The sequence below is a fragment of the Rattus rattus genome, chromosome 1 (assembly GCF_011064425.1).
Source record: "Rattus rattus isolate New Zealand chromosome 1, Rrattus_CSIRO_v1, whole genome shotgun sequence".
Taxonomy (NCBI): domain Eukaryota; kingdom Metazoa; phylum Chordata; class Mammalia; order Rodentia; family Muridae; genus Rattus; species Rattus rattus.
The window spans coordinates 160,197,848-160,260,109 of NC_046154.1; the positions used below are offsets into that span (position 1 = coordinate 160,197,848).

The window sequence follows — 62,262 nt, forward strand, 5'->3', positions numbered from 1 at the left end:
AGTGAATCCCGGAAGCATTGCTAAACCCATAGTTAAGAAATTTTAATTCTATAAGACTTTTGGTTTTAAAAAGATTGCCTATTTTAAAGGGACTGAAATTTTAATGCCTTTTAATGTTATTTATGTTTTCAATGTGAGAACTTTTGGCTGAATAATAAATGAAGCACTATAGGTTAATATTGATGTGTTTGTGTGTTAAGTTGACAAGGGGATAGTTGTCCTGACTATCCTGTGTATCAAGTATACTTAAGCTAGAGTCACCATAAAGGAAGGAGCTATAGTTGAGGAAATATTTACATGAGTTCCAGCTCTAAAGCATTTTCTCAACTAGCAATCAGTTGGGGTATATCCAGCTCATTCTGAGTGGTGCCATTTCTGGGTCGGGGGTCCTGGGTTCTATAAGAAAGCAGGCTGAGAAAGCCATGTGAAACCAGTAAGCAGAACTCTTCCATGGTTTCTGCATCAACCCATGTCTTCAGAAGCCTGCCTTGTTTGTGTTCCTGTCCTGACTTCTTTCCGTGAGGAACAGTGCTGTGGACATAGAACAGAAATAAACACTTAACCGCCCAACTTGCATTTCGGTAATGGTGTTTCTAACAAAGCAATAGAAATCCTAAGTAATACAGGACTATTTGTGAAGATGAGGGAGACTAGGCAAGGGCATGCGTGAGTAGTGTGGAGATTAATTATGAAAACCTATAATTGCACATATGTATTATAAATATGCCATAATGAAATCCATTATTTTTTGCATATGCATTTAAAATTATAATGATAGGGGAAAAGATTAAGGGGGAAAATATTCACTATTGTGTTTCTTGTAGTTCCCTTTACATTAATTTGTCCAATGTAGTTAGATAAAAATAATTGTACATTGATTTGTATGAGATGCATCATTAATTTGATGAAAATAGACTGAAGCTGAATTGATTAAAGAATTTCAATTTACAAATGAAAATTTCTCCAATCAGAATTATAAAAGTATCATGTGTTTACAATTTTCCACAAATTATTTTCATTTCTTCTATGAAGAAATAAAAGTAATTAGCATCAAAGCATTAAGTCAAACTACTTTTACTGTCAACAAGAATCTCTGGAAAGAAGCTGTGTGGCTAAGGGACAATACATTAATTAGAACCTCAGTGACATGAGGAAACTGGAATACTAAGGATACAGATGCTAAGTCCTTTAACTCCTAGCTTAGCCCCATGAACAGCACTCCTTACCAACTTCTGTGTCTGAAATAAATCCCGTGACTAATAGAAAAAAAATGTTTACATTAGTGTTTTAATGGGATTCGTGAATGTTTGAACAAGTGGATGTCTGCATCTGTATCTGTTCCTTGTATCTTTTCTTGGACTCTTTCTCTTCTGTTTGTTTTAACATATTACAGTGGTTTAATTTTTGTTTTATCTTATTTTATTTTATTGTTTACCCTTGGAAGACTTTTGGTTTTCTAATGAGAAACAGAAACAGGGTAGACCAGAATGGCAGGAGGGGGGATAGTTAGGTACTGGGAGGAATAGAGGGAGACTAAGCAAAATATATTATATGAGAAAATTTTCTATTTTTATTAAAAGGATAAGAATAATTAAAATTCAAGAGCAGTAGAAAAATGCCCTGGAATCTATTAATAGATCAGTTGCTTCTTTATGAAAACACTTCGAATGTCATTAGGTAACATCCGAAGCCTATGTGAAAGATTCCACACATTTCTGTAATCTACCTTCTGGATGTTTCCTCCAATGTATTTAAGAAAAATCTTGATTCATGGCTTTCTTTGATCTGTTACTAAAATAAAAATACTTCATAAGAGTGTTTCCAATAGAAATATGGAACAGAAGTAACATAAATCTGTTTCTCTGCCAGAGTCACTGAATTTTAGCTCTGGAATAAATACCTTTAATTTCCTTTGACAAACAAGCTGTGTTATTTGCACATTGATACTATTGAGCAAATGATCTAATTATGCAGGAAACTAATTCTAAATGATTATAAATCTAGGGAGAAATATCTTATTCCATTTCAGGCTTCATATGTCTCATCACAGTACCCTTCAACATGTATTTTCTTTACTCATAGCAATAGCTTCATCATGTGGCTGCTTTCTTGGACAAGATTAATTTAATGTTCAGATCAACTCAGATTTCATAGGGAATTTCCATGACAATGTTCATCACATTCTAGATTAATTTCATGCTCTCTGCTTGTCTCTATTTTTAATAATGCAAAATATTAAACTGCAAGTAAAGTGGTTAGCAATCAATTATGAACATAGATTTAATTCAGAATTTCTAACAGTATTTATTTGTACAGTACATTATTAAATAAATTTATCACAAAAAGAGAGACTTCTGTGCAAGGAAAAAAGTATACATTATGAACTGAAGAAGTGTTTTGCTCCTAGTGATTGAGATCAATTCTGGAAATGAACATAAAATAATTAGAATACTCATTATGATATAAGTAGTGAAAGAGAGGAATACCATGGACCATCGTGGATATAACTGATATTAATTATCTTTTTTTTTAAAATCATGTTCCAACAGCGTACTATTTAGGTCTATATTTTAACTCACTCTTTTGAGAATAACACAATCTGCAAAGCATCTGAAAGCATCCTTTACCTGCTGGTTCCTTATGGTGTAAATGAAAGGGTTTAGCAAAGGGGCAACAGAAGTGCTGAGCACAGCTACACTTTTATTTAAAACATCACCCTCTCCTTGTCTGATGTTTTCATGTATATGAAGATACAACTCCCATAAGTACTAGAGACAAAAACCATGTGTGAAGACCAGGTGGAAAAGGCCTTTCTTTGCTGTTGAGCTGAAGGAAAATTTAGAATAGTTTTGATGATGAATGTGTACGAGAGAATCACTAAGATCATGGTGATGACAAGTATCATTATACCTATGAAAAATGGCATCCATTCTATGAAACTTGTGTCTGTGCAAGACAGCTGCAGGACAGGTGATGTGTCACACAGGAAGTGGTCTATCAGCTTGGAAGCACAGAAATCCAGTGTGAGTCCCAACATCAATGTGGGAAAGATAGATAAAAACCCAGTCACCAAGGAGCTAAGTACCAGTAGATGACTTTGCTGTTCATGCTTATGGGGTCGTGCAATGGCCCACAGATGGCTACATAGCATTCACAGAACATGGCAGGCAGGAGGTAGAACTCTGCAATTAGTAATAGAAAGAAGAACAATAAGTGAGTTAAACAAGCTCCATAGGAAATTGTTTTGTCTCAAGGGAGAATGCTCATCAAGATCGGTGGAATGCAAGAAGATGTGAATGCCATTTCCAAGAAGGAGAAATTCCGCAGAAAGAAGTACATTGGAATCTTGAGACGAAGATCCAGCAGGGTGAGGAAGATAATCATTAAATTCCCCATCAGGCTCAAATGTAATTGAAAAACATAAACAGGAAGATCAGAATTTGTAGCTGAGGGTCATTTGACAGTCCCAGCAAAATGAAAACAATCTCTACTGACTGGTTCTTCATTCCTTTTTTATTCTAACATGTCTACAAAAGCAAACTTTAGAAAAGGTACACATGTTAAAATTTGTTTCCTTTTCATCATAGAAAATTTCTTAGTTCAACCAATGTCAATATATTTTTAAAGATTATCTTTTACCCATGTTTACCCATGATCTTTTATTTATTTATTATTCATATTATGTTACAAAGTAAGCTCAAAGCAAAAAGTATTCTGGTTTGCATAAGATATTTAACTAGGAAATTCTGATTTCAGAAGACTTAGTTTTAAAATATTCTGTCTTATAAACTATTTTCTGAAAATACTCTTTGAAAGCTTTTATGGAAGACTTTATCCACATTTTAATTAGAATTTACTTTGTGGAACCTCTTTTTATAAAATTAAAAGGCTCTCTCTAGGAAAAAAATACCATGTTATTTTTTTCATAATGGAAGAATTTAAGCCATTTATAGTAGAGGCTACTATAAATGTAAGATCATGTATTCTTATCTGATGATAAAATAAAGTTATTTGCAAATTTGGCGTATATGCTATTCTTTAGAAAACAGTATAAATAAAAAAATAAAAAGATGAAGAATCAAAAGTTATTCAGAGATAAATGTCTTCCCTTTTATCATTTTTGGGAACTTATAGAAACTTTGTGAGCATTTATACCAATAATGATTTCTAAAGGAACTGAAGACTTGAGACAGGGCACTCTAGTCAGCCTGAGACAAAGAAGTCTAATATACCAAACCAAGTTTGGTTTGAAAAATATTCAGTATCCTGGCATTTACTCAACTCTGATATAAACATAAAACATTGTAAATGACAATGTTGTTATTGACTCAAAGTTTCTTCAAGACATATTGATACTTTTACAACAATATAATATATAATGGTTTCATTTATAAAATCTATGCAATTAACAAGCTTGATGGAAATCTCTAGTTATTTAATACTTTAGAATATTCTCATTTGAAACTACTGACTTATTATGCTTCAACAATTGTGTAGACCATACTTTTCACTGTATACTGCAAAGGATAAAAACACAAATCACACTATGAGATTATGTTACTCACATGCCAAGAAATACAACTGTATGTAGTTATATTGGCTATGAAGACTATCACATAAGAATTAAAATATTCTCTAACGTTAAAAAATTTTGCATCTGACTTTGAATCACTTGCCATTATTTCTCTACAGGTCAAAATCTTCCTCAGTTGTGTATGTTGGTTCTGGTAAATCTGCACTTCTGTCTTTCAGCCAGCATCCCGGTAAATAATGAATTTAGATAGACCATGTCTACTCACCTCCTTATAACCTAAAATACATAGTTGTCTTTCATGTTGTTCTAGAGATAACATTTTTGACTTATTTATTGTTTGGTTGGAAGGTAAATGAAATTGCCATTTCTATCACTTACTACACAAAACTTACTTGTCTCAAGTATTGTAAACCTGACTAAGTGTTACCATCAGCACGATATGAAAATACAGTGCCTCTGACGTGATGGAGAATCTCTGCCTCTGCATCCAAGATACAAAGTTCTTTCTACAGTAATAAAAATGTGTACAAAAACATTTTATTTTTAAATTTATGCTTGTAGAGAATCTGTTACAGATTGATGTTTGATTATTTATCACAAATCCACCTTTTGAAATTATGGTTACACGGCTATGCTTGGGGCAGAATATTTTTCCAGTGAATATAAAAAATGACACTATTAAATGGGTAAAGATACCCTGCTGTTGGGTTGGGGATTTAGCTCAGAGGTAGAGCACTTGCCTAGGAAGCTTAAGGCCCTGGGTTCGGGTCCCAGCTAAAAAAAAAAAAAAAAAAAAAGAACCAAAAGATACCTGCTGTAGGCCAATTAAATTTAAGCTTCACTTCCAAATATCCTGTTTTCTCTTGGTTTGTACACTCACTTCTCTTTATTTTCATATAATTTTTCCTGTGTTCCACATTTGACAAAATATTTGACATGTCCTTAAAGTATGTCTTAATATATTGATATGCTCAAACACCAGCTTGTTTTTCTGAGATGACATGAGTTTTTTTCTTATTTTATTTGATTTTTACAATAGATTACTCCTTTCTGGGTATGTGTGTATATATGTGCAAATATATCTATATAAACACATATGCACATATACATATATATTTATGTTTTCTCAATATATTTGTTGTTGGTAGTCACATATGTCCTGTTCATTGTGTAGATACTCTGAATAGTGTTGAAATATTCTGTCATTCCTTGTATATTTCCTGATTTCCTTTGGTATACATTTTGAAGTGGTTTATCTGGCAAGTATGATTATTTTATTTATCGTTGTTTGGGATGCTTCTATACTGACTTCTGATTTCCATAGGAATATACTAATTACCATTCATTCCAGTAATGAATCAAGGTCCCTTTTCCCCTAGATCCTTACCTACATTAGTTTTCTAATTAAGACTTTATTTTGCACTGTTTTAAAAATATTCTGATAGACCAAGGATAAAAAAGGATAAAGCTATTCCTGTGAATAAATTATATGATATTGAGTCACAGCAAGGGGGAAACATATAGAGAACATTAGAAGACATAGGCATAGATAAGGGTGTTCTAAATAGGACTCTAGTTACTTAGGCAATAAAGTCCCAAATTACAGGTGGAACATTATGAAAGAAAAAAGCTTCTGTATAGTAAAAAAAAAGGAACAGGATTAAAAGGTAGTTCACCAAATGACACACAATCTTTGACAGTGACATGTCCCACTGAACTCCAATATCTAAGGTGTACAAAAGAGCTAAAAACATAGACCTTAAGAAACTAAATAACCCATGAAATGATTCATGATTTTAAAGAGAATTAAAACAATAAGAAATAGCTCTGGGTTCCCTTGGATAGGGGCACAGGAGCAGCAAGTCCGCTGCATCTGAGACACTGCCGGAACCTGAAGGGACCGACGGGATAAACAGTTCTCTGCACCCAAATCCCGTGGGAGGGAGAGCTAAACCTTCAGAGAGGCAGACACGCCTGGGAAACCAGAAGAGACTACACTCTGCCCACATCTCTGATTCCAGAGGAAAACACCTAATGCCATCTGGGACTCTGGTGCACCGGGGCTCCCGGAAAGGGAGGCGCTGATCCTCCTGGTTGCTGCCCCTGGGGAGAGCTCATAAGCAACACCTCACAAGCAAACTTGAGCCTCGGCACCACAGGTAAGACCAACTTTTCTGCTCCAAGCGAACTGCCTGGTGAACTCAGGGCGCAGGCCCACAGGAACAGCTGAAGACCTGTAGACAGGAAAAACTACACGCCCGAAAAGAGAACACTCTGTTCCCATTACTGGCTGAAAGAAAACAGGAAAACAGGTCTACAGCACTCCTGACACACAGGCTTATAGGACAGTCTAGCGACTGTCAGAAATAGCAGAACAAAGTAACACTAGAGATAATCTGATGGCGAGAGGCAAGCACAGGAACCCAAGCAACAGAAACCAAGACTACATGACATCATCGGAGCCCAATTCTCCCACCAAAGCAAACACGGAATATCCAAACACACCAGAAAAGCAAGATCTAGATTCAAAATCATATTTGATCATGATGCTGGAGGACTTCAAGAAAGACATGAAGAACTCCCTTAGAGAAATGCAGGAAAACATAAATAAACAAGTAGAAGCCTACAGAGAGGAATCACAAAAATCCCTGAAAGAATTCCAGGAAAACACAATCAAACAGTTGACAGAATTAAAAATGGAAATAGAAGCAATCAAGAAAGAACACGTGGAAACAACCCTGGATATAGAAAACCAAAGGAAGAGACAAGGAACCATAGATACAATCATCACCAACAGAATACAAGAGATAGAAGAGAGAATCTCAGGAGCAGAAGATTCCATAGAAATCATCGACTCAACTGTCAAAGATAATGTAAAGCAGAAAAAGCTACTGGTCCAAATCATACAGGAAATCCAGGACTCAATGAGAAGATCAAACCTAAGGATAATAGGTCGAAAAGAGAGTGAAGACTCCCAGCTCAAAAGACCAGTAAATATCTTCAACAAAATCATAGAAGAAAAATTACCTAACCTAAAAAAAGAGATACCCATAGGCATACAAGAAGCCTACAGAACTCCAAATAGATTGGACCAGAAAAGAAACACCTCCCGACACATAATAGTCAAAACTCCAATGCACAAAATAAAGAAAGAATATTAAAAGCAGTAAGGGAAAAAGGTCAAGTAACATATAAAGGCAGACCTATCAGAATCACACCAGACTTTTTGCCAGAGACTATAAAAGCCAGATCATCCAGGACAGATGTCATACAGACCCTAAAAGAACACAAATGCCAGCCCAGGTCGCTGTATCCTGCAAAACTCTCAATTAACATAGAACATAGATGGAGAAACCAAGATATTCCATGACAAAACCAAATTTACACAATATCTTTCTACAAATCCAGCACTAAAAAGGATAATAAATGGTAAAGCCCAACATAAGGAGGCAAGCTACACCCTAGAAAAAGCAAGAGACTAATCGTCTTGGCAACAAAACAAAGAGAAGAAAAGCACACAAAGATAACCTCACATTCAAATATGAATATAGCAGGAAGCAATAATCAATATTCCTTAATATCTCTCAACATCAATGGTCTCAACTCCCCAATAAAAAGACATAGATTGACAAACTGGATACGCAATGAGGACCCTGCATACTGCTGCTTACAGGAAACACACCTCAGAGACAAAAACAGACACTACCTCAGAGTGAAAGGCTGGGAAACAACTTTCCAAGCAAATGGTCGGAAGAAGCAAGCTTGAGTAGCCATTCTAATATCGAATAAAATCAATTTTCAACTAAAAGTCATCAAAAAAGATAAGGAAGGACACTTCATATTCATGAAAGGAAAGATCCACCAAGATGAACTCTCAATCCTAAATTTTTATGCCCCAAATAAAAGGGCACTTACAAACATAAAAGAGACCTTACTAAAGCTCAAAACACACATTGAACCTCACACAATAGTAGTAGGAGATTTCAACACCCACTCTCATCAATGGACAGATCATGGAAACAGAAATTAAACAGAGATGTAGACAGACTAAGAGAAGTCATGAAACAAATGGACTTAACAGATATTTATAGAACATTCTATCCTAAAGCAAAAGGATAAACATTCTTCTCAGCTCCTCATGGTACTTTCTCCAAAACTGACCACAAAATTGGTCAAAAAACAGGCCTGAACAGGTACAGAAAGACAGAAATAATCCCATGCGTGCTATCAGACCACCATGGCCTAAAGCTGGTCTTCAATAACAATAAGGGAAGAATGCCCACATATACGTGGAAGTTGAACAATGCTCTACTCAACGATAACCTGGTCAAGGAAGAAATAAAGAAAGAAATTAAAGACTTCTTAGAATTTAATGAAAATGAAGGTACAACATACCCAAATTTATGGGACACAATGAAAGCTGTACTAAGAGGAAAACTCATAGCTCTGAGTGCCTGCAGAAAGAAACAGGAGAGAGTATAGGTCAGCAGCTTGACAGCACACCTAAAAGCTCTAGAACAAAAAGAAGCAAATACACCCAGGATGAGTAGAAGACAGGAAATAATCAACCTCAGAGCTGAAATCAGCCAAGAAGAAACAAAAAGGACCATAGAAAGAATCAACAGAAACAAAAGTTGGTTCTTTGAGAAAATCAACAAGATAGATAAACCCTTAGCCAGACTAATGAGAGGACACAGAGATTGTGTCCAAATTAACAAAATCAGAAATGAAAAGGGAGACATAACTACAGATTCAGAGGAAATTCAAAAAATCATCAGATCTTACTATAAAAGCCTATATTCAACAAAACTTGAAAATCTGCAGGAAATGGACAATTTCCTAGACAGATACCAGTTACCGAAGTTAAATCAGGAACAGATAAACCAGTGAAACAACCCCATAACTCCTAAGGAAATAGAAGCAGTCATTAAAGGTCTCCCAACCAAAAAGAGCCCAGGTCCAGACAGGTTTAGTGCAGAATTCTATCAGACCTTCATAGAAGACCTCATACCAATACTATCCAAACTATTCCACAAAATTGAAACAGATGGAGCACTACTGAATTCCTTCTATGAAGCCACAATTACTCTTATACCTAAACCACACAAAGACCCAACAAAGAAAGAGAACTTCAGACCAATTTCCCTTATGAATATCGACACGACAATACTCAATAAAATTCTGGCAAACCGAATCCAAGAGCACATCAAAACATTCATCCACCATGATCAAGTAGGCTTCATCCCAGGCATGCAGGGATGGTTTAATATATGGAAAACCATCAACGTGATCCATTATATAAACAAAGTAAAAGAACAAAACCACATGATCATTTCATGAGATGCTGAGAAAGCATTTGACAAAATTCAACACCCCTTCATGATAACAGTCCTGCAAAGAATAGGAACTCAAGGCCCATACATAAACATAGTAAAAGCTATAAACAACAAACAAGTTGCTAACATAGAACTAAATGGAGACAAACTTGAAGCAGTCCCACTAAAATCAGGGACTAAACAAGGCTGCCCACTCTCTCCCTACTTATTCAATATAGTTCTTGAAGTTCTAGCCAGAACAATCAGAAAACAAAAGGAAATCAAGGGGATACAGATTGGTAAAGAAGAAATCAAAATATCACTTCTTGCAGATGACATGTTAGTATATTTAAGTGATCCCAAAAGTTCCACCAGAGAACTACTAAAGCTGATAAACAACTTCAGCAAAGTGGCTGGGTATAAAATTAACTCAAATAAATCAGTAGCCTTCCTCTACACAAAAGAGAAACAAGCCGAGAAAGAAATTAGGGAAATGGCACCCTTCATAATAGACCCAAGCAATATAAAATACCTCAGTGTGACTTTAACCAAGCAAGTAAAAGATCTGTACAATAAGAACTTCAAGAATCTGAAGAAAGAAATTGAAGAAGATCTCAGAAGATGGAAAGATCTCCCATGCTCATGGATTGGCAGGATTAATATAGTAAAACTGGACATTTTACCAAAAGCGATCTACAGATTCAATGCAATCGCAATCAAAATACCAGTCCAATTCTTCAAAGAGTTAGACAGAACAATTTGCAAATTCATCTGGAATAACAAAAAATCCAGGATAGCTAAAACTATTTTCAACAATAAAAGGACTTCAGGGAGAATCACTATCACTGTACTCAAGCAGTATTACAGAGCAATAGTGATAAAAACTGCATGGTATTGGTACAGAGACAGACAGATAGACCAATGGAACAGAATTGAAGACGCAGAAATGAACCAACACACCTATGGGCACTTGATTTTTGACAAAGGAGCCAAAACCATCCAATGGAAAAAAGATAGCCTTTTCAGCAAATGGTGCTGGTTCAACTGGAAGTCAAAATGTAGAAGAATGCAAATCGATCCATGCTTATTGCCCTGTACAAAGCTTAAATCCAAGTGGATCTAGGAACTCCACATCAAACCAGATACACTCAAACTAATAGAAGAAAAACTAGGGCAGCATCTCGAATACATGGGCACTGGAAAAAATTTCCTGAACAAAACACCAATGGCTCATGCTCTAAGATCAAGAATCGACAAATGGGATCTCATAAAACTTCAAAACTTCTGTAAGGCAAAGGACACTCTGGTTAGGAAAAAACGGCAACCAACAGATTGGGAAAAGATCTTTACCAATCCTACAACAGATAGAGGCCTTATATCCAAAATATACAAAGAACTGAAGAAGTTAGACTGCAGGGAGGCAAATAACCCTATTTAAAAATGGGGTTCAGAACCAAACAAAGAATTCACAGCTGAGGAATGCTGAATGTCTGAGAAACACCTAAAGAAATGTTCAACATCTTTAATCCTAAGGGAAATGCAAAACAAAACAACCCTGAGATTTCACCACATACCAGTGAGAATGGTTAAGATCAAATACTAAGGTAACAACAAATGCTGGCGAGGATGTGGAGAAAGAGGAACACTCCTCCATTGTTGGTGGGATTGCAGACTGGTACAACCATTCTGGAAATCGGTCTGGAGGTTCCTCAGAAAATTGGACATTGAACTACCTGAGGATTCAGCTATACCTCTCTTGGGCATATACCCAAAAGATGCCCCAACATATAAAAAAGACATGTGCTCCATTATGTTCATAGCAGCTTTATTTATAATAGCCAGAAGCTGGAAAGAACCCAGATGTCCTTCAACAGAGGAATGGATACAGAAAATCTGGTACATCTACACAATGGAATATTACTCAGCTATCAAAAACAATGACTTTATGAAATTCATAGGCAAATGTTTGGAACTGGAAAATATCATCCTGAGTGAGGTAACCCAATCACAGAAAAACACATATGGTATGCACTCTTTGATAAGTGGCTATTAGCCCAAATGCTTGAATTACCCTAGATGCCTAGAACAAATGAAACTCAAGACTGATGATCAAAATGTGAATGCTTCACTCCTTCTTTAAAAGGGGAACAAGAATACCCTTGGCAGGGAATAGAGAGGCAAAGATTAAAACAGACACAGAAGGAACACCCATTCAGAGCCTGCCCCACATGTGCCCCTTTCATATACAGCCACCCAATTAGACAAGATGGATGAATCAAAGAAGTACAGGCGGATAGGAGCCGGATGTAGATCTCTCCTGAGAGACACAGCCAGAATACAGCAAATACAGAGGCGAATGCCAGCAGCAAACCACTGAACTGAGAATAGGACCCCTGTTGAAGGAATCAGAGAAACAACTGGAAGAGCTTGAAGAGGCTTGATACCCCTTATGAACAACAATGCCAAGCAACCAGTGCTTCTAGGGACTAAGACACTACCTAAAGACTATACATGGACTGACCCTGGACTCTGACCTCATAGGTAGCAATGAATATCCTAGTAAGATCACCAGTGGAAGGGGAAGACCTTGGTCTTGCCTAGACTGAACCCTCAGTGAATGTGGTTGTTGGGGGGAGGGCGGCAATTGGGGGTGATGGGGAAGGAACACCCATATAGAAGGGGACGGGAGGGATTAGGGGATGTTTGCCGAAACCGGAAAGGGAATAACATTTGAAATGTAAATAAGAAATATTCAAGTTAATTAAAAAAAAACAATCACAAATATAAATTTGTTAACATATCGAGAGGTTATCAACTTTTGCCAACAGAGAAATTCAAAATGAGGGAATTTTGATAGTCTAGCTTATTTCAGTGGAGTGTCAATAATCAAGGAACGAAATAACAATAAATAATAGCGAGGAAGCAGAAAGCCCTGATGAAGTTCATACCTGCTGGAACTATTAATAAATTATATTAAATTAAATACAAAACCCTCCACAGCATCTCAGAGTTGTGATATCTAAAAGAGCTAAATTTTGAGCTGTAACATGAACCATATAAAGCACTCCTGGCTATATACTAAAAGGTTATCACAGAGATACTTGCAGATCAATATTCACTGTTGGTACATTTGTAATACCTAGAAATCATCCTAATTGTTAGCCAACTGATAAACAGCTAGTGACCATGTGAAATGTAGACAAAATGAAATTTTATTCATGCACAATGAAAATGAAAAGTATGAAATTTGTATGGAAATAAATGATACTGGAATATATATTATACAAAATGAGGTAACTCAGACTCAGAAAGCCCATTAAATTCAATCATACATAGCACTGGAAACCTAGTTACCTATCTCGGGCTCATGAGATCATAATTCTTGGAGTATAACCTACAATTGCCATTTTACCAAGTCAGCATAATCCCCAACTACACTCTAAATATTTCTCCCACACCCACAGATAAGAGGCTAATAGCTGTTTTTGTGGTTTGTCAGGGCAATTTGCTTGCATTACCTAGGTTTAGTGTTTCTGATGGTGAAGTGCAATGGTCAGCTAGGGACTAAGCAATTTGCTGTGGCTAGGGATTATTTCCCAATACAACCTGATACAATATCTAATTTCCTGAAGCTATGGCCCAAAACATAGAAATTACCTTATACTCATTTGTATATCTGATAATATATTATATATTTATATGCACATTACACACACACACACACACACACACACACACACACACACACACACATGAATGATTACTTTCAGGTGACCCTTACTTTAAATTAGCTGAGAAATATTCCATTATATAAAGGTAGTACTATTTATCATTTTCTTCTGTTGGTAAACATAGAGCTTGGTTTCAGTTTATGGCTATTATAAATAGAGCAATAATGACCATGGTTAAGTAAGTGTTTCTATATATGATGGAGTGCCATTTAGGTGTATGCTCAAAATTGTCTGGAGGTACATTTATTCCCAGCTCTCTGAGGTGTCTCTACACTGACTTCCATAGTATCTGTATATACTTTCATTCCCTGCAACAGTGGAGTATTCTCCTTACTCTATATCATCACTAGCATAGCTATCATTTGTTCTATTGATCTTGGGTGTTCTGATGGATGTAAGGTGAAATCTCTAAGTAGTTATGGTTTGCATTCTCCCAATGGATAGAAATGTTGAACATTTTTGTGTTTCTCAGCCATTTGAGTTTCCACTTTTGAAAATTCTCTATATCTGTATACCATTTACTTAGTTTTGAATTTATTTATTTATTTATTTATTTATTTATTTATTTATTTATTTATTATTCTGTAGTGCAATACATCCCAGACCAGTTTCCCATCTTCCACTCCTCCAGGTTCCTCTCCACCTCCCATTTCCCCAGATTCACTCCTTCTCCATTTCTTTTAAGAAAAGAGCAGGCCCCCAAAAAACAACAACCAAACATGTCAAACATGGTATATAATAAGACAAGGAAAAGTGTCCTCATATTGAGGATGAGCAAGATAATTTAATAGGAAGAAGTGTGTACCAAGAGCAGGCAAAAAAGCCAGAGGCACACTGGCTCCCACATTTAGGAGTCCCATAAAATTATCAAGCTAACAGCTAAAACATATATGCAGAGGAAGTGCTGCAGACCTATGCATTCCCCTTGATGACTAGATCACCCAGAGACATATGGTAGAACCAAACGTTACTGACAAAAAATATTAAAGACATGATTACTAATGATATTCTGCTATCCTTGTCCAGTTTTAATCAGAGAGGCTTCCTCTGGCAGCATATAGGAATAGGTGCAGAGACTCACAGCAGACATTATGCAGAGAGAGTGAAACTGGAGGACTGGATTTGTTCTTCTCCCTCAGAGCCAAGGGAACCCTGAGGAAAAAAGACAAGGAATATTTGTAGAAATATGAGGTGATGGAGGATATGGTAAACTGAATCAACTGAGCAGGGCTCACTGAAACTTACACCAATTTTTAATTGAATTATTTTTTGACAGTCATTTTTTTGGGGAGGCAGGGTTATTAGGATATTAGCCTTCTCTTGGATATGTAGTTGGTAAAAGTATTTTCCTTTCGGTAGGTTACTGCTTTGTCAGAGCAGTGCTTTGCTTAGCTATAAACAAAGAAGTTTATTCCTATAATTTATAGAAATGAATACAGAGACCCACACCCAGAGATTTTGCACAGTGAGAGATCTCAGAACATTCAGCCCCAAAATGGATTGTATCAATCAAATCCCTTTCATCAGGGCTCAGTGAAACCTCTGGAAGAAGCAGAAGGAGTGTAAGAGTTCAGAGGTGATGTACAACATTAAAAAAATGTCATCTAAACACAGCAGGAGCAAGTCACATATGAACGCACAGGGAGTGAGGGGGCATGCACAGGACTTGCATGGCTCTACACCAGAAGGGGTCCTAGAGCCTAAAGGAGAAGGGTATACAAGTTCTCACCCTAACCATGAAGCTGTCTCCAGCTGTTAATCAATTGCAAATGAAAATTTAGTTTTCTCCAAGACAGTCTCAATGGAAAAACTCATTACTTTTAAGGGTAGGTCCCATTCCCTGTAGTAGGTGGCTGACAGAAAATAAACTTAACAACATTTTTGGAGATTTATTTGTCCCATAATGCTCTGTTGGGGTTTTGTTTTTTCTTTTTTCCTTAAATATATGTGTGTGTGTGTGTGTGTGTGTGTGTGTGTGTGTGTGTGTGTGTGTGTGTGTGTATATATGTATATGTGTGTGTGTACATGTATATATATATGCACACATATATAATTTTTTTATCGCACAGTTCCTTTTTGTATATGTTAGGGATCTCTAGTGTTTTATGAGATTCCTGAATGTGTGAGTGAGTGCAACTCTACATTTATACATTTCTTGTGTCTTTTATAAAATGTATGTAACAATTATGTTATACTTTCCTTATGATTCATTCCATTTCAACTACAGGCTGTGTCCTGTAGCCATTAAACCAGAGCTTCAGAGAAGTTTGTTTATAATTCCTGCACTTTATGAATTTGAGTATTCATAATGGCTTGAAATTCAAATGCTCCTATATAATAGAGGCAAACTCTGGACAAAATGAAAGTAAAATCAATATTTTTGATACTTTCTCAACTTAGACAAGTTCAATGATAGAAGTATGAATTGTAACTTCTGATTGTGCAGCTTGAGATCTTTTCACAGAAGCTGCATTTAGCTGCATGCCAACACAGCAGCGTCACTTATGACCTTCCTCCTAAATGAGGAGGAGGAGCTGGAAAACTGTTTTCTAGCATCTATTTGCCCTAGCGCTTCTCTTGCACACTTTTCAGAGGTGGGTTTTGTGTATAACTTAATATTGGGATGTGGAGATGAGCCTTGTTCTTTGTATCCAGGGTGACGAGCTAATCTGACATCCAATTCACAGTGGGTTTGCAGAGTTTGAGAACCATTTACATTTGTGCTACAATTATTAGCCACACTCAAACATTACTGAAAATCACTGCCATTCCCCCCTAATATTACGTGCAAGCAGGTCTCTAGTCCAGATCTTAAACATTGTCAGCAGTTTTCAGACTCCATACCTATCATCTCTTCAAAAGGAGGATGAACATTGTCTGCTGCTGTAATAAACAAACATTCCCCCTCCTGATCATTTTCAGCTAAAATGCTGAGAGAACAATTGCCTTTCCCAGGAAAGAGCACACTGCTTGCTTATTCAATAGAAAAGATCGGCTCTGAGATCATACATTCACATTATATTATACAGATTCAGTAGTTATATTTATGTATTTATATACATGTGGTTGTGCACACATGCACACAGTGCCCTCCTCCAACATCAATTAAAGGAAAAGAGGCCATCAAATTTAAAATCAAGGGACTGAGGTACATGAGAATATTTGGAAAAAGGAAAGGGATGGGGGAAATGATAAAGTTATAATAAAAAATATAAAATATGTGAAACGAGTCAGCAATTGGATTGGAATGTGTACTTCCAGAGCGTGGTTTTCTTCTAAGGATTATTTTATAAAGAACTTTCAAAGAGAATGAGAATTAAGGAGTGGGATCCTGTGTAATAGATATGCCCTACTCCCATGAAGGGGCATTATGAAAAGATAAGGGTTCTGACCTTTCAATATTCCTCCTTTTAACACTTACCTAAGAATTGAATTTTTTTCTTTTGAGTACCATAAAAAAACCTCGAAACTACTGGGGAGAGAAACTTTAACTTAGCAATACCACTGCTCTGGCATGGAATCATATCCAAAGATCAATGTCTGCGTGATATTGATGGAATACAGACACACTGCAGACCTTTAAGTCCTGTGGCTGAAATACGGAAACACTCTTAGCATACTTTTTCTGGTAAAATTAGTTGTAGAAGAAAGCAGCCATGTTTGAAAGTGGTATCTAATTTAGGAACAGACAAAGTGATAAATGAAAGAAAGATTTCATAGAATGAGTTAGATATAGGATATACCTAACTATCTCAAAAACAGCACAGGAAAGAGATACTAAGACCAGCACATGTAGTTCAGCTGAGTTCTGTTTAGTCAGTGGGAGTCAGTACAGTGAGTACAATGCAGTGGAGTTCAGTTTGTTTGTGTGATCACACAGTTCAGTGCAGGTCAGCAGAAGCAGTTGAATCTGGAGAACAAGAAGTAGCCAGAAATTAGAAAAAATTACCGGAGTTAGTTGAAAGAGTAATTCTTAAACAGAATAATTCAGTGAGAAGCTGAGAAAACCACGATGAATCAAACAGCTCAGAGAGGAGTTTGAACCAGAAGACATAAGTCGAACTAGTCAGACAGAGTTCAGAAAAAACTTGAAAGAGTAAGCTTATTCAGCAGTAAGACTGAGATGACAATTACATCAGGATCATAGAAGTTATATTTACATAATATCAAAAAGAAATAAAAGCTGGCACAGAATGTTATTCCTAAGCTAACATTAATTCAAACCCTAACCCTAACTGTAAACCTAAATCTATATCTAAACCTGAGCCAGACTCTTACCTTAAACTTAAACTTACACTTGCACTTATCTGTTCTGTGAACTCCACCTATACTCTAACCCAGAATATGACCACAACCCTTATGTAAAACCCAATACCAAACACAAACCCAGCTGCCAAACATAACACAAAACTTATCCCTACAGCTATCCAAATTCCTACCTTTTGCCCAGATAGGCCTCTTCATTGAATCAGTACAGAGGGCAGATTATACCTTGGGAGACCTCAAAATTATTTGCACTCTGGAAATCCATATATAAAGGAAATATGAATTTTTTAAAATTAGAAATTTTATTTTTTAATGAAAAACTTGCAAAATATAGTGAATAGATTGTGTTCTTTTCCCTTTCCAGCTCTTCTCAGTTCCTCCCCAACTCCCTAAACACCTAACTTTATGTTCTCTCAGTCAAAAAAGGGGAAGAAGGAGAGAATACCAATAAGACAAAATAACAAAACAAAAGATCCTTCAAGTCGCACAGAAAGCATGAGATTCTGATTGTGTGGGAAGGAGAGGCAAATTTTTCTAATCTGGCTGTAAAAATCACAAAGGGATACTGGATTTAATTGCAAACATATTGGAATGTGTTAAAGGAGTCAGCGGTAGAAAGAGACCTAAAGAGAGCTAAGAAGGAAAGGGTTTTAGACAACTTGAGTCTTGGAAGGAGAAGGGAGACCAACTATAGGAAGGAACAGAACTGGGGAGGGAGTTGAAAAGGTGTGGGGAGAATTTTAGAAAACTAAAATAGTTACATGGGTATATGAGAATGTCACAATGAAGGTTATGGCTTTTTGAGGGGATTTTAAAAATCTATAAAAATTATGTGTTGTCCCAGAGGTTGTGTTTTCATATTTTTATTGATATCCAGGAAAAAAAAAGAGAAAAAGAGCCTTCTCATCAAAGGGATCTTTAATCTTTATTCATTCATTTCACAAATTCATCCTAAGCATGCTTCCTTCTACAAGACTAATTATATCTTTAAATTGACTCAGATTTTCTAGTTATTTTCCATGACAGTATTCATCACATTATAGATTAATTTTATGTTCTGTAATTGTCTCTATTTTTAGCAATGCAAAATATTAAACTGAAAATAAAATACCTAGCAATTAATAATGACATATAGTTAGTTTAGAACCTCTGATAGCATTTAATTATACAATACATTTAGTAAATAAACCTATCATTAGAAGAGAGATTTCAGAGCAAAGATAAAATTATATAATATGGACTGAAGGAGCATTTTGCTTCTAGCTATTCATTAGATCGATTCAGAAAATCAAAATAGAACAATGTGAAAATTCACTATGATTTAAGTTGTAAAGGAGAGAAATAACGTGGGTGATCATGGATATATATACATATATATACATATATATGATTAGTAATTAATAATAATTAGTGCCATATATATATATGGATGGCATCAATTTTCATTATTTAGTCAAGTCCCATCAGCATGCTTTTTATGCCTGCCTTTCCCCCCCTTTTTATCTTTTATTTTATTTTATTAGCTATTTCATTTATCTACATTTAAAATGTTATCCCCCTTCCCAATTCAAGACCCTGTTCCCTCCCAAATCTACCCTGCTTCTGTCAGGGTACTCCTGGCCCATCTACCCTGTTTTACTTTAGCACTCTAGCATTCCCCGATGCTGGGTCATTGAGCCTCCACTTAACCAAGGAGATCCCCTCAATTGGTGCCAGAGAGGGTAATCCTCTGCTACATATGCAGCTGGAGCCATGGGTCCCCCATATGTATTCTTTGGTTGGTGGTTTAACCCCTGTAAGATTTTGGTGTCTGGTTGGTTGGTAATGTTCTTCCTATGGGGTTGCAGACCCCTTTATGTCTTTTAGTGCTTTCCCTAAGTCTTCCATTGTGGTCCCCTGCTCAGTACGATGGTTAGCTGTAGACATCTGCGTCTGTTGAGGTCAAGCTTTGGTATAGCCCCCCCTTTTTTTTTTCAATCTGTATTAACTTGGGTATTTCTTATTTACATTTCGATTGTTATTCTGCTTCCCGGTTTCTGGGCCAACATCCCGCTAACTACTCTCCCTCCCCTTCTATATGGCTGTTCCCCTCTCCATTCTCCCCCCATTACCGCCCTCTCTCCAACAATCACGTTCACTGGGGGTTCAGTCTTGGCAGGACCAAGGGCTTCCCCTTCCACCTGTGCCCTTACTAGGCTATTCATTGATACCTATGCAGTTGGAGCCCAGGGTCAGTCCATGTATAGTCTTTGGGTAGTGGCTTAATCCCTAGAAGCTCTGGTTGGTTGGCATTGTTGTTCATATGGGGTCTCGAGCCCATTCAAGCTCTGATTCCTTCAACAGGGGTCCCATTCCCAGTTCAGTGGTTTGCTGCTGGCATTCGCTTATGTATTTACTATATTCTGGCTATGTCTCTCAAGAGAGATCTACATCTGGTCCTGTCAGCCTGCACTTCATTGCTTTATCCATCTTACTTAGTTTGGTGGCTATATATGTATGGGCCACATGTGGGACAGGCTCTGAATGGGCATTCCTTCAGCCTGTGTTCTAAACTTTGCCTCCCTATCCCTCCCAAGGGTATTCTTGTTCCCCTTTTTAAGAAGGAATGAACCATTCTTAACTCACAGTTTGAGAATAACACAATCTGTTTATCACCTGCTTGAAAGCATCTTTCACCTGCTGGTTCCTTAGGGTGTAAATGAAAGGGTTTAGCAATGGGGCAACAGAAGTATTGAGAACAGCTACACCTTTATTTAAAGTCACCCTCTCTTTGGCTGATGTTTTTATGTACATGAAAATGCAACTCCCATAAGTAATGGAGACAACAACCATATGTGAGGAGCAAGTGGAAAAGGCCTTTCTCCGTTGTTGAGCTGAAGGAAACTTTAGAATAGTTTTGAGGATGAGTGTGTAGGAGAGAATCACTAAGATCAAGGTGATGATAAGTGTCAGTACAGCTACAACAAAAGCAATCCATTCTATGAAACGTGTGTCTGTGCAAGACAACTGCAGGACAGGAGAAGTGTCACACAGAAAGTGATCTACAGTTTTGGAAGCACAGAATTCTAGTTTGAGTCCCAACATTAAAGGAGGAAAGATGGATAAAAACCCAGTAACCCAGGAACTGATAACTAGTAGGTGGCACACTTTGCTGTTCATGATGATGGGGTAGTGTAATGGTCTGCAGATCGCTACATAGCGATCATAGGACATGGCAGCCAGGAGGTAGAACTCTGTAATAAGTAGTAGAACGAAGAAGAATAATTGAGCTACACAAGCATTGTAGGTAATTGTTTTGTCTCCAGTGATAATGCTCATCAAGAATCGTGGAATACAGGCAGTTGTGAATGCAATTTCCAAGAGGGAGAAATTCCGGAGAAAGAAGTACATTGGAGTCTTGAGGCGAAGATCCAGCAGGGTGAGGAAGATAATTATTAAGTTCCCCATTAGGCTCAAGATGTAATTCAAAAACATAAACAGGAAGATCAGAATTTGAAGCTGAGGATCATCTGTCAATCCAAGTAAAATGAACACAATCTCTACTGACTGGTTTTTCATGTTTTTTCTTGTTTTATGAAGTCTACATAAAAAAGAACAAAAGCAGCAGCAACAATGTCATCAACAACAAGAAGAACAAACTCAAAAACTAAATTTATAAGTTGTTCTTTTTCATCCTAGAAAATTCAATTTTTATAAGTTTGCAGAGTATACAAATATTTCACAATAATATTTCAGACTTTATCCCATGTGAAAATCCTCTGCCTGAAAAGCATGTTCCTTTGTCTGTGCAAATTTAGAGGAGTTATTTCAGTCATTTGAAATATAACTCCTTGGCATCACTAATATTCACCTGTGGCCATCATTTCCATACTTTATCTCAATGGATTTTCCAGGTGTGTGATATTTCAGAATTTCAAAATTTTGATATTTCAAAATTTCAAAATGAAATGCAAAAAGAATGACAAAATGTTTATAGGAGATTCTTATACTCTCAGGAACCATAAAACTAATGATATATATATATATATATATGAAATTTCTAAGAATGAAAAACTTCTAAAAACTAAAATAAATTTTATATTATAAAATGTAGTCTAACACAGTCAAACAAAATCTTTAAACTGAGTTATCAGTTAAAACTGCTGCTATAAACACTCTTCCTTTAGTATATTTTCCCATGACTGTCCACTATTTCATTATGGGTTTAAGGGGGGGATAGATTTTAACAAAAAAACTAATAACCTATAGATTGAAAAATAGTGTTTTCAAGTACATGTGCAAAGTTTATTCATATTTACAGTTAGATGAAACAATTACCTTATATTCTTAGAGTAGTTCATTCAATATTAATCCCTTATTTATTCTACCATATTTACAATCTTAAGTGTCAAAAGTAAAATGTGTATGTAAATAATTAGCATATTCTCGAAGCTTCTAAAATATGTTCTGTATACCATAAAAGGATTAAGATGGCACATACTATCCCAATTAAACTTTTAGATTGTTAAGGAGAATTAAAATGACACATGAACAACAGTATATACCTGTCTTTAATAAATGCTTCTACTTGCTGGCCACTAGAATTGGTTCATTGTGTTTATTTCATTCAGTACAATTAAGCTTAAACTAACTCATTCTTAGTGGTTTTGTTTTATGGTTAATGATTTTTTTTTAGATATTTCCATGAAACAAATACAGGTAAGGACAGTTGTTTTTCTTATTGGAATTTCAAATTATTCGTTTTTGGTGAATAACTAGATACCACTTCCTTTCCAATATAATTTTATATGGGAAAGTTTGATGAAAGTTTGGAGGGCAACATAGCCCCATTTTTACCTTTTTGTGATTTTAAAATAAATAGAGCATACTTGTGAGAAATATACAGGAAATTGTTGTACAAATAGAGAAATACATACCTTTCTTTACACATAGATATGTGAAGAAAATCATGAATAAAGAAAATGATAGACAGTTAGGAAAACCTAAAATGTTTACTTTTTAAATTAATGTTAACTAAGACAGGGAAAGTAAGTTCAATATTGAGGAAGATAATTTCTTAACATAACTGTACAATATCAAAGACCTTTTTAAAACAGAGCATGCTTATGTTTCTAATGCACATCTTGATTATTTCCTAGCGCACAAAAGCTTTAGCATGTCCTAAGAGAGCATGAGCAAAAAGGAAAAGTACATAGAATGCTCATAGCAACTTTTTTTTCTTTTCTTCTTTTCGGAGCTGGGAACTGAACCCAGGGCCTTGCGCTTGCTAGTCAAGCGCTCTACCACTGAGCTAAATCCCCAACCCTGCTCATAGCAACTTCTAAGCATAACACATGATAGTAATGAAATGAGCACATATATTTATACAGAATATATAATATCACAAGAAAGCTGAAACATACCAAAGTTTTTTCTCTATTGAGAAGTATGTATGTGTGTGTGTGCATGTGTGTGTCTGTATACACACACATGTACACACACATAAACATATATCACCATTTTACCAACTTTTATTCCTAAAGATAAATGAGTATAATCAAACCTTTAAAAAAACTATTCTTATTTGAATTTTCTGCAGTGGACAAACATAGAGAGATATTTTCAGAAGTGATACTTTTAAAATTATTCTTTTTATATTGGATTTTATCCAAAATTCTACTCAAATTTTAATTTTAATTCAGTTTGTATAACATTGCTACTATAAAGAATTAATTACATCTCTAGGGAAAGTTTCCTAGTAGGTGCTTTTTTAAATCATAATAATGAAATGACTTAAACATATTAGCTAGAAAATGTTTTTAAATATATTATGTATTTTGCATTGAGGATGAGCTACAGGATAATTTGCACCCAGCGAAGTATAAATTGTTCATTAGAACATAGTAAAAATAATAAATAAACATATAAAAGAGAAAGAGTAATTGAAAATAAAGGCCCTCTTTGTTATCTTCATGAATTACAGGAGAAGGCATCTGAGCATTTGGGAATCTGAAAATAGAAGACTTCAGACAGAGTATTCTAGGCAAATGAAGCAGTCTTACATAAAGAAACTTTATGTGCCAAACCAGCTTTGGATTGAAAACATTTTAGCATCCTTTTATTTATTAATCTCTTATATAACAATATGATTAATAATACAATACTTACTATGCAATTTCATTATTTGGAAATAAGGCTTTGTTCTGCTTCAGCAATTACATGTAGTACATATCCTCACAATATGTACTGAAAGGGATATCACACAAGGAGTACTATGAGATGATGTGATCACAGTCTAATAAATATAATTGCATTTAGTTTTATTAGATACTCTGAATGTTATATAAAATTAAAATATATTTACTGTTGCATCATTACTACATATCACTGGTAAACAGTTTACAGTTACCTCGCAAAAAAAAACTTTAAAAAGTAGCCTTTCATTGGCTTAAGAGTAATCTTCAGCTGCACATGGAGATTCCTGGTAAATGTGCACTTCTGTCTTTCAGCCAGAATTCTGGTAAATAAAGAATATGGATCGACCATCTCTATTCACCTCATTCTAACCTAACATACATGTTTGTCCTTTGTATTATCTTAGAGATAACATTTTTGGCTAATTTATTGCTTGGTAGAAAGGTTCATGAAATTACCATTTCTATCACTTACTGCATACAACTCACTTGTCTGAAGTATTGTAAGCCTCAGTGTAACACACAGCACAATATGAAAATTTACTGTCTCTCATGTGGTGGAGGATCCTTGCCTCTGTGTCCTATTTTAAAGCATCTAAGGACAACGAAGTCTCAGGGTAACTGCAAACCACGACGCACTTATTTCCTCAGGGATTGCCAAATTTAGATACAAAATTATTTTCTATAGAAAGAAAAATGTGTGCACAAACTTTTTCCTTTTTAAGCTATGATTCTAGATAGTTACAGAATCCTTTTTTATTTATATTATGTGTCAATTCTTTGATATTATAGTTATACAGTTCTGGTTTAAAAGCCAGAGAAAATAAAGAATATTTCATATTTCAAGAGACTCTAAAATTGATAATTTAAGGTAGGAAAAGAGAACCCATGGAGAGCCTATTTATTCTAATCTAAATGTGTTATTTTTTTATAAAGGCCTTGTTTCATCTTGTTTATTTGTTAAGCAATATGTTCTATCAAGCACAGCACCACATAAGTGCAGAGAGCGATTTCAATATTGGTCACAGCTGGAAATCCTTCTTTGTAAGGATATACTATTCCTCTCTTAGAGACCAGAATATAGATTTTTTTACCCAATTTCAAATATCAGAACCATACAGCCATCTCTAAAATAGTCTACATTTATTTTCTAAAGTATACTTAAGACTTTTAATCTTATGAGCAGTATGCATAAGATTATAAAAATAAAAAATAATGGACATAAATTTAAGAGACATTTGGTTTGAGGAATATTCAGAAAGAACTAGACAGTGAATGTGCTCAATATACATTTTAAACTGGTATTCATATAGAACATATGATATATATTTTGAAATCCCCTGGGTTTTAATGACAGTCTATACCATTAGGATGGATTCCTCAAATTAAATTTCGTGAATCAAAAGTAATACATAAACTAATATAAACTAAATTTCTCTGTGATATTCAAGCAATTTCGAATACCTCCTGTTTCTCAATGACAGAGTGGTCCTTTTCTTGTTTTGTTTATTTATTTGAAATGTATTTATAGTGGCTCAATGGATGACTCAATATCTAATAATAGTTAGGGACATGTACAAGTAGGTTGCTCGCTTGCAGAGGATCTGAATTGTCATCTCAGAACACACTTTGCAGGGCTCACAATTCCCTGTAACTATAGATCCTCAGGAATGACACTTTCTCCTGGCCTCCATAGGTAACTATAAGTACAATGCCACATAGAGAAGCAGACATATATGTAACTGAAGTGCATGTTTAGGGTATAAATACATTTTCATAATGATTATGTGACTCCGGCATACTCTCCTACAATTTTAATTCTTTTGCATGTGACATTTTCTTTGGAATATGACTTATTGTTTTATATGCTAAACTCCATTTCTATCTACTTTCCTGAAATTTACATTATTTGTTCATGGGGGGCTGAAAGTTATGTTTATCCACAATAGTTTCTTAAAACATATCTTTGTTCAGACTCATTTAGGCTGACTCCTTGGCATAGATATTGTGAAAAGTGCTGAAAAAAAAATACCCCTGGCTATTCACTCATTACCTATATATCATAGCCTGGAACCTGTGGGTGAGTATTTTGGCATGGTTTATTTTTTTTTTTCTTTTCTGAGCTGGGGACCGAACCCAGGGCCTTGCGCTTGCTAGGCAAGCGCTCTACCACTGAGCTAAATCCCCAACCTTTGGCATGGTTTATTTGATAACATTATATATATATATAATTAAATATATATATAAAATATATTAAATATATATATATATATAAATTATATATTAAATATATATATAATGTTACAATATAAATATATATATCCATATTTTGTGATGATCATACACGTAGTAAGTATACTAAGTTACACTCTTACCAACATTACATCAGGATTTTTTTAACTTGCATCCTTACCAGCATTCATTATGTTGAAACATAACATTTGATTTCGCATTGATATGACAGTTTTATAAGAGATGAAGGGAAACCAAAAAAGAAGAACAAAGTGGATCAATGACCTCCACATCAAACTAATAGAAGAAAAAGTGGGGAAGACTCTCAAACACATGGAAACTGGAGAAAATTTCATGAACAAAAGACCAATGGCTCATGCTCTAAGATCAAGAATCGACAAATGGGAACTCATAGAAGTCCTGTAAGGCAAAGGACCCTTTTATTTTTCCCTATCTTTATTAACTTGAGTATTTCTTATTTGCATTTCGATTGTTATTCCGCTTCCCGGTTTCCAGGCCAACATCCCCCAAACCCTCCCCTCTCCTTCTATATGGCTGTTCCTATCCCCATCCTCGCCCCATTACCACCCTCCCCCCAACAATCACGTTCACTGGGGGTTCAGTCTTTGCAGAACCAAGAGCTTCCCCTTCCACTGGTGCTCTTACTAGGCTATTCATTGCTACCTATGAGGTTGAAGCCCAGGGTCAGTCCATGTATAGTCTTTGGGTAATGGCTTAGTCCCTGGAAGCTCTGGTTGGTTGGCATTGTTGTTCATATGGGGTCTGAAGGCCCTTCAAGCTCTTTCAGTCCTTTCTAAGAACCCTTCAACGGGGGTATCATTCTCAGTTCAGTGATTTGCTGAGGGCATTCTCCTATGTATTTGCTGTATTCTGGCTGTGTCTCTCAGGAGAGATCTATATCCGTTTCCTGTCAGCCTGGACTTCTTTGCTTCATCCATCTTATCTAGTTTGGTGGCTGTATATGTATGGGCCACATGTGGGGCAGGCTCTGAATGGGTGTTCCTACTGCCTCTGTTCTAAACTTGCCTCCCTATTCCCTGCCAAGTGTATTTTTTCCCCTTTTAAAGAAGGAGTGAAGACTTCACACTTTGATCATCCTTCTTGAGTTTCATGTGTTCTGTGCATCTAGGGTAATAAAAGCATTTGGGCTAATAGCCAATTATCAATGAGTGCATACCACGTGGTTTTTCTGTGATTGGGTTACCTCACTCAGAATGATATTTTCCAGTTTCATACATTTGCCTATGAATTTCATAAAGTCATTGTTTTTGATAGCTGAGTAATATTCCATTGTGTAGATGTACCACATTTTCTGTATCCATTCCTCTGTTGAAGGGCATCTGGGTTCTTTCTACCTTCTGAATATTATAAATAAGACTGCTGTGAACATAATGGAGCACGTGTCTTTTTTATATGTTGGGGCATCTTTTGGGATATGCCCAAGAGAGGTAAAGCTGGGTCCTCAGGTAGTTCAATGTCCAATTTTCTGAGGAAACTCCAGACTGACTTCCAGAATGATTGTACCAGTCTGCAATCCCACAATGGAGGAGTGTGGGGCTTTCTCCACATCATTGCCAGCATTTGCTGTCACCTGAGTTTTTGATCTTAGCCATTCTCACTAGTGTGAGGTGAAATATCAGGGTTGTTTTGACTTGCATTTCCCTTAGGACTAAAGATATTGAACATTCCTTTAGGTGTTTCTTGGCCATTTGGCATTCCTCAGCTGTGAATTCTTTGTTTAGCTCTGAACACGATTTTTTTATTAGGGTTATTTGTGTCCCTGTGGTCTCACTTCTTGAGTTCTTTGTATATTTTGGATATAAGCCCTCTATCAGTTGTAGGATTGGTAAAGCTCTTTTCCCAATCTGTTGGTTGTCTCTTTGTCCTAACAATAGTGCCCTTTGCTTTACAAAAGTTTTGCGGTTTTATGAGATCCCATTTGTCAATTCTTGATCTTAGAGCATAAGCCATTGGTGTTTTGTTGAGAAAATTTTCTTCAGTGCCCATGTTTTTGAGATGCTTCCCCATTGTTTCTTCCAGTAACTCGAGTGTATCTGGTTTGATGTGGAGGTCCTTGATCCACTTGGATTTAAGCTTTGTACAGGGTGATAAGCATGGTTCGATCTCCATTCTTCTACTTGCTGACCTCCAGTTGAAGCATCAACATTTGCTGAAAATGCTATCTTTTTTCCATTGGATGGTTTTGGCTCCTTTGTCAAAAATCAATGACCATAGGTGTGTGGGTTCATTTCTGGGTCTCCAATTCTATTCCAGTGGTCTATCTGTCTGTCTCTATACCAAAACCATGCAGTTTTTATCACTATTGCTCTGTAATACTCCTTGAGTTCAGGGATAGTGATTCCCCCAGAAGTCCTTTTATTGTTGAGGATAGTTTTAGCTGTCCTGGGTTTTTTGTTATTCCAGATGAATTTGCAAATTGTTCTGTCTAACTCTCTGAAGAATTGAACTGGTATTTTGATGGGATTTGCACTGAATCTGTAGATCGCTTTTGGTAAAATGTCCAGTTTTACTATATTAATCCTGCCAATCCATGAGCATGGGAGATCTTTCCCTCTTCTGTGGTCTTTCTTTCTTCAGAGGCTTGAAGTTCTTATACAGATCTTTTACTTGTTTGGTTAAAGTCACACTGACATATTTTATATTATTTGGGACTATTATGAAGGGTGTCATTTCCCTAATTTATTTCTCAGTTTGTTTCTCTTTTGTGTAGAGGAAGACTACAGATTGCTTTTAGTTAATTTTATACCCAGCCACTTTGCTGAAGATGTATATCAGGTTTAGTTGTTCTCTGGTGGAACTTTTGGGATCACTTAAATATACTATCATATCATCTGCAAATAGTGATATTTTGACTTCTTCTTTTTCAATCTGTATCCCTTTGATCTCCTTTTGTTGTCTGATTGCTCTGGCTAGAACTTCAAGAACTATATTGAATAAGTAGAGAGAGAGTGAGTAAACTTGTCTAGTCCCTGATTTTAGTGGGATTTCTTCAAGTTTCTCTCCATTTAGTTTAATGTTAGCTACTGGTTTGCTGCATATGGCCTTCACTTTGTTTAGGTATGGACCTCAAATTCCTATTCGTTCCAGGACTTTTATCATGGAGGTGTGTTGAATTTTGTCAAATGCATTCTCAGCATCTAATAAATGATCATGTGGTTTTTTCTTTCAGTTTATTTATATAATGGATTATGCTGATGGTTTTCAGTATATTAAACCATTCCTGCATGCCTGGGATGAAGCCTACTTGATTATGATGAATGATTGTTTTGATGTGCTCTTGGATTCATTTTGCCATAATTTTATTGAATATTTTTGCATCGATATTCATAAGGGAATGGTCTGACGTTCTCTTTCTTTGTTGGGTCTTTTGTGGTTTAGGTATAAGAGTAATTGTGGCTTCATAGAAGGAATTTGGTAGCACTCCTTCCCTTTCGACTTTGTGGAATAATTTGGATAGTATTGGTATGAGGTCTTCTATGAAGGTGTGATAGAATTCTGCACTGAACCCATCTGGACCTGGGCTCTTTTTGGTTGGGAGACCTTTAATGACTGCTTCTATTTCTTTCGAAGTTATGGGGTTGTTTAAATGGTTTATCTGTTCCTGATTTAACTTCGGTACCTGGTATCTGTTTAGGAAATTGTCCATTTCAAAGGACATTTTTGTTAGGATAAAACAGCAACCAACCGACTGGTAAAAGACCTTTACCAATCATACATCTTATTAAGGGTTACTATCCAAAATATAAAATGTACTCAAGTTGGTAGACTCCAGAGAGCTAAACAACCCTATTTAAAATGGGGTACAGAGCTAAACCAAATATTTTCTGCTGAGGAATATCGAAAGGCCGGAAAGTACCCGAAGAAATGTTCAACATCGTTTATGATCAGGGAAATGAAAATTAAAAATCACCCTGAGATTCCACCTCACACCAGGCAGAATGGCTAAGATAAAAACTCAGATTTTTTTGATCCAATTGATAAGATATAATTGCCCTCTTAAACATACAATGCCTGGTACCATCCATCCCTTAGGAACATTGATAACAACCTGTAAATACACAGCAGAATCTTAATATCACCTGTCATGGCTTCCCTCTCTCCTACCTCGTCTCATCCTCTCTTTCATAGTCTCCTCCTCTTCCTTCAAACTTCTCTTCTGCCCATCCTTCCTTCTCCTCCAATGATAGGCTTCCTTCTATCCTGTACCTTCCCCTCACATGTACTTTACAAATTCAGGTAGAAGTTATTAAGGTTAAATAAAAATCTGTGGCTCCAGGTAGAGAGCTTAACAGATTGAGATATTTTGGGCAAATGTCCTGGTTTGATGTGTTGCTTATTGATATTGGAATTGATAGAAGGTATTTGGTTTGTTTTATGAATTACCCCGCTAAAGGTCATATGGCTCGTTGATGCTGGCTAGTGATGGTTTGTGGTTACTTTTGAGATTTACCACAATAGGAAGATCAAATTCTCTTAACGTAGACTCCCCGGAACTTTGGGTTAATTTCCTGATATCACAGAGTACAAAAGTCTACCAGGCTCATTGCTTAGCTTACTTCCTTTTAAAAATTGTTTAATCTTCATGTTGGGTGTGACTTTTAGTTTTATGGTTATGTTATTACTCTGTGAAAGAGTGCAAGATACAAGCTTTTCTGGTTTCAGACTAAGGAACACAGTATTTTGGGAGAAAGATTTTGTCTTTGTGTTTTTGAAAAGTGTGATTAGGCTCCAGAAACCTCAGAGAGTCATACTGATCAGATTTATTAGAGGTAGACCGCCCGAAAAATTTATTCAGGAGAATCAAACAAAAAGATATCTCGATTCTAAACTTTTGTCTTGAGAGTTGTATTTTGCAGAGTGTGCCTACTTGGAATCTTGGTCTCAATGACTTTCAGCTGGGTCCAGTCAGGACACATCAGCTACAGCATTTGCTTCATTTTTCCTACCCCCTATTTCTAAGGATATCTCAACGCCTGTGTACAGCTTGAAGAAGTTATGGAGGAGTCATCCCCCCCAATTCCCTGGACTTTGGGAGGGCTGAAAGTGGTTATTCCAAAGTTGTTTTTATGAGGAATTTAGAAATGGTTGTAATTTAACATGGATGAATTAGCTAGATTGAATTGTACAGTCATAATCTCATTTGGTAACTAAGCTTAAATCATTGTTTTGGTATAGAATTTATTTGTCAAAAAAGTTTAAAGTACAAGCTTTAGAGCCAGTCCTTCTATTATTGTCATTACAAACTTCTGAGTTGATTACACCTGTGAGTTAAGGTTCAAATAGCAAAGCCATGGCTCTGAGTTTGTGAGAGAACTTTCAAGATAAAATTTCGGATATGGAGACAACAGTACAGATTGTCTTACATAGATAGATGGTTTTCAAAAACGTCAGAAATCCACAAAATTGGAGATTTAAAGTTATTTATCTTTTGTTGAGACATATCTGCCCCTAACAGTTCCCCTCTGATGGATTTAACCAAGAATTTGAACATCTCTACCTCCAGGTTAGGCAATACTTTGTGGCTAGGCAGCCACTGGACAAAACTGCCTATTTCATCCACAGACTAATACTGTCCAGAGAAGGACAAATTATGCAGAATAGTTGACTGATAAACCCTGCCAAGACAGGGTGATCAGCCCTTCAAAATCTGCATTTCAAGAGTCTGTCAGTTGATTTTGGGCCAGAAGACTGAAGACTTGTGCTCACATGTTGCTAACAGGGAACTGTGCTAGTCGAGATTTGTCTCTACAACCTCTCAGTTCTGGAAGGCATGTTAGGCTTCCTATGTGTATAGATATTTGGTCATTCCCAGATTTCTGACTGGGTTGAAGACATTATAGTCTCAGGCTGTTTAACTCTGAATATACATATTTTATTGGATAGTTATCAGACAGTATACAAGCTGGCCAAGATGTATTATAGATTTTAAGCCTTTCTTAAGCTGGAATGAATAACTAAACGTTCTATTTAACTGATATAGTGATGGACTGGGTATTGAGAATATCATATGCTTCATAAATTGTATTATGGTATTAATTGTACTCAATTTATATATAAGTGAAGAGGCTTTTTAACTGGATGAAAAGGGGGAAATGTTGTGGTTTGCCCTGAAGTTATCTGTATTGTGATGCTAATTCCACTGCCCCAAGGACAGCTGCCTAAAACTCAGATTTTTGACAGCAGATGCTGATAAGAGTGTGAAGAAAGAGGAACACTCCTCCATTGTTGTTGGAATTGCAAATCGGTACAACCACTCTAAAAATCAATCTGGAGGTTCTTCAGAAATTTGGACATTCCACTGCCTGATGACATGGCATATACCCAAAAGGTGCCCCAACATATACAAAGACACATGCTCCACTATGTTCATACCAGCCTTATTTATAATATCCAGAAGCTGGAAAGAACCCAAATGCCCTTCAACAGAGGAATGGATTCAAAAAATGTTTTATATATACACAATGGAATACTACTCAGTTATCAAAAACAATGACTTCTTGAAATTCATAGGCAAATGGAATGAACTAGAAAATATCATCCTGAGTGAAGTAACCATTCACAGCAAAACACACTTGGAATGCACTCATCGATAAGTGGATATTAGCCCAAAAGCTCGAATTACCCAAGATGCAATCCATAAATCACAGGAAGCTCAAGAAGAAGGATGACCAAAATGAGGATGCTCCCACTCCTTCTTAAAAGGAGAAAAATATCCATAGGAAGGGATATAGAAGCAAAGTTTAGAGTAGCATCTGAAGGAATGGTCATTCAGAGGCTGCCCCACATGTGGCCCATATATATACAGACACCAAAAGTACATAAGATTGATGAAGCAAAAAAGTGCATCCTGAAAGGAACCTGATATAGATCTCTTCTGAGAGACACATCCAGAGGGTGTCCAATACAGAGGTCAATGCTACCAGCAAACTACTGAACTGAGAACAGGACCCCCTTTGGGGGAATTAGAGGAAGGATTGAAAGAGCTGAAGTAGCTTGCATCCCTATAAGAACAACAATGCCAACCAACCAGATCTTCCAGGGATTAAACCACTAACGAAAGATTTTACATGGACTGTCCCAGGGCTCCAACTGCATATGTAGCAGAGAATAGCATTGTTAGGGCACCAGTACAAGGGGAAGTCCTTAGTCCTGACAAGGTTGGACCCCCAGTTCAGGAGAATGTTGGGAAACAGTAAGAGAGTGGTTGGGGTGAACATCCGTATGGAGGAGGGGTGTTGAGATGGGGGTTTATGGACAGGAAACCGAAAAGGGAATACCCTTTGAAATGTAAATAAAGAAATATATCTAAAAGAAAGAAAGAAAAAAGAAAGAAAGAAAGAGAGAGAGAGAGAAAGAAAGAAAGATCACAAGGAACATCTGAAAGAGCAAGAGGAAATAGTAGGAAAACATTGCAAAATACTGGCATAGTTAAGGATCTTCTGAATATGTTACTTAGGAAATAAGGGAAAATGATCACAGATGGAATTTTAAAAAATTAAAAGCATGCAGAAACTGGTATATGATTAAAGAGGAAGTCCATACAATGTTAAAATCCTTGTCAACTTCATATTTAACAGAAGACTAATATGCAGAATATAAAACAGTCCCTCTAAACTGTAAACACCAGTTAAAAAAATCAATAAAAATGGTCTATGGGACTAAAAGAAGGCCTTGAAAATAAGAATATAAACTTATTAACATTTTAAAAGTGTCAAATATTCTTTTAATTTTTTAAAAACATTTATTAGTTATTTCATTCATTTACATTTCAGGTGTTAAACCCCTTCCTGGTTTTCCTTCAGCAAACTCCCTATCTCCTCCCCTTTCCCCTTGCTTTTTGTGAGGGTTCTCAACCAACCAAACACGTATTCCCGTCTCACCACTCTAGCATTCCCCTACCATGGGGCATCAATCCTTTCCAGGGTTAATAGTCTCCTCTCCCATTAATGCCAGATAAAGCAATCCTCTTCTACATATGCAAATGGAGCAATTGATTCCTCCATGTGTAGTCTTTGGTTGGTGGTTTAATCCTTGGGAGTTCACAATACATGTATTCAACAAAAACATGAAAATTAAATTACTTTGAGATTCTATGCAATGTTTCCCAGCCAGAGTGGCTATTATCAAGGATACAAATGGAAAGGTTTTGGAGAATAGCAGTGAGATTGTAACTGCTATAATCATACCATAAGTCACATTAATTACTAAAAGCATTTTATTAAAAAAAAAAACAGCTAAATGTAGAACTATAGTGTCACTTATCTTCCACATTTCTTAAATGCCAAAAGGGATACTATAGAGACTTTTATCATCAATATTCATTATTGTTCAATGCATAATAGGAAGCAGTTGGAATCATCATAGTTGTTAGTCAACTGCATAATGGAAAGTGGGATTTTGAAATATATACACAATGTAATTTTTCCAGGAATAAAAAATGGAAAAAACCCGGAATTATGAAATTTGCAGATATGGATGAAGAGGCAACGAAAAGCTTACATAACTAATGTAATGCAGCCTCATAAAATCAAATGTCACTTCTTTCCTCTAATATGTGGATTCCATCTTCAATACTTTAGATTTGTCTATTCAAGTTGAAGTTATTGTCTATACATTTTAGAGAATTAGAAAACAAACCATGGAAAGGGGAAAAAAGGGCAGGATATGAAAGTTTGGAGGACATTACAAATTTTGCAGACAAATGGATAGAACTAGAAAAAAAGGCATCCTGAGTGACATTACCCAGACAGTACAAGACATGCATAGTAACTGCTCAGTGATAAGTGGATATTAGCTAGAAATTACAGAATACCCATGATACAACGCAGAGTTGAGGTAAATGTTAACAAGAAGGAAGGTCCAAGAAAGGATGCTTCAATTCCACTTAGGAGGGGGCACAAAATATTCACAGGAGGCAAATGGAGGGGAGAACCTGAGTTGAAGAGGAAGGCGAGTGGAAAGGGGGCAGGATCAGGTATAGAGAGAGACAAGAGAGAAACCTTGACATCAGGTGAATGAATTGGAAATACTCATCAATGGGAAATGGGGGCAGAGGAAATGTCGAGAAATTCCCATAGACCAGGAATGTGACAGATTCCCAGGACTCAATGGGAAAGGACCTTAGCTGAAATGCCCAACAGTAGAAAAATGGAGCCTGAAGAGACTACCTCCTGTATATAAACATGGCCCCTAGTTGATGCGTGGGGTCACCCACCCATCCTCGAAATTTTGGACCCAGAATTATTCCTGTCTAAAGGAAATGAAGGGACAAAAACGGAGCAGAGCCTGAAAGAACTCAAGAAGTTAGACCACAGGGACACAAATGACCCTATTAAAAAAGGGGCTCAGAGCTAAACAAAGAATTCATAACTGAGGAATTCCGAACGGCTGAGAAACAGCTAAAGAAATGTTCAACATCTTTAGTTCTAAGGGAAATGCAAATCAAAACAACCCTGAGATTTCACCTCACACCAGTGAGAATGACTAAGATCAGAAACTCAGGTGACAGTAAATGCTGGTGAGGCAGTGGAGAAAGAGGAACACTCCTCCATTGTTGGTGGGGTTGCAGACTGGTACAACCATTCTAGAAATCAGTCTGGAGGTTCCTCAGAAAATTGGACATTGAACTGCCTGAGGATCCAGCTATACCTCTCTTGGCCATATACCCAAAAGATGCCCCAACATATAACAAAGACACATGCTCCATTATGTTCACAGCAGTCTTATTTATAATAGCCCGAAGCTGGAAAGAACCCAGATGCCCTTCAACAGAGGAATGGATACAGAAAATGTGGTACATCTACACAATGGAATATTACTCAGCTATCAAAAACAATGACTTTATGAAATTCATAGGCAAATGTATGAAACTGGAAAATATCATTCTGAGTGTGGTAACCCAAATCGCTGAAAAACACACATGGTATGCACTCATTGATACATGGCTATTAGCCCAAATCCTTCAATTACTCTAGATGCAGAGAACACATGAAACTCAAGAAGGATGACCAAAATGTGAATGCTTCACTCCTTTAAAAGGGGAACAAGAATACCCTTGGCAGGGAATAAGGAGGCAAATTTTAATACAGAGGCAGAAGGAACACTCATTGAGAGCCTGCCCCACATGTGGCCCATACATACACAGCCACCAAACTAGATAAGATGGATGAAGCAATGAAGTGCAGGCTGACAGGACCGGATGTAGATCTCTCTTGAGAGACACAGCCAGAATACGGTAAATTCATAGATGAATACCAGCAGCAAACCACTAAACTGAGAACGGGACCTCCGTTGAAGGAATCAGAGAAAGGACTGGAAGAGCTTGAAGGGGCTCGAGACCCCATATGAACAACAATGCCATCCAACCAGAGCTTCCAGAGACTAAGCCACTACCCTAAGACTATACATGGACTGACCCTGGGCTCCAACCTCATAGGTAGCAATGAATAGCCTAGTAAGAGCACCAGTGGAAGGGGAAGCCCTTGGTCCTGCCAAGACTGAACCCCCAGTGAACATGATTGTTAGGGGGAGGGTGGTAATAGGGGGAGAATGGGAAGGTGAACACCCATATAGAAGGGGAGGGGGTGAGTTTAGGGGAATTTTGGCCCATAAACCAGGAAGGGGAATAACAATCGAAATGTAAATGAGAAATACTCATGTTAATAAAGATAAAAAAATAACTTGGTGTAAAATAAAATATATTTGATGATAACATAATAAAATATGATCATAAGAAAAAAAAGAAAAAGAGAGGCATTGTGGTGACTGACCCCACTTGAGATACATCCATGGTTGGGGACTAAACTCTGACATCATTACTGATGCAATATTGTGCTTGTAGACAGGACCCTAGCATGACTTTCCTCTGAGATTCTCTACGAGCAGGTGACTAGGATAGATCTAGATACTCACAGCCAACTATTGGACTGAGATGGGGGATTCCTATGAAAGAGTTAGGGGAAAGATGGAGAAGCTGAAGGGGATTGTAACCCCACAAGAAGAACTTCAGTAACTATTAAGCAATATTCCTCAGAGACCCCACACTAAGCCACCAAAAAAAAAAAAAAAAAGAAAAAGTTACACGGGCTGATCTAAGGCTCTCAGAATATGTGTTAGAGAAGACTGCCTTGTCTGGTCTCAGCGGGAGAGAATGTTCCCTATTATGTTGAAACGTCATGCCCCAGGGAAGGAAAATGGCTTTGGGGTGAGGTAGTGGTGGCTAGAAAGGTGGGGGATTACCTTCTCAGAAGTAAAGAAAAGGTGGTATGGGGTAAATGATTTGAGGAGGGAACACTTGGAAGAGTGTGCAACATTTGGAAGTTAAATAAATAAAATAATTTTTTGGGGGGAGATAACTATAGAGGAAAGGATGTTGATCTAAAGTGAAGAAATTTGAAAAAAATCACATAGAAAACTACAAGGTTCCGGGAAGTGGTTATATCCTGAAGCATACCAGAGAATCTGCTATACTCAGAGCATCAGTCAACCCTTCCCCGCCATCCCTGAAGTCCCATATCTGTTTCTGGGAGCCAAGGAGTCTCAGGGACCCACCATCCTCACAAATCCCCTGCTCATCAAATACCACTGCCCTTCTACCTAGTCCTTTCTGCTGGGACAGACTGCTAGCTAGTCTTATCTCAGGAAGATGCTATATCCTGTGGCATACCAGAGGATCTACTGCACTCAGAGCACTTGATACCACATCCTGAGTCATCCCAGGAGATCCACTGCACCAAGGACACCACAATTTGAAGGCATCCCAGTAGTTCCTCTGTACACAGGGTAACTGGCCAATGGACACAACAGTCTGAAGACCTTCTGTGGGTTCAATGGCATGCAGGGAAACTGACCTAAAAGACTGAAACCTCCGTGGAGTTTACCTTCACATAAGAAAACAGAAACTACAGTCCATCTTGCCCTCCCCATCCCTAAGAGAAAAGCTTCATACAGAACAAGACTTTGACTGCTCCTCTGAAGACCCAACACTCTGAAGTCCTCTCAGGAGACCTAAGGCAGCCAGGGAACCAAATTACCAGCTTCTCTGCACATCTGAAGACCATCCAGTTTGAAGGCCACACAAGAAGTCTGCCACAGACAGGACCACAGGCCTACGGGGATACCTAAGGGAGACAAAAAGGGCAGACGCTAGACAGAGTCACCCAGAACAGCAAACACAAGGAATAAACAGATGGTGAGAGGCAAGTACAAGAAAATAAGCAAAAGAAGCCCATATACATGGACATCATCAGAACCCAGTTCTCCCACCATAGAAAGTTCTGAATAAAGAAACAAACCAGAAAATTAGGAATCTGCCCTAAAATCCTATTTCATGAAGATAATAGAGTCCTTTAAGGAGGATGTAAATAACTCACTGAAAGAAATACGGGAAAGTAGAGGTAAATAGGTAGAAGACCTTAAGTGGAAACAAATAAATCCCTTAAAGAAATAGAGGAAAACACAATCAAACAGGTGACAGAATTACATAGAGCAGTCCAAGACCTAAATGTGGACATAGAAACAATACAGAAAACACAAATGGATGCAAACCTGAAAATGGAAAACCTAGGAAAGAGGTCAGGAATTACAGATATAAGTATCACCTCAGAATACAAGAGATAGAAGAAAGGATATCAGGTCTAGATGATATCATTAAATAGACTGATACAATGGTCAAAGAAAATTCAAATCATAAAAAACTCCTAACCCAAAACAACCAGGAAATTCAGGACACAATGAAAAGACCTAATCTAAGAATAACTGGAATAAGAGGAGAATGAACATTCCCAGATCAAAGAACCTGAAAATGTCTTCAACAAAATCATTAAATAATAATAATAATAATGATAATAATGATGATGATGATGATGGTGATGATGATACCTTTCCCCAACCTACAGAAAGAGATGTCCATAAAGGTACATGAAACCTACAGACACCAAAAAATTTACCAGAAAAAAAAAACCTTTTATCACATAATAATCAAAACAATAAACACAGAGAACAGAGAATGAATATTCAAAGTTTCAAGGGAAAGTGGCAAGTAACATACAAAGGCAGAACACAAGACTTCTCAACAGAGGCTATGAAAGCCAGAAGAACCTGTTCAGAGTTCATGTACTCTAAGAAAACACAAATGCCAGCCCAGGCTACTATACCTGCAAAACACTCAATCAACATAGATGAAGAAACCAAAATATTCCAGGACAAAACCAAATTAAAACAGTATTTGTCTACCAATCCAGCCCTATAGGGAATCCTAGAAGGAAAAATTCCAACACAAGGAAGATACATACACCAAAGAAAAGACAATATATTAAGCATCTCACAACAAAGCCAAAAGGAGAGAAACACAAGCATATAATGCCACCCTACAAAACAAATATAACAGGAACCAGCGGTCATATATCGTTAATATCTCACAATATTAATGGGCTCAACTCACACATAAAGACATAAGCTAACAGACTGGATATGCAAACAAAATCCAACATTTTGCTGCATTCAATAAACACACCTCAATAACGAAGATAACGCTATCTCAGAGTAAAAACAGGGAAAGGGTCTTCCAAGCAAATGATCCCAAGAAACATGCCTGAGTTTCCATCCTAATATCCAATAAAATAGATGTTCAACCAAAAGTTATCAAGTGTGATGAGGAAGGACACTTCATATTCATCAAAGGAAAAATCCATCAAGAGAAATCTCAATTCTGAACACCTAGGCCCCAGATGTAGAGGCACTGACATTCAAAAATGAAACTTTACTAAAGTTCAAAATACACATTGAATCCCACACAATAATAGTGGGAGATTTCATCACTACAGTTTCACCAATGGACAGGTGATTGAAACAGAAAATAACAGAGACACAGTGAACCTAATAGAGGTTATGAGCCAAATGGATTTAATAGATATCTATAGAATATTTCACCTTAAAACAAAAGAATACACCTTCCTTTCAACACCTGTGATACCGTCTCCAAAATAGACCAAATAATTGGTCATAAAACAACCCTTAGCCTACACAAGAAGATTGAAATATTCCCATGCACCCTATCAGACCAATATGGCCTAAGGCTAATTGGTCTTCAATAACAGCAAAAGCAACACAAAGTGCACATACACATGGAAACTGAACAACTCTCTATTTAATGATAATTTGATTAAGGAAGATATAAAACAAGAAACTAAAGATTTCCTGGAATTTATTGAAAATTTTGACACATCATACACAATGATATCAATGCTAAGAGGAAAATTCATAGCACTAAGAGCACTGGTAAAGAAACTAGCAACTTAACAGCACACCTGAATGCTCTAGAACCAAAAGAAGCAAACTCACTGAAGAGGAGTGGACAGCAAGTAATAGTCAAACTCAGCTAAAATCAACCAAATTAAAAAAAGGAGAACAATGGAAAGAATCGACAAAACCAAAAGCTAGTTCTTTGAGAGAATCAATAAGATAGATAAACCCCTAACTATAGTTATATGACTCAGAGGCAGTATCCAAAAGCCTATACTCAACAAAAATGGGGAGCTACATGAAATGGATGGTTTTCTAGACAGATAAGACATACCAAAATTACATCCAGACCAGGTAAACTTTCTATTTTTTGTCTCTTTACATTTTTATGTATCAGTTAAAAATAAAATTAAAACAAATTAAACATGCTGAGTTACATGTACATGTATTCTTGTGATATTTTTTACTTGATGATTAGGCAGAAGTCAGATTACCCTCCATGGGTAAGCCAATTAATCAATTAGAGTTCATCAAAGATTTGTCTGCATCAAAAGAATATTTAATACTTGATAGTGAAGTTGACCCTACCTGGGTGGAAATTATTCTTTGTTTATTATTTTATTTTTCTTGGATATTTTATGTGTTTGCATTTCAAATGTTATCCCATTTCTTCTCATCTCCCTGCTTTTATGAGGATGCTCACACTCCCAACCACCCACTCCAACTTCCATGCCCTGGCATTACCATACAGAGGAGAAACAAACCTTCACAGGACCAAGGCCTTTTTCTCCTATTCATGATGGACAATCGCATCCTCAGCTACATATATGGCTGAGTATTGGGTCCTCCCGTGTGTACTCATTGCTTGGTAGTTTAGTTCCTGGGAGCTCTGGTTGGGTCTGGTGGGTTGATATTGTTCTTCCTATAAGGCTGCAAATCCCTTCACCTCTTTCAGTCTTTTCTCTAACTACTCCACTGGGGTCCCATGTTCAGTTCAATAGTTAGCTGCAACCAGCCTTACCTGTATCAGTATGATTCTGCCACAGCCTCACAGGAGACACCCATATTTGTCTCCTGTCAGCAAGCATTTCTTCGTATCAGCAATAGTGACTGGGTTTGATGGCTGCATGTGGTATGATCTACAGGTAGAGCAGACTCTGGATAACCTTTTTTTTTTTCAGGCCCTGCTCCCTTCTTTTTCTCTGCATTTCCTCCTGTGAGTGTTTTGTTCTCCCTTCTAAGAAGGAATGAAGCATTCACATGTTGGTCTTCCTTCTTCTGGAGCTTCATTTGATCTGTGTGTTTTTTCATAGTTATTCCAAATTTCTGGGCTAATATCCACTCATCAATGAGTGCATACCACGTGTGTTATATTGTGACTGGGTTACCTGACTCTGCATGATATTTTTTAGTTCCATCCATTTGCCTAAGAATTTCAGGTATTTATGGTTTTTAATAGCTGAGGAGTACTAAATTGTGTAAATGTACCACATTTTCTGTATCCATTCCTCTGTTGAAGGACAACTGGGTTCTTTCCAGCTTCTGGCTATTATAAATGAGGCTGCTATGAACATAGTGGAGCATGTGTCCTTGTTACATGTTTGAGTACCTTTTAGGTGTATGCCTAGTAGTGGTATAGCTGAGTCCTCATGTAGTACTATATCCAATTTTCTGAGAAACCTCCAGACTGATTTCCATAGTGGTTGTTTCTGCTTGCAGTCCCACAAACAATAGAAGAGTTTTCCTGTTTCTCCACATCTTCGCCAGCATCTGTTGTGACCTTAGTTTTTGAACTTAGCTATTCTTACTGGTGTGAGGTTGTATCTCGTGGTTGTTTTGATTTGCATTTTTCTGATGATTTAGGATGTTGAACATTTCTTTAGGTGCTTCTTAACCATTCAGTAATCCTCAGTAAAGAATTCTTTGTTTAGCTGTGTATCCAATTTTAATGGGATTATTTGTTTCTCTGTTGTCTAATTTCTTGATTTCTTTCTATATATTATATATTATGGATTTATCAAATGTAGAATTAATAAAGATCTTTTTCCAATCTGTTGATTGCTGCTTTGTACTATTGACAGTGTCTTTTACCTTACAGAAGCTTTGCAGTTTTATGAGGTCACATTTGTCAGTACTTGATTTTAGAGCATAAGCCATCGGTGTTCTGTTCAGGAAAAATTCCTTTGTGCCCATATGTTCTAGGCTCCGTTGGACTTTCTCTTCTGTTAGTTTCAGTGCGCCTGGTTTTATGTGGAGTTCTATGATCTACTTGGACTTGAGCTTTCTACAAGCAGATAAGAATGGTTCAATTTGCATTCTTCTACATGATGACCTCCAGTTGAGCCAGCACCATTTGTTGAAAATGCTACCTTTTCCCACTAAATGGTTTTAGCTCCTTTGTCAAAGATCAAGTGACATAGGTATGTAGGTTCATTTCTGGGTCTTTGGTTCTATTCCATTGTTCTACTTGCCTGTCTCTGTGCCAATATTATGCAATTTTTAATCATGATTGCTTTGTAACACAGCTTGAGGTCAGCCATGGTGATTCCCCCAGAAGTTCCTTTATTGTTAAGAATAATGTTTACTATCTTGGATTATTTATTCCAAATGCATCCGCAAATTGCTCTTTCTAGTTCTATAAAAAACTGAGTTGGCATTTTGATGGAGATTGCATTGAATCTGCAGATTGACTTTGGAAGACACTCATTATTACTATATTAATTCTGCTAACCCGTGAGGATGGGAGATCTATCCATCTTCTGAGATATGCTTTGGTTTCTTTCTTCAGAGACCTGAAATTCTTGTGATACAGATCTTTTACTTGAGTGTACAGAGTCACATCATGTTAATTTTTTAATTATTTTTGGCTATTATGAAGGGTGTCATTTCCCTAATTTCTTTCTACGATTGCTTTTCCTTTGAGGAGAGAAAGGCTACTGATGTGTTTGAGTTAATTTATGGGCATCTCTTTCTTTAGGTTAGGGAAGTTTTCTTCTATGATTTTTTTGAATATACATACTGTTCCTTTGAGTTGGGAGTCTTCACCTTCTTCTATACCTATTACCCTTAGGTTTGATCTTCTCATTGTGTCTCATTGTGTTTTGGGCCAGTACCTTTTTCCATTTTACATTATATTTGACAGTTGTGTCTATGATTTCTATGGAATCTTCTGCTTCTGTGATTCTCTTTTCTATCTCGTGTATTATGTTGGTGATGCTTGTATCTACATCTCCTTTTCTCTTCTTTTGGATTTCTATATCCAGGGTTGTTTCCATGTGTTCTTTCTTGATTGCTTCTATTTCCATTTTTAATTTCTTCACCTGTTTGATTGTGTTTTCCTGTAATTATTTCAGGGATTTTTGTGTTTCCTCTCTAAGGGCTTCTACTTATTTACTTGTGTTTTCCTGCATTTCTCTAAGGGAGTTCTTTATGCCTTTCTTAAAGTCCTCCATCATCATTATCAAATGTGATTTTAAATCTAGATCTTGCTTTTCTGGTGTGTTTGGATATTCATTGTTTGCTTTGGTGGGAGAATTGGGCTCTGATGATGCCATGTAATCTTGATTTCTGTTGCTTGGGTTCCTGTCCTTGCTTCTTGCCATCAGGTTGTCTCCGGTCTTACCTTCTTTTGCTATTTCTGACAGTGGCTTAACCATCCTATAGGTTCATGTGTGAGGAATGCTGTAGACCTGTTTTCCTGTTTTCTTTCAGCCATTTATGGGAACAGAGTGTTCTGCTTTCGGGTGTGTAGTTGTTCCTCTCCACTGGCTTTCAGATGTCCCTGTGTGCGGGAACCAGAGGGGCCTGCCCCTACTTCTCGTATGTTCTTGTGCACAGGGCGCCTAGATGGCACTAGGCATTTTCCTCTAGAGTCAGAAATGTGGGCAGAGAGTAGTCTCCTCTGGTTTCCCAGGTATGTCTGACCCTCTGAAGGTCTAGTTCTCCCTCCCACAAGATTTGGGTACAGGGAGCTCTTTGACAAGGTCCATTCATCGGGTTGCAGTATGGACAGCAGGGCTCCTGCAGCTTGACAGTCCCTATCTTTCTGTGCCCAGAAGCCCTATACAATTTTCTCTTGTGCCAGGGATGTGGGCAAAGGTAGGAAGAATTTGAAGTCTTTCCTGCCCTGCAGTCTCAGGATTGCCCACATATCTGGGTCATCAGCTTTCTCTGTCACAGGGTTTGGGAGTCAGGACCTGTGGGCCAGGATCAGCGAGGTTCAGGCACCAGCTAGAAACTGGAAGTGTCCAGTCCCAGAGGAATTTTGCCTTTGTGTGTCCTGAGCCAACCAGGCTGGTCACTTGGAGTAGAAAAGTTGGTCTTGCCTCTGGTCTTGGGCCTGAAGCCTTTTCTTGGGGCTGGGTTTCAGCTCTCCATGAGGGCAGCAACCAGAAGGGTCTGCCCCTCCTTCTCCTACGTCCCTGTGCACAGGGGGCCCAGATGGCGCTAGGCATTTTCCTCTAGAGTCAGAAATGTGGGCAGAGAGTATATCCCCTTGTTTCCTAAGCGTGTCTGCCCCTCTGAAGTTCTAACTCTCCCTTCCATGGGATTTGGGTGCAGGGAGCTGTTTGACCAGGTATGTTCCATTGATAAGTATTTTCATGTTGTTTATATTCGATGTTTCAGCTTTTCTTTGTTGTCCTCTCATGCAGTTTATTTATAGCTCATTTTTACACACACACACACACACACACACACACACACACACACACACACTCACATGAATGTATGCATATAGTGGATGTATATGGTGCATTACCTTAATTTTTGAGTATCAGTAATTTACATGGAACAATTACATATTACTGATACAGGTATTTAAGAGAGTTCTAAAGATTATATTAAAATATCTGTATGTACATTTATCAATTATGAATTATTGTTATATGATGTAAAAATACTTTCTCTCCTTGCCGTTTGGTGCCTAACTAAATTTTAAAACTCTTTAAAGCAATTTCATACACATCAACCAAAACTGACATATAAGCTGAATTTCATGAGAAAAACCTTATTATTACAGATATCAAGAATGAAGGTAAAAAACTGAAAGTCTACGATAATACAAAAAGAAAAAATTTATAATGGAATTTTTAAAGAAATGAGGATATGATTTATTTGTTTAAAATACAAAAATGCAGACATTTACCATTTTCTTAAGAAAATACTTATTGAAGCTACACTGCTTACTTTTCTAGTTTGATATTTAGACTATCTCTGTACATAATTAAACTGATCACTGATTTCCTCAATGCTCAAGAACTTAGTTTTCTAGAAAAGGTGACATAAGAAAAGCATAATAATATTAAAGAATTAGATGAATTTACATTAACAACTACGTTTTAGACAACAGTAAGTGTAATAGATGGTGGCATAATGAAAACAAAAAAATCTGGTTTCCAACATAGAAGATGAATGTTCAGAGAAAAGTTCAAAATATATACAACATAAAATACAGAAAGAAAGAGAGAAAGACAGAGTGAAACCAACACAAGGGTACACACACACACACACACACACACACACACACACACACACACACACAGAGAGAGAGAGAGAGAGTCAGATACAGAGACAGAGACAGAGACAGACAGACAGACACATCTATGCTTGTCTTGTCTCTCATGTTCATGTATCCATGTTTTCTATGTGGATTTTATCAATTAAATTTGTTTTAGACAAACTGTCAGAGATAAAGAACAGAACTTCAGTGACATACTTCATCCTTCTGGGTCTGACAGATGATCCTGAGCTTTAGGTTGTGATTTTCTTTTCTCTGTTTCTCACAAATGTGCTGAGCATTACTGGAAATTTAACCATCATTGCACTCATTCTATTGGATTTCCACCTGAAGGCCCCCATGTATTTCTTCCTTAGCAACTTCTCCTTACAAATTTCATTTACTTCTGTCTGTAATCCTAGGTTTTGTTCAGCATCCTAACTAAGGAAAAGTCGATTTCCTATAATGCTTGTGCTGCCCAACTATTTTCCTTTATCTTCCTTGGCTTAACAGAGTTTTTCCTTCTGGCATCCATGTCCTGTGATCACTATGTGGCAATTTGCAAGCCCCTGCACTACACAACCATCATCAGTAGCAAGATCTGCCACCAGCTCATCATCAGTTCCTGGCTGGCTGGTTTCTTGGTAATTTTTCCTCCACTGGCCATGGGCTTAGAGTTAGATTTCTGTGACTCCAACATTATTGACCACTTCACATGTGACTCTGCCCCTTTGCTGCAAATATCCTGCACAGACAAAATCACCTTGGAGCTCATGAGCTTTATATTAGTTTTGATCACACTTATGACCACACTGATGCTGATAATTCTCTCTTACACCTGAATTCTCAGAACTATTCTGAAATTTCCTTCAACCAAAGAGAAAAGGCCTTCTCAACCTGCTCCTCACACATGATTGTTGTCTCCATATCCTATGGAAGCTGCATCTTCATGTATGTGAAAACATCTGCTAAGACTGGAGTTGCTTTGACAAAGGGTGTGGCTATGCTCAACACTTCTGTTGCCCGATCCCGAATCCTTTTCTCTACACTTTAAGAAATCAAAGGTGAAACAAACATTTAAGGATCTTATGAGAAGAAAGTTTGCCTCAAAAGTGCTAATTGATATAATTTACAAGTGAAATGTTGAACCATAAAACTAATGAACATATCCTTGTTTTAGTTCATCTCAGAAATAAAATTGTATGCTACTCTTAATGGAGTTACTGTACTCATGTTTCAATTTACTTTACTGTATGCTTTGAATTATTCAGCATGATTATTATTGGATGATTTTACTAATAAATTATATTATAAAATTAGAGATGAAATAATTTTAAATTATAGCTCATATATCTCAAGTAATACATATGTCAATGGCATCGTGCATATTTTTGGGAAGATTAAGACATTGAGCATCCTTGTGAATCACGTGTATAAGTCCATTTACTATAGGAAAACACAGAACAGATATTATTCTTATTTGTAGGCACATACCTACCATTTAAAGAATCTAAAATAAGTCTTCTCCAAATGAACTCATTTATTATATGACAGCCTGCTTTTAGACTTGCAAGGCTTGTAGATTTAAAGCACATCAAACAGAAAATATCTGAATCAGTCTTTTTATCAGTAGCAAATAATAATACTTAATTTCTTTTACTATAAGTTTCACCATCTAATCTATAAAGTAGGAAACTTTCTATTTTAATCAATGCACCCTATTTACTGAGTTTTGTTCTTCCAGGGATGTACCCTGTTGACTGCATTTTCAGAAAACCCTAAGCCTATAATGAATACAGACCTTAAATCTGTAACCTATTCTCCTGGCCTGGAAGTGTTTGTCATTTGTCTCTGTTTACTGTTCACCATTTACACATTTATACCGTTTGAGTTTGCTCAGTCACAGATACACTAAGTTCCTAGAGTCTCATCTAGTTATGTGCATATCTGTGCATAATGACCTCAAAGGATAGGAAGCTTTCCAAATAGTGGCCATACAAAGTTAATTTTAGGATTTTCCTAAAAGACTCATATATCATTTTCTCAGGAAAAGAATAAAATGAGTTATAGTGCAGAAAATTCCCCACAATCCAACATGCAGAGAGCAAAACTCAAAAGTTTGAGAAGGAACGACAATTGTAACAATCTGTTCTATTTTGATGGAACTTGTGAAGCAGCTGTGCTGGCTTCATGACTCTTGCTGTTTCCAAAGTAAATGGCTGTGTCAATTCAGATGTTTGATGTGGGAATTACCAATACATACAGAGAACATTAAAAGTGTGAAGTTCTCGAAAGAGAAAAAGTAGAAAACAAAATAAAATAAAATGGGATGTTAAATGGAAAGAGAGATGCTAATTTTTGAACTGAACAAGAAACAATTTAAAACCTCTTCCAGACTGCTTAAAGTATCACAATAGAACCCAACCTATGATGATGATTACACATTAATATTTACTTTTGAAAATTATTGTTTTTATAATATTCTTATATTTATTGTGGTTTTAATTATTCTTTATAGTAGCTTAAACAACAACACAATGCAGTAGCAAATTAAGAATACTTTATTAATTATAATTTTTACAGGAAGAAAGCGAAGTGAAAGTGGTGATTCTAATTATATATAAGTATATTGGAAAGAGAATTATTGAAAAAATTGTCAAAAGTTTTCTAATTATAATTGTTACACTCATTACACAAATAAATGGGCAATAACACATTTTTTATTAAAATTTTTCCTAAATAATAAAAAAAATCTGAGTCTCTGGACTAATCCTGTCTAGCAATTTCTTTTACCAAGGGATGTGATTTAGTAATCAATATTTATACTGTGCCTTTGATAATTTTATTTTCTTCATTTTAGGTATCCTAGTCTGCTTTTGAAAGATTATATATTATAGTACATTAAAAATATTGGAATTAGGCAGTAGTGGCCCACACCTTTAATGACAGAATGTAGGAGGCAGAGGTAGGTGAATCTTTGTGAGTTCAAAGCCAACATAGTCCACAGAGTAAGCTCAAAGGAGAAACCTTTCCACAAAAATCATACACACAAGCACACGCACATGCACATGCAAATGCACACACACACACACACACACACACGCACACACACACACACGCAGTGTTTCTAAAGAAACATTGAAAATAATCAGAAATGAAGCAAAATACAATCAGATCAATTGAAAATGGAAGGAAGAAACTGATCCCACCCCACAGCTCCCTGCTCTGAAATACCATGAGGTACAGAGCTGAAAACCCAGAAGTGCAGATCATCCTGAGACCACAGGACAGATGGCCAATTCTGCCCACCTTTGCCCACAGGCCTGGCCCAAGAGGAAATTGCATAGTGCCTCTGGACACAGGAATATAGGAGCAGTCAGCAACAGGTACCTACAGTTCTGATCTGTGCCCAGAACTGAACTGAAGGGGTCCAACAACTCCATGCACCCAAATCCCATAAGGGAGATGTCTGGACCCTCAGAAGTGTGGACACTCCTGAGAAATCAGAGGAGACTACCCTCTGCCCAGATTCCCAACCAAGAGGAAATCCCCTAGTGCCATTTTGCCACTGGGTGCAGGGATCTAAGAACAGTCAGGGGTAGGACCATTCCAATTCCTGCCTATGCTAAGAGCTGAAAGACTATCACTATGAGTGCCTACACACCTGGGAGCAGAGCACAATGTTCCCATGAATGGCTGAAAGAAAACAGGAAAACAGGTCTATAGGAGTGCTGGCACACAGGTCTACAGGAGGGTTAAGCCACTGTCAAAAACAGCAAGACAAGCTAACACCAGAGACAACCTAATATTTAGAGGCAAACACAGAAACCTAAAAAAAACAGAAACCAATGCTACTTATCATCATCAGAGCCCAGTTCTCCCACCAAAGCAAATATTAGATATCCGAACATAACTGAAAAGCAGGATTTAGATTTAAAATTATACTTTATGATGATGATGGAGGACTTTAAAAGGACATAAATAACTGCCTTAAAGAAATACAGGAAAATACAAGAAAACAAGTAGAAGCACTTAAAGAAGAAACACAAAAATCCCTTTAAAAATTACAGGAAAACACAAGCAAACAGGTGAAGAAATGGAACAAAACCTTCCAGAATTTAAAAATGGAAATAGAAAAAATATAAAAAGCAAAAAGGAGACAAACTTGGAGATAGAAGACCTAGAGAAGAGATCTGGAGACATAGATGCAAGCATCACCAACAGCATACAAGAGATAGAAAAGAGAATCTAAGGGGAAGAAGATACCATAGAACACATAGACACACTACCAAAGATACTATAAAGCGCAAAAGCTCCTAGCCCAAAACATCCAGGAAATCCAGGACACAATAAGAAGATCAAACCTAAGGATAATTGTCTAGAAGAGAGTGAAGACTCCCAACTTAAAGAACCAGTAAATTATCTTCAATAAAATTATAGAAGAAAACTTCCTTAACCTAGAAAGAGAAGCCCATAAATATCCAAGAAGCCTACAGAACTCCAAATAGATGGAACCAGAAGAGAAATTCCTCCCATCACATAATATTCAAAACACCAAATGCACAAAACAAAAACTGAATATCAAAAGCAGTAAGTTAAAATGGGCAAGAGATAGATAAAGGCAGACAGGTAAGAATTACACTAGACTTCTCATTGGAGACTATAAAAGTAAGATGATTCAGGGAAGATGTCATAGACCCTAAAGGAACACAATTGCCAGCCCAGGTTACTATAGCCAGTAAAACTCTCAATTAACATAGATGGAGAAACCAAGATATTCCATGACAAAACCAAATTTACAAAATATCTTTCTACACCTCCAGTCTTACAAAGATTAATAGATGGAAAGCTCCAACACAAGGAGGGAAACTGCACAGTAGAAAAAGCAAGAAAGTAATCTCCTTGCAATGAAACCAAAACATGAAATATGCACAAAAATAAATCCACCTCTAAATATGAAAAAAAAAATAGGAAGCCAAAATCACTATTCGTTAATATCTCTTAACATCAATGGACTCAATTCCCCAATAAAAAGACAAAGACTAACATACTGAATACATAAAAAGGATCCAGCATTTTGCTGCATACAGAAAACACACCTCAGAGACAAAGACAGGCACTACATCAGATTAAAAGGCTGAAAAACAAATTTCCAAGCAAATGGTCTGAAGAAACAAGCTGGATTAGCAATTCTAATTTATTGATTAAAATTGACTTTCAACCAAAAGTAATTGACAAAGGTAAGGAAGGACACTTTATGTTCATCAAAGGGAAACTCTACCAAGATGAACTCTCAATCCTAAACATCAATGTTCCAAATGCACGGGTACCTACATTCATAAAAGAGATCTTAGTAATCACACATTGCACCTCACACAGTAATAGTAGGAGATTTCAATACTCTACTCTTATTAATGGAAAGAACATGGAAACAGAAAATAAACAGAAACACAGAGAAATTAACAGAAGTAATGAACCAAATGGATTTAACATATTTATAGAACATTACATCCTAAAACAAAATGATATACCTTCTCAGCACCTCATGGCATCTTCTCCATAAAAAATTGGTCATAAAACAGGTCTCAACAGATACAGCGAGAAAGAAATAATCCCATGCATCAGCAAGGATTAAGGCAGGTCTTCAATAACAACAATCATGGCAGAATGCCCACGTATTCATGAAAATTGAACAACGCTCTATTCAATGACAACTTGACCATAGAAGAAAAAAAATGAAATTAAAGACTTCTTAAAATTTAATGAAAATGAAGATACAACATACCTAAACTTATGGAACACAGGGAAAGCCATGCTCAGAGGGAAACTCTTAGCTCTGAGTGCCGGCAAAATGAAACAGGAGAGTGCATACATACACCAGCAGCTTGACACCTAAAAGCTCTAGAAGAAAAAGAAACAAATACATGCAAGAGAAGGAGAAGGCAGGAAATAATCAAACTCAGTGCTTAATTCAACCAAGTATAAACAAAAAGAACTATACAAAGAATCAATGAAGCAGGAGCTTGCTAATTTTGTAGAAAATTAGCAAGATAGACTAGACTAACTAGACTAACTAGAGGTCACAGATAGTGTATCAAAATTAACAAAACCAGAAATGAAAAGGGATATTTAACAACAGAATCTGAAGAAATTTAAAAGATCATCAGATACTACTAGAGAAGCCTATATTAAACAAGACTGGAAAATCTGGAGGAAACAGATGATTTTCTAGACAAATACCAGGTACCAAAGTTATATCAGGAACAGATAACCCATCTGAACAACTCTATAATTCTTATAGAAATAGAAGCAGTTATAAAAAGTTTCCCAATAAAAAAGAGCCCAGGAACAGACTGTTTTAGTGCAGAATTCTATCCGACCTTCATAGAAAACCTCATACCAATACTGTCCAAACTATTCCATAAAATACAAACAGACAGAGCATTACCAGATTCCTTCCATGAAGCCATGATCACTCTCAGTCCTAAACCACACAGAGACTCAACACAGAAAGAGAACTTGCAACCAATTTCCCTTATAAGTATTGACAAAAAATACTCAATAAAATTCTTGCAAACCATATCCTAGAACATATCAAAAGAATCAAACATCACGATCAAGTAGGTTTCAGCCCACTTATGCAGGGAAGGTTCAATATATGGGAATCCATCAACATAATCCACTATATAAACTATCTCAAAGAATAAAGCCAAATGATCATTACATCAGAGGCTGAGAAAGTATTTGACAAAATTCAACACCCCGTCATTATAAAAGTCCTGGAATGATCAAGAATTCAAGGCCCATACCTAAACATAGTAAAAGCAATATAAAGCAAACCAATAGATAACATCAAACTAAATGAAGAGAAACTTGAAGCAATCTCACTAAAATCAGGGACTAGACAAGGCGGCCCACTCTCTCCCTACTTATTCAATATAGTACTCAATGTCCTAGCCAGAGCCATCAAAAAAGAAAAGGGGGCAAAGGGATAGAAATTGGAAAGGAAGAAGTCAAAATATCACTATTTGAAGATGATATTTTAGTATATTTAAGTGTCTGCAAATTTTCTACAGGAAAACTACTAAACCTGATAAACACTTTCAGCAAAGTGGCTGGGTATAAAATTAACTCAATAAATCAGTAGCCTTGTTCTACTCAAAGGATAAACAAGCTGAGAAAGTAATTAAGGAAATTACACCCTTAAACGTTGTCCCAAATAATATAAAATACCTCGGTGTGACTATAACCAAGGAAGTGAAAGATCTTTATGAAAAGATCTTCAAGACTCTGATGAAAGAAATTGAAGATCTCAGAAGATGGAAAGATCTCCCATGCTCATGAATTGGCAGGAATAATATAGTAAAATTGGCCATTTTGCCAAAATTAGTCTATAGTTTCAAGGCATCAATAAAATTCCAACTCAATTCTTCATAGAGATAGAAAAAGCAATTTGCAAATTTATTTAGAATAAGAAAAATCCCTACAAAGTGAAAACTATACTCAACAATAAAAGAACTTCTGGAGGAATCACTATCCCTGACCTCATATAGGATTACAAAGCAATAGTAACAAAAACTGTATGGTACTGGTACAGAGACAGGCAGATAGATCAGTGGAAGAGAATTGAAGATGCAGAAATGAACCCACAGACCTATGGTCGCTTGATTTTTAACAAAGGAGATAAAATCATCCAATGGAAAGAAGATAGCATTTTCAATTAGTAGTGCTGGTTCAACTGGTGGTCACCATATAGTAGAATGCAAATTGATCCATTCTCATTGCCCTGTTCAAAGCTTAAGTCCAAAAGGAGCAAGGACATCCACATCAAACCAGATAAACTAAAACTAATAGAAGAAAATTTGGGGAAGGGTCTTGAAAGCATGGGCCCTGGTAAAATTTCCTGAACAAAACAATTGTCTATACTCTAAAATCAAGAATCAACGAATGAGACCTCCTAAAACAGCAAAGCTTCTGTAAGGCAAAGGACACTGTCATTAGGACAAATCGGCAACCAACAAATTGGAAAAAGGTATTTTCCAATCCTATATATGACATAGGACTAATATCCAAAATACACAAAGAACTCAAGAAGATAGAATTCAGAGAGCCAAATAACCCTTTTTAAAATGGTATACAGAGCTAAACAAAGAATTCTCAGCTGAGGAATATCAAATGGCTGTGAAGCACCTAAGGAAATGTTCAATTTCCTTAGTCATCAGGGAACTGCAAGTCAAAACAACTTCACACCAGTCAGAATGGCTAAGATAAAAAAAAGAAAAAAAGAAAAGAAAAAAAAAACTCAGGTGACAGTAGATGCTAGTGTGGATGTGGAGAAAGAGGAACACTCCTCCACTTTTTGTGAGATTGCAAACTGATACAACCACTCTGGAAATCTGTCTGGAATTTCCTCAGTAAATTGAACATTCCACTCCCTGAGGATCCAGCTATACCTCTCCTGGGTATATAACCACAAGATGCTCAAACATACAAGAAAGACACATGCTCCACTGTGTTCATAGCAGCTTAATTTATAATAACCAGAAGCTGGAAAGAACTCAGATGCCTTTCAACAGAAGAATGGATACAGAAAATGTGGAACATCTACATAATGAAGAACTACTCAGCTATCAAAAACAGTGACTTCATGAAATTCATAGGCAATGGTTTGAACTAGAAAATATGCTGAGTGAGGTAACTCAATGACAGAAAAATACAGTTGGCATGTCCTCACTGATAAGTGGTTGTTAGCTGAAAAGCTTGAATTACCCAAGACGCAATCCCCAGACCACATCAAGCTCAAGAAGAACGATGACCAAAATGTAGTTGCTTCATTCCTTCTTAAAAGGGAGAACAAAAATATCCATAGGAGAGGATATGGAGGCAAAATTTAGAGCCAAGACTAAAGGAATGGCCATTCAGGGCCTGCCTCACATGTGGCACACACCCACACACACACACACACACACACACACACACACACACACACACACACATATCCACCAAACCTAGATAAGACTAATAAATCTAAGAAGTACATGATGACAAGAACCGCATATAGATCTCTCCTGAGAGACACAACCAGAGCATGTCAAATAGAGACATAAATGGTAGCAGCAAACCACCTGAAAATGGGATCCAAGTTTGAGTCACTAGAGAAAGGATTGAAAGAGCTGAAAGGGTTTGCAATGCCATAAGAACAACAATGCTAACTAGCCAGAGCTTCCTGTGACTAAACCACTACTGATGGACTGAGTCATAGTTCCAACTGCATATTTAGCAGAGAATGGCCTTGCTTGGCTCCTGTGGAAGGAGAAGCCCTTGGTCCTGCCATGGTTGGAGCTTCAGCGGAGTGTCAGGGGGTGGTGGTAATAGGTGTTGATAGTGAGAACACCCTTATGTGGGAGGGGAAGGCAGAGGGGATAGGGGCTTATGAACAGGAAACTGGGAAATGGATTATCATTTGAAATGAAAATAAATAAATATTCAATAAAAAAGAAAAAATGATGTAGATATGTAGATTGCTGGTAAAATTAAGTTAATAGGTTTTTGTTAATGTCTTTGATGTAGAAAACATTGAAGAACAAATTAAAAATTCAGAGAGGCACACTTTTGATAATTGAACAAGGGATTTTTTGAGGACAGGGAATAAGGACAATGGCAGTCAACCATTACTAGCAGATGGGCTCATGATGAAGGAGATGATTAATTTCTTGTATTAATTTTTACCCTTGACTTCCTGATATTTTTAAATGTTAATAAGCATGTGCATACTCTGGAGATTTAAAGTGGAAATGACTGGTTTTTTAATATGTATAAAAGTTTCAATTTATGATCTTTTAGGAAATTTTTTTAAGATTACATTTTAAGATAAGTAATAAGATGAATTACCCTTTCTTTGTAACAACAAATTACTTCCTGCCAGTAAAAAACTGGCTGAGAAAAATAATGTTCTTGCTTACAGTATGTGAATCTGTACATATATATGTATGTATGTATATGTGTATACATACATATACACTCATTGTAATCATTCACTTTAAAGAAAAATATAATGTAGCCACCCTGTATTTTTAATATTGCTTGAAAGATTGTGCTGATATATATAAGTTGTGGGAGAAAAATAAAGTTGTTGGAGCTTGAGAAAAAAATAAAATGTAAGGAAGACAGACGATCTAGGAATCCTCCTTAGCTGAGAAGGTGAGAAGGGAGGCTTCTGTGCCCAGGACATGTTAGTCATTGTGCCTGAGACCTCTCTTGCTTTGTTTTTATCATTTTGATGTTACCTTTAGGTTAAAATATAATTGCATTTCTCTTTTCCCTTTGGTCCCTCCCAAACTTTCCATATACCACTCACAATTACCATTCAAGTGTAGAAAAATGAAAATTGACCCATATTTGTCACTATGCATAAAGCTCAAGTCCAAGTGGGTCAAGATCCTCATCATAAAACCAGATACACTGCATCTAATAGAAGAAGAAAAAGTGGTTAAGAGCCTTGAACTCATTGGCACAGGCAGAAATTTCCAAACACAACTCCAATGACTCATGCTCAAAGATCAAGAATTGATAAATAGGACCTTACGAAACAGAAAGGTTCTGAAGTAAAAGGACAGTCAAAAAGACAAATCAGCATCCTACATATTTGTAAAAAAGTCTTCACTAACCCCATATCTGATAGAGGGCTAATATCCAAAATATGTAAAGAACACAAGAACTTACCACCAAAAGACCAAAAAAACCCATTCAAAAAATAGGGTATAGCATTAAACTGAAAATTCACAATAGAGGAATTTCAAATGGCTGGAAGCATCTAAAGAAATGTTCAAAGTCCTTAGTGATCAGAGAAAAGCAAATCAAAACGACCCTGAGATTCCACCTTTCAACAGTCAGTATGGCTAAGATCAAAACCTCAGGTGACAACATATGTTGATGAGGATGTGGAGAAAGAGGAACACTTATCCATTGCTGGTGAGATTGAAAACTGGTACAACCACTCTGGAAATCAATTTGAAGGTTCTTCAGAAAATAGGAAATAGACCTACACAACGATACAGAAGTCCCACATTTGGGAATATACCCCAAAGCTGCCTCAACTTTCCACAGAGGCTCATGCTCCACTATGTTTATAGTGGCTTTATTTGTAATAGCCGGAAGCTGAAAACAACCCAGATATCCCAGGACAGAAGAATGGGTACAGAAAATGTGGTTCATTTACACAATGGGACACTACTCATCTATTAAGAATGAGAACATCTTGAGTTTTGCAGGAAAATGAATTGAACTAGAAAACGTCATCCTGAGTGAGGTAACGCAGAACCGAAAGGACATGCACTGTATGTTTTGACTAATAAGTGCATATTAGCCCCCCAAAAAAGTACAGAATGCCCAAGATACAGTCCACAGAACCCAAAAAGCTCAACAAACATAAAGGCCCAAGTGAGGATGCCTTGGTTCCTCTTGGGAGGGAGAGGAAAGCAACCTCAAGAAGGGAGGGACAGGAGTACAGGGGAGAGAAAGGGAATGGAGATGGGAGAGAGGGGAACATGATCTGGTATTGGGTAGAGGAAAAGAACTGAAACCCTGAGGGCCAGCAGAAAGAATGGAAACAGGCAATCTTTGGAGGAAGGAGGTTGGGAAGACCTTCTAGAATATACCAGAGATCTGGGAAGGGGGAGACTCTCAGGATTCAATGGTGGGTATCCTAGATGAAAGGCCCTACAGTAGGGAGAGGGGAATTTTTGAATTCACCTCCAGCAGAAAAACAGGGCATTAATTGAGGGATAGTGTTGTTATCCCACAGCCGAAGCTCTGACTCATAATTCTTCCTGTCTGAAGGAAATGCAGGCATGGAAGTGGAGAAGAGTCTGAGGAAAAGAAGTTCCAGCGGCAGGCCCAAAATGTGTTCCAGCTCAAGAGGAGGCCTCAGGACCTGACACCATTACTGACATTATGGGTATTCACTAAAAGGGACCTACCATGACTGCTCTCCAAAAAACCCAACAAGCATCTGAAAGAGTCAAATGCACATATGTGCACCCAACCAAGGAACCACTCTGGCTGAATTAGAGAAGAGCTGGAGGAAGCTAAGCAGGAAGACAAACTTGTAGGAGGACAAGCAGTCTCAATTAACTAATACCCCTGAGAGCTCTTAGACACTGGATCACCAACCAGGCAGCATACACCAGCTGAGATGAGGTCTCCAACACATACAGTAGCAGACTCCCAGGTCTGTTTTCAGTCAGAAAAGATGCACCTAATTCTCAAGAGACTGCAGGCCCTAGGAAGTTTAGAGGTTTAGTGCGGTGGGTGGGGTGGGGAAAACTTTGTGTATTTGTGGAGACTTGGGTGGAGCATGGGGGAGGGGCGTGGAGGCGGTATGGGATATGGAACCCTTGGGGGATGGACTGGGAGGGTAATAAAATCTGGAGTGTAAAATAAGTAAGTAAGTAAATAAATAAATAAATAAATAAATAATAGAGTGTATCTCATTTTCTCACTATTTTTTATTGCATGGATCCATTTGTACTATATGCATATATTCCTAAATAAAACCTGCTCGGTACATACAATGTTACTTGTATGTTTGTTTTCAGAGATGACCATTTGTCATTAGAAAACAAACTGGTGTACTCTTCCCCAGTGATACACCTTTCCTGTACACAGCTGCCCTCAATTGCTTTTAGATTTGTGTGTGTGTGTGTGTGTGTGTGTGTGTGTGTGTGTGTGTGTGTGTGTGTGTGTGTGTATGGTTGAATCCTCCTGGCATTTTGGAATTTTTTCCCAATCCATGATGGCATGCCCTTTGGTGTCTGTAGTCATATGTTTTTCCACCTGGCCATTTTGTTCCTAGAATAATGACTCTGATACTAATTTTCTTTAATAAATGACGAAGCTCTAAGCTTTGGCTTGTTTACTGTCTAGCTTCAAACTTATTGAAACCATCTATTCTATGTCTTCCACATGGCTAGTTACCTCTCCAATTTGCATGCATCCAATTTCCTCAGTTCTGAGCTAATTGCCTAGGAATGACTCTCCTCCTCTCCCTTTCTCTCCCCTCCCCTCCTCTTTCTCCCACCTTCTAATGTTTCTTATTCTCATTGGCTATAGAATTTTTATTTACAGTTGATGCTTCCAAACAATACTCAAGATATTCTTTCCACAGGTATCCTCTTTGTTGAGTTTGGTCTGGGTGATTATTTTGGTGAGAGTTCATTGGCTTTGCTTCTGATCTCACAGGAAACTACCTGATTCTTTTGCTCCTACAGCCTTTTAATCCACTCTTTTACAATAGACACTGACCTGAGCCCTAGATAGGGAAGAGTCTTATACATGTTTCCTTTGGGACTGGGATTCTTCCTGTTCTTATGTATAGTAATTGTATATCTACCACTGTGTCCCCAGCTTTCATAAAAGAGATAATCTGTAATATGTAATCTTTGTATGTCCTATACAAAATGCAGTGCCCTCACTTTTAAAGTTTCCTGTCTCTAACAGCTGTGTTGAAACAGAATTGATATGCTAAAAATTCTATGTAGTAAACACATGAGACCATATTATCTGCTGCATGTACAAATTCATGCAAGCATTAGTATAGTCAATGTTAGAAACAGAAAGAGCAACAGCAACTGATTTAGTATGAATGTCACAAAACAGAAATGTAGAGCATAATAAATATTATATTGTTAATATGACAATCTTATTAGAATTGCAAAATTGGTAACAGAGATCTTCAATAAATTGGAACTAAATGATTTATTACACAAAATATGAAGCATTCTTTAAAATAAATAATTTTCCTATAAAAATACCTACATGAAATATTTAGTTAATTGATAGACAAAATTCATTACTTTTTTGCAGATTTGGTTTGGCATTTAGAACTTATTGTTTTATATATATGAAGAACTAATTATAACAGGACATTTTAAAGTCTGAACAGATACATTGATAGAGATGATATACTTTCTGAACTAATTTTGTAAAATTACCTGTATAAGAAAGCAAAAATAAACACTTGAATGTCAGCATTATGTATGCATTATATACAATAACCTTCAGTAAAAGAAAAAATACAATCACTATTTACAGCTAAATAATTCTCTAAATACCTTTGTGAACAATCTTATTATTTAGGTAATATAGTGTGGTGTATGAAAATCATGTATATAATTAATGAAAAATATTCAAAAGTATTTCGGCTGAAGAATTCCAAAGAAATGTATAAACTGTTTTCTAAATGTTTAAAAATTTCATGTGCTTAAGACATCCACAAATCTGATATCCTACAAAACTTATAACACTTAGCATAGAATTTAATCTATAGTTTGATGATATTATTAGTAGATTTACAAATCTACTAATCAACATTACAAATATTTTATTAGAGAAAAAGATCAAATAAATCTTACATTGTAAGCTCACATACTTTCATACTAGAAATAACTGGGTTTATTGACTCTTATCTATTTATGGTTTCAGCTAAAAATAATGTCTGTCTCATTTTAATTCTATCATGATTAAATGTTGATTATTAATTTCCTTTTTCCTTTTTCATTTTTATTATTTTATTTATTTAAATTTCAAATGTTATCTCCCTTCCTGGTTTTCCTTCCACAAACTGTCTATCCCCTTCCCTTCCCCTGCCTCTATGAGGGTACTCTTGCAACTGCCCACCCACTCCTGCTTCAGTGCCCTAGCATTACCTAACCCTGGAAATCTCCACATGACCAAGGGGCTCCCATCCCAGTGATGTCAGATAAGGCAATTCTCTACTACATATTCACTTGAAGCCATGTTTCCCCCACATGTGTACTCTTTGGTTAGTGGTTTAGGTGGAGAAAGCTTTGGGAGCTCTGGTTGATTAATAATATTGTTGTTCTTTTAATGGGGTTGCAAACCCCTTTAACTCTTTCACTCTTTGCCCTGACTTCTCCATTACTGTCTTCATAGACCAATGTTTGACTGCATGCATTCGCATCTGTATAGGTCAAGCCTTGCAAGAGTCTCTCAAGGAACAGGTTTACCAAGCCCAAGTCAGCAAGCACTTCTTGACATCAGCTAAATTGTATCTAAGTAAACTTGAACATAACCAAAATTAGGGAAATTCAAAATAAACAACTTTAATGTTTGGGGGGATTTTTGTTTATTTTTGTTTCATTTTTGATCTCTCTCTTTTTTTATTTTTTTTTCTGATTCATAAAGTAATTCCCTTTTATTGCTTATTTTATTACTTTATATTCCAGATGTTGCCATCCCTTCCAGTCTTCCTTTCCAAGAATTCTTTGTTACAAACCCCCTCCATTTTGCCTCTCAGAGGGTGCCTCTGCACACCTGGGGCAACAAGGATTGGTTTATCCTCTCCAACTAAGGCCAGACAAGGGAGTCCCCTGCTATATAATATGTCTGGGGCCTCAGAACAGCCTGTGATGCACTTTGGTTGGTGACTTACCCTCCGGGAGCTCCCAGGAGTCTGGTTTTTATGCTCTTCTTATAGGGTTGCCATCTCCTTCAGTTACTTCAATCCTTCCCCTAGCTCTTCCATAGGGGTCTTCAACCTCAGTTGGATAAACTTATCTGCACCTGTCATGGCTTGTGATACAGCCGTTCAGAGGACATCCATGCTAGACTCATATTTGTAAGCACAATATAGCATCAGTAATATTGTCACAATTTGGTCCCCACCCATGGGATAAATCCCAAATTGGGCCAGTCACTGGACAGCCTTTCCTTCAGTCTCTGCTCCATTTTTGTCCCTATATTTCTTTTAGACAGGAGAAATTATGGGTTAAAATTTTGAAGGTGGCTTGGTGACCCCATTCATTCACTAGGGGGTCCTATCTATCTATTACTGGTGGTCTCTTCGGGTTTCCTCTCCCTGCTATTGAGTATTATGTCTAAGGTCATTCCCATTGTCTCCTCACATCTCAGATTTCTGGGACTTTCTAGAAATTCCCACATGCCCCCATGCCCTCTTGTAGCTGCAAAGTTCCATGGCCCTCTGTGCTTTTCTGATGTTTTCTCCCATGCCTGATCATGCACCTCTTCCCTTCTCCCTCCCACTCTCAGTCTCTTGTCATTATTTTGTTCCTGCTTCTCAGTGGGATTGAAGTATCCTCACATGAGCCTTCCTTATGTTGAACTTCTTAGGGTCTGTAAGTTGTATCCTGGATATTCTGTACTTTTTGGTTAATATCCACTAATCACTGAGTACATACTATGCATGTACTTT

At 36.9% G+C, this 62,262-nt stretch overlaps 1 protein-coding gene and 2 pseudogenes across 1 annotated transcript; 1 reads left to right on the forward strand and 2 right to left on the reverse strand.

Moving 5' to 3' along the window:
- Positions 1–2,553: 2,553 nt before the first annotated feature.
- Positions 2,554–3,506, reverse strand: LOC116889905 (annotated as a pseudogene).
- Positions 3,507–20,462: 16,956 nt separating this feature from the next.
- Positions 20,463–21,410, reverse strand: LOC116889906 (olfactory receptor 6C6-like). Its single transcript, XM_032890726.1, has one exon. It carries the CDS (start codon positions 21,402–21,404, stop codon positions 20,463–20,465), a length of 942 nt encoding a protein of 313 aa, XP_032746617.1. The 5' UTR covers positions 21,405–21,410.
- A 24,759-nt stretch (positions 21,411–46,169) lies between these two features.
- LOC116909338 lies at positions 46,170–51,165 on the forward strand (annotated as a pseudogene).
- The last annotated feature ends 11,097 nt before the right edge of the window (positions 51,166–62,262 follow it).

Bases quoted from the DNA above. Each gene is read 5' to 3' on its own strand.
- LOC116889906 (XM_032890726.1), bottom strand. From the start codon at position 21,404: ATGAAAAACCAGTCAGTAGAGATTGTGTTCATTTTACTTGGATTGACA.